The following is a 72,089-nucleotide window of genomic DNA, read 5'->3' as shown; positions in this document are numbered from 1 at the left end:
GGACAGACTGTTTCATTGTAATATGAGCCTGAAATTCTGTTACACAACCCAGTCCTAGAGAAAACAGAGAGGAAAATTTGGCATAGAGAGCATATGACTGTTTACAGTAAGATGGATTCCAGCTCACAAGCCAGTAGTAAGCAAAGAAGAGCAACTGAAAAGTGGGAGGAATATGTAGAAAGGATATACTAGGGAAATGAAAGAGAGAAGAGGAATTAAATGAAGATGAAATAGAAGATATGATACTATGAGAAGCATTTGTCAGAGCTCTGAAAGACCTAGGTTCAGACAAGGTTTTTGGACTGGATGACATTCCGTTTGAATTACTGAGATCCTTGGGAGAGCCAGCTATGACAAAACTAACCCCCCCTGTGTGCAAGATATGTGAGACAGATGAAATGTCCTAAGATTTAAAAAAGACTGTAATAATTCCAATTCCAAAGAAAGTAGGTACTGACAGGCATGAATATTATCAGACAATTAGTTTAATAAGTTGTGGTTGTAAACTACTAACATAAATCATTTACAAAAGACTAGAAAAACTGGTAGAAGCTAACCTCAGGGAAAGATGAGATAAGGTTTTGTAGAAATGTAGGAATACACGAGGCGTTAATGGCCCTACAAAGTAGGGTTCTTGTACAGAAACCAGACTGCAGTTGCAAGAGTTGAAGGACATGAAAGTAGAGCAGTGTTTGAAAAAGAAGTTATATGGTGTTGTAACCTATCCTCATAGTTTTTCAGTCTATACATTAACCCTTTAAATAATATGAACATTGTCTCAAACACAATTACTGTGGAGGAGTATCTCAGACTGACTTTTTATTTATTATACATAAAACTACTGTTTTGGAGAATACATGTTTTCATGGCTTGCTTTTGTTCATTAGACTTCTTGGAAGAAAGCATTATGGGCATTTGCTTTTTTTAAATCAATGCAGGATATAAAACACTTGGACAACTAAGAACTAAAACATAGAAAAATTTGTAGTATATCTTTATTTTATGTATTACTGAAGTAATAGATAATGGAAAATCCAGGCTGGAATGTAACAGTGTTATGAAAAGGAAAGTTGCTACTCACCACATAGTGGAGATGCTGAGTCACAGATAGGCACAAGAAAAAGACTGTCACAATATAAGCTTTCGGCCACGGCCAACAAGGCCTTTGTTGAAAACAGATCACACACACACACACACACACACACACACACACACACACAAATGCAACTCACATACACATGGTTGCAGCCTCTGGCAGCTGAAGACAAATAGGGAGCAACAGCAGCAGTACATGATGGGAGTGGCAACTAAGTGGCGGTAAGGAGGAGGCTGGGATTGTGAGGGGGAGGGATAACTCAGTAAGGATGGGTGACAGTGAAGTGCTGCTGGGGAGTGCACAAGGATGAGTTGGAGAGAGGGTAGGGTAGCTAGCTGCAGTTGAGAGGTTAGACGGAGGACAGAGGAGAGGTGGTGAGGGGAGGGGATAACAGAAAAGGAGGGAAGTGAAAAGACTGGGTGTGTTGGTAGAATGAGGGTGGTGTAGTGCTGGAATGGGAACAGGGAAGGGACTTCATGGGTGAGAAAAATGACTAACAAAGGTTGACGCAGGAGAGTTATGGGAATGTAGGATATATTGAAGGGAGAATTCCCACCTGTGCAATTCAGGAAACTGGTGTTGGTGGGAAGGATCCATATGGCACAGGCTCTAAAGTAGTCATTGAAATAAGGATGCTGTGTTGGGCAGAGTGCTCAGCAACAGGGTGGTCCTCTCGTTTCTTGGCCACAGTTTTTCAGTGGCCATTCAAGCGGACAGATAGCATTTTGGTTGTCATGCCCACGTAGAATGCAGCACAGTGGTTGCAGCTTAGCTTGCAGATTACAGGACTGGTTTCACAAGTAGCTGTGCCTTTGATGGGATAGGTCATGTTTGTGACTGCACTGTGACCTGTTCCATACATCCTCCTCTCACCAACACCTCCTCCAGTGTGGTCACAAACATCACCTATCCCATCAGAGGCAGGGCTACTTGTGAAACCAGTCGTGTAATCTATAAGCTAAGGTGCAACCACTGTGCTGCATTCTGTGTGGGCATGACAACCAACAAGTTGTCTGTCCGCATGAATGGCCACTGAAAAACTGTGTCCAAGAAACAAGTGGACTACCCTGTTGCTGAGCATGCTGCCCAACACAACGTCCTTTATTTCAATGTCTGCTTCACAGTCTGTGGCATATGGATCCTTCCCACCAGCACCAGCTTATCTGAATTACGCAGGTGGGAACTCTCCCTGCAGTATACAAGGGTAAGTCAATTATTATCCGCAATTTAGTTACATTTTTGTTTATTTTACAGTACCGTTGTTCTATGTTGATGACACATGCTTAGTTTATTTGTTGTTATATCTTTGCAATTTTCAAGCTGCTAGATTAGTTTCATTATTACTGCCATGCTGTTAATCATGGCTGCTCCGCTGTCTATTTGCACCAAAGAAAAGCGATGTTCAGTGATCCATTTTTTGTGGTCATAAGGCATATCGGGGGCCGAAATTCACTGAAGACTTTCGGTAGAGTATGGGAACAGTGTTTTGCCACAGTGGAGTAGCTACGAATGGATTTAAAAATTCCAAAATGGTCACACAAGTGTTATGCATGATGAAGGAGCTGGATGACCATTTACCACCGCAAATGAAGAAACCATTGAGCATTCAGGTGAAATGGTTCTCTTAGACAGATGAATAACTATTGACAAAGTGGCACATTATCTGCAAATTAGTCACAGTTCTGCCTACAAAATCATCCACAACAGATTTGGGTTTCATAAAGTTTGTGCAAAATGGTTCAAATGGCTCTAAGCACTATGGGACTTAACATCTGAGATCATCAGCCCCTAGACATAGAACGACCTAAACCTAACTAACCTATGGACATTACACACATCCATGCCCGAGGCAGGATTCGAACCTGCAACCGTAGCAGCAGCATGGTTCCAGACTGAAGCGCCTAGAACTGCTTGGCCACAGTGGCTGGCATTTGTGCAAGATGTGTCCCAAAACATCTCACACAGTTGCATAAACAAACATGCTTTGTCATCTGCAAAAAACATTTGGATCACTATGGTGATGAAGGGGACAACTTCTTAGACAGGATCATTACTGGTGAAGAAACATGGTTCTATCAGTACTAGCTGGAGAGTAAATGGCAGAGTATGGAATGGAAACATCGAAATTTGCCATGGCAGTAAAAGTTCAAGACCCAACTGTCAGCAGGAAAACTGATGCTTACGTTTTTTTGGGACTCACATAATGTTCCAGTACTGGAACATTATGGGGAAAGAGGCACAACAATAAACAGTTACGTTATAGTGAGATGCTTACTGTGAAGCTAAAGCCTGCAATTCGAAACAAACGCCAAGTATTGCTGTCAAAAGATGTTGTGTTGTTGCACGACAGTGCCCGTCAGCATTCTGCTGCCCACAAAGCTGAAATGCTCAAGAAACTCAAATTTGAAGTACTGGATCATCCACCATATAGTCCTGATCTTGCCCCTTCTGACTTTCACTTGTTTGGTCCACTCAAACAGTCATTAAGGGGCTGTCAATTTGCCTTGGATGAAACAGTGAAACAAGCGGTGCATTTCTGGCCCACAGCTCAACAGAGAACCTTATTTTATGAGGGCATCAGGAAGATTGTACAATGATGTACCAAGTGCATTAAAACACAAGGAGACCATGTCAAAAAATGATGTTCTTGTAAGTTTCCTATTTGGTTACAATAAAATTTTATAACTACTTTGCGGGTAATAATTGACTTACCCTCGTATCTTATGTTCCTGTAACCCTTCTGCATCAACCTTTGTTAGTCATATTTCTCACCCATGCAGACCCTTCACTGTTCCCATTCCAACAGTATACTGCCCTCATTCCACCATTGCACTCAGTCTTTTTACTTCTTTCCCTTTCTGCTACCCCCCCCCCACCCCCCACCTCTCCTCTGCTCTTACATCTGACCTTCCAACTGCAGGTAGCTGCCCTACCCTCTCTCCACCTTGTCCTTGCGTGCTCCCCAGCAGCACTTCACTGTCCCCCACCCCTACTCTGTTATCCCTCCTCCTCCCCACCCCAGCCTCCTCCTTACCTGCACCCAGTTGCCATTCCCATCATGCACTCCTGCTGTTGTTCGCAGTGTAGCTTCAGCTGCCAGAGGCTGCAATCATCTGTGTGTGCATTGCATTTGTGAGTGTGAGGGTGGGTGGAGGGGTGGGGGTGAGGAGGGTGTCTGTCATCTATTTTCGACAAGGGCCTTGTTGGCCAAAAGCTTATATTGTGACAGTCTCTTTGTTGTGCCTATCTGTGACTCTGCATCTCCGCTATAAGGTGAGTAGCAACTTTCCTTTTCATAATATTGCTGAGGTAATAGATAATTACCCTTTACTCATTCACAGATTAATGTTGCAGATTTGCAACATAATTATATGGAAAAATATATGCCAGCCGGTGTCGCTGAGCGGTTCTAGGCGCTTCAGTCTGGAACCGTGTGACCGCTATGGTCACAGATTCGAATCCTGTGTTGGGCATGGATGTGTGTGATGTCCTTAGGTTAGTTAGGTTTAAGTAGCTCTATGTTCTAGGGGACTGATGATCTCAGATGTCAAGTCCCATAGTGCTCAGAGCCATTTGAACCACCTGAAAAATATATTTCAGTTTTGAAATATTAAGTGTGAAATCAATTTTCTGTTCTTACTTATTGTTTCAATGTAGAGTGACTATTGCACTCCATATTTCGTTGAAGGTAATAGAAAGTAATTATGTCTTCTTATGAAGACCTGATCATATTTTATCACTTTCAGCCTACATGCTTTTCATACTGAACTTTCTAGAGAGCTCCAAACAAATTGGATCACAACACTGTTGACATGGATATCTTGCTTCCTTGAGGAGGGCAAAAGGCATATGTTCTTCATTTTCCAGACAATTTTTTTCTGTTTTTGAGGCTCATCTTATATATGCAGTACTCTTAAGATGGTGTCGCTCAACTCTTGTGGCACACATCCAGTAGGAAGTCTGAGCTTCAGTTGAGGCTCAACAAGGTCTCTTGTTAAAGTATTAATGAAGACCAATTTCAACATTACTTCTTCTTTTGGATAAACTTGATGTAACACAGAATTCACACCACTGGCAACAAATGTGATGAAAATGGCCACATGTCATTTCCTTGTCTGGTAACTTGAAGAATAAATTTGGTTGAGCAGTCATGTTATAAAACAAAATGAGTAACCAGCTGTGACTTGCTTTTTGACACATCATTCTCATTTGAACATATGAACTGCCAGCTCATTTCTGCCAGGCAACTACTGGACTGTGTCTGCCCACTGCTGATTGTTTTTCCTGTTGGCATGGCCAGGATTAAATCAATAGTTTTGTTACTTCTGCTTATGTCTGTCAAAATAATTGTAACCATGGTTACTGCTATCATTGTTATTATTCCTGTTACTACACTCTCCATCACCACTGCAGTTACTATATGTATGTTTCCTGGGCCCTTCATTAGAATTATTACTGTTTTTTACCATTTTGGTAATGTACCTTAGACATGTTCTGAGGCATCAAGGGATCACCAATTTAGTATTGGAGGGCAGCGTGGAGGGTAAAAATCGTAGAGGGAGACCAAGAGATGAATACACTAAGCAGATTCAGAAGGATGTAGGTTGCAGTAGGTACTGGGAGATGAAAAAGCTTGCACAGGATAGAGTAGCATGGAGAGCTGCATCAAACCAGTCTCAGGACTGAAGACCACAACAAAACAACACCTTGGTATCTTCATTTATCGGGTCAATCTCACTGCGATATGGGATTGTCCCAATATTTCATCTTGTTCAGATATTTCTCGACATATTTGCAAAAATTTCCCTGTTTGGCTTGAAAAGGTTTCAACTTAGAAACCTCCTTCTTTAACCTTTCCTGGACAGCATCTGACCAATACTTAGCAAGGAATGTGTGTTCAAAGTCATAATAACTTGTTGCCAATAATGATCTATCTCCCTGGATATATCCAGTCAAAAATCAAATCTTTTGTGCATCAGTCCATGAACTAGGCATTGTTCCTCTAAAAGCTTGAATGAATACCATTGGATGCACACTTTTCTTATCACGTACAAAGACTTGAAATTGCCAGTGCCTAATTAGGTTTTCCTCCATCATTAAATTCACAAAATATGGCACTATCCTCATGTTACATGTCATATTAGGTGATTCTGGCATTTCCCAGTCAGTTTCCATTCACAGTGATTTCATCCACTGCAGTTCAGAATCAATATTTACTTCTGAACTGTCCCCTGAGATATCATCCCTGATGATTTTCTTAATTTCAGCTGAATCTCTTTTGATTTCTGCTAAGTGTTTCTCAACAGCATTCTGCAAAAGCAAAAGGTCTTGGCTCAGTTTGTCATTTAATCTGCGAACTTTCTACTCTGCTGGTGTGTCTGATATTGGTTGTAGTTCAGCCACTTCAGCAGAAATCTGCCCTATGACTTCTTGAATCTTTGCATAGGCTAGGTGTACAATATGCACTTCTTTAGCAGCTGACCAAGTATTAAATTCATCAGATAAGATCTTACATTGGAATTCTAATTGCTCAGTGATAGTTTTATTTTGCTCAACAGTTAGCTGTTATACATTCCAGGTTAAATGTTAACCCATTTTGGATAAATCATTTTGATTTTTCCAAAGACTATTAATATCCAAACAAATTTACTTCTCTGATTCTGGCCAACAGATATACAGGGTGACTATAATTAAAGTTAAACTTCAAAACACTGTAGAAATAACGCCACTGGTCAGAATCATGTCAGAGTGCAATAGAATATTATTGGAGAATGGGAAAAACTTATGGCAGAAGAAAAAAATAGTGTGATAATTGATCAATAGATAGTGCTGTATGTGTCAGAATATGTAAATAAAAACACCTGTCATGCGCACGATGCATTGAAGTAGGTATAAACACACCGGGCTCATGACTTTTCCTCCTTTTGCGTCTGCAATGTTCACCATGACGCTCTCAATGCAGAATCGCACTCTGCTTGTAAAGCTGTATTACAGGAATGATGACTCTGCAGAAGTTCCGGACACTGAAGGATTTGAAAAAAGGCATTTGTCCGATGGCTGCCATTGAGTCTGGAGAAAATGATTTGGAAGTTTGAAAAGGCAGATTCTTTTGGTGTGCAACCTGTCAGAGGGAGGAAACAAATAGAATTTCTTGCTCGCATGGAAGTGGACAATGATTGGCTGTGGAAGATTTTGTGGACAGACGAAGCCCTCTTCCATCTGACAGGCTATATCAATACACAGAATTGTCAAATATGGGCAACAGAAAATCCGCATGCAAATCAACCAGTATCACTTCATCCTGAAAAGGTCACTGTGTGGTGCAAGTTTATGGTACCATTTGTCACAGGGCCATATTTTTTCGAAGAGACAGGTTCTTCGGGTCCTCTTACCTGTACCATCATTGGTAAGTGCTATGGGTGTCTTTCGTGCAACCACATCATGCAAGCTCTCCAATAGCATGGCTGAGTGGATGGGATGATTTTATGCACGATGGCGCATCTCCGCACATGAGTTCAGAAAGTGACTGAAAAGTGGCAGAGTGGTGCTACAGTGCAGGAGATGACAGCAATGTTCACAAAATGATAGCCACCCTGCTGTCAACATGTACTGCAATTGAGTAGAGACCTGTGATGCATTTTGTGTAGTGAAGGTGTCAAACCAACCGAAATTCAGCACAGAGTGACATCACAGTATGGTGATTCATGTTTGTCATTCCAGAAAGTGTATGAGTGGTACAGGAAATTTAAAAGTAGTGTAACTTCTGTGTAATGATGGACAATACCATTGCATTAATGGAGAAACTTGTAAAGGAAAATGGATATGTAACTCTGAACAAAATAGCCATAAGTTTAAAGATTAATGTTGGCTTAGTGCAGAATATTGTTCAAAACGTACTGCACTTCAATAAGGTGTGTGAAAGGTGGGTCCTATGTAAGTCGACTGCCAAAATGAAAGATGTCACATTGATGCATGTGAAGAACTTTTGCATCATTTCCACTTTGAAGGTGATGCATTTCTGGGAAAAACTGTTACAGGCAATGAGACTTGTGTCCACTACCACAAACCAGAAATGTGAAGGTCAAGCAAGGAATGGTGACACAGTTCATTCCGCACCTAACTGTCTGCAGGAAAAGTTATTCTCATTCTCTTCTTAGGTGCAGATGGGGTAATTTTGGAGCATTACATATACAGGTGAGTGATGGTAACCAGTACTTCTTATACAAACATGCTAAAAATCAGCTTTGTCCTGCAATCAGGATTAAATGATGAGAACTTCTGACTTCAAGAGTATTGCAATAGCATGTCAAAACCTGACAATATACAGCCTGCAAGACAGTTGTGACTATTCAGGAAATTAAATATGAATGTCTGGTACATCCTTCTTATTCACCAGTTCATTCACACTCGACTATCTGCTGTAAAAGTTAGGCTCATTCTCTTCTCGGATGCAAATGAAAAGGTGAGAACTGCAGTGGACAACTGGCTACACACGCACAACCAAAGTAATTCTTCTATTGTGGTATCTACGCACTTCTGAAGTGATGGAATACATGCATTCAGTGTCAGGGAGACTATGTCAAAAATTGAAATCCGAGTTTTTTACTTATTGTTACAATTAAAAATATTAGAGCACTTTTAAGGTTTTCACTTGAATCACCCTCATAAAATTACAATTTCCTGGAATAAAACTTTATAGAGCTCTGAAAAGCTGAATCACACTGCATCTGTGAGATATACCAATCCTTGATAAATGTATTCACTCTGAAAGAATACAAATGTATTTGCATGATACTGTTTCTCCACAGATACCAGTCTCCATGGCTCTCTGTGGATTCTCTTTTAATGGATATTTTCTCCAAACTGGGTTTTATCAACATTCAGTAGAATGAAACAGAAAGTGAATTTCTGTTAACATTCAAGAATAAACAATGTACATGGGTTTTAACCATCATCAAGCAAGTGCCAAATTAAAGTAGGTGTTTTAGCTGCTGTCGTGGTTAATCCACACATCAGTAGCAGACAAACTGCGCCAGAATCGAGAATCTCAAAAACGTCAGTGTTGAGAGTGCTACATCAACATCGATTGCACCCATACCATATTTCTATGCACCAGGAATAGCATGGCAACAACTTTGAATGTCATGTACAGTTCTGCCACTGGGCACAAGAGAAATTACAAGACGATGACAGATTTTTTGCAAGCATTCTATTTAGTGACGAAGCGTCATTCACCAACAGTAGTAACGTAAACTGGCATAATATGCACTACTGGGCAATGGAAAATCCATGAAGGCTGCGACAAGTGGAACATCAGCGACCTTGGTGGGTTAATGTATGGTGCGGCATTATGGGAGGAAGGATAATTGGCCCCCATTTTATCGACGGAAATCTAAATGGTGCAATGTATGCTGATTTCCTACGTAATGTTCTACCGATGTTACTACAAGATGTTTCACTGCATGACGGAATGGTGATGTACTTCTAACATGTTGGATGTCCGGCACATAGCTCTCTTGCGGTTGAAGCAGTACTGAATACCATATTTCCTGACAGTGGATTGGTTGTCGAAGCACCATACTATGGCCCGCATGTTTACCGGATCTGACGTCTTCAGATTTCTTTCTGTGGGGAAAGTTGAAGGCTATTTGCTATCGTGATCTATCGACAATGCCTGACAACATGCGTCAGCGCATTGTCAGTGCATGTGTGAACATTACGAAAGGCGAACTACTTGTTGTTGAGAGGAATGTCGTTACACGTATTGCTAAATGCATTAAGGTTGACGGACATCATTTTGAGCATTTATTGCATTAATGTGGTATTTACAGGTAATCATGCTGTAACAGGATGTGTTCTCAGAAATGATGAGTTCACAAAGGTCACGTATCACATTGGAACAACCAAAATAAAATGTTAAAACGTACCTACATCTACCTACATCTACCTGTTACCAACTGTTCATCTAAAATTGTGAGCCATATGTTTGTGACTATTACAGTGCCATCCATCACAAAGTGAAAAAAGTGGTCCAACTAAAACATTCATATTTCTTTATGTACTACACGAATACGTAATAAAAAATGAGGGTTTCTATTTAAAAAAAAAAAAAACACAGTCGATATCCATTTAACCTATGGCACCGCCATCTAGCAGGCCAACCATAGCACCATCTGGTTTCTCCCTTCAAGCTAGACAAGTTTCGTTCTTTGTAGTTTTTTCGTTTGATGCTTATTTCGTGAGATATTTGGCCCGGTCACGATCAATGGACCACTCTGTATATCTGCTTCTCAGTAGAGAGGCCTTAAAGGAAGCCAAACTGAACTGAAGTTAAGATATTATTACCAGTAATTAGTTTAATATTGTAACGTACCTCCTCAAAATTTTTGAGAGGATAGAGAGGAGAGAGATGGATGTATAATTAGTGGTCACTTGCTCATCTCCTCCATTATAAATGGATTTTAACATTGCATACTTCAGTTTTTCAGGAAATCCATGAACACATCATCAGTTGGTTTATAACTTTTGGAATCGGTGCTACCAAGTCAGCACAAGATTTTAGTACTTAAATTAAATTAAACTCACTGGAAAAAAATTAGTAACCCCTAGAGAAATTGTTACATGCATTGCAGTGATGCTGATGTTGGTGTTTTACCCGCTGTTCCAACATGTCCTGCACATTTTCTATGGGGTTCTAGTCGGGTGGTTTTGCGAGTCAATCAAGATGTATTAGGCCGGGGAAGTATTTGGAAAACCAGTCATATATTGCTCCTGCCCAATGGACTTTACTGTTGTTGTCTTGAAAAATACACTCCTGGAAATGGAAAAAAGAACACATTGACACCGGTGTGTCAGACCCACCATACTTGCTCCGGACACTGCGAGAGGGCTGTACAAGCAATGATCACACGCACGGCACAGCGGACACACCAGGAACTGCGGTGTTGGCCGTCAAATGGCGCTAGCTGCGCAGCATTTGTGCACCGCCGCCGTCAGTGTCAGCCAGTTTGCCGTGGCATACGGAGCTCCATCGCAGTCTTTAACACTGGTAGCATGCCGCGACAGCGTGGACGTGAACCGTATATGCAGTTGACGGACTTTGAGCGAGGGCGTATAGTGGGCATGCGGGAGGCCGGGTGGACGTACCGCCGAATTGCTCAACACGTGGGGCGTGAGGTCTCCATAGTACATCGATGTTGTCGCCAGTGGTCGGCGGAAGGTGCACGTGCCTGTCGACCTGGGACCGGACCACAGCGACCCACGGATGCACGCCAAGACCGTAGGATCCTACGCAGTGCCGTAGGGGACCGCACCGCCACTTCCCAGCAAATTAGGGACGCTGTTGCTCCTGGGGTATCGGCGAGGACCATTCGCAACCGTCTCCATGAAGCTGGGCTACGGTCCCGCACACCGTTAGGCCATCTTCCGCTCACGCCCCAACATCGTGCAGCCCGCCTCCAGTGGTGTCGCGACAGGCGTGAATGGAGGGACGAATGGAGACGTGTCGTCTTCAGCGATGAGAGTCGCTTCTGCCTTGGTGCCAATGATGGTCGTATGCATGTTTGGCGCCGTGCAGGTGAGCGCCACAATCAGGACTGCATACGACCGAGGCACACAGGGCCAACACCCGGCATCATGGTGTGGGGAGCGATCTCCTACACTGGCCGTACACCACTGGTGATCGTCGAGGGGACACTGAATAGTGCACGGTACATCCAAACCGTCATCGAACCCATCGTTCTACCATTCCTAGACTGGCAAGGGAACTTGCTGTTCCAACAGGACAATGCACGTCCGCATGTATCCCGTGCCACCCAACATGCTCTAGAAGGTGTAAGTCAACTACCCTGGCCAGCAAGATCTCCGGATCTGTCCCCCATTGAGCATGTTTGGGACTGGATGAAGCGTCGTCTCACGCGGTCTGCACGTCCAGCACGAACGCTGGTCCAACTGAGGCGCCAGGTGGAAATGGCATGGCAAGCCGTTCCACAGGACTACATCCAGCATCTCTACGATCGTCTCCATGGGAGAATAGCAGCCTGCATTGCTGCGAAAGGTGGATATACACTGTACTAGTGCTGACATTGTGCATGCTCTGTTGCCTGTGTCTATGTGCCTGTGGTTCTGTCAGTGTGATCATGTGATGTATCTGACCCCAGGAATGTGTCAATAAAGTTTCCCCTTCCTGGGACAATGAATTCACGGTGTTCTTATTTCAATTTCCAGGAGTGTATGTATCGATAGCATACTCATCACAGACCAACCTCAGACTTGAACCTGACCTTGTAAACATTCAGGATGAAATGCAACAATGTGTATCACTTGAATAAAGGTTAAAAAGTGAGTCATCAGACCACATTATGTTCCACTAGTTATGCATTTTCTTTGAAGATGCACAGCTTTGTTCACCTCTATAGCCAATGGCCTCTTGTGAGGCGACAAACTCCAAATGTTCATTGCATGAAGTTCTTGCTGCAACATTCTCTTGCTAATAATTTTGATCCAAAAGCTGTGAAATGTGTCTCCAGTCCCTCTATAAGGATATTTTTCTGACAGAAATCTGATACCACTGCTTTTAGACATGTTGAACAGTCTGTCACAAAACACCAACAAATCTGGCAACTTCATATACTGCATGGCCATAGGCATGGCTAGATATGATTGCCCACTCCATCATGTCCTTACATGTATCTGTATTTACAAATGGTGTCCACTTTAAACATAAATGTCTCACTGATCACTATTTACTTATACTCACACAGGGGCAGTGCCTGTACGTGATTAAGCATGTGACTCAATTACTGTTCCATCTAAAAAGGCTTAATGATTCATCTGTGCATGTGCACTGGGCTGACTAATTTTTTGTCCAGTGAACTTATCAGCATCATAACTATATATAGTTAATTGAATGTATAATATATTTTATGCTCCATTTGTGGGAACCTTTGGATTATCAGAGGAACATTTGTATATATTGGCTGGCAGTTAACACGTTGACTGCGACAAGGCTGCTGACAGACAGCACGGGTTCATAACTGACACCATGTGCCTACCAGTGGGCATGTCTGTACTATGTTACAATATTTACTTTAGTACTGTGCATTAATCTTTATTACTTCATTGAGTTGATGTTGGTGTACAGGATATTGGGAAAAATATCTTGTTCAATATTTTGGTTTTTATTTTTCACAGCTTTACTCACCATCAGAAGATATACTGTACTACACAGAGTGAGCATGTGGCCACCACTGGGCTTATGGTGTCAGGTTGAATTTCTGCTGTGTCTGCTGGTGATCTTGCAGTAGTTAGTGTGTTAATTTAAATGTATGTATAAAGTAATTGTGAATGTGCAATTGTGTGAATTATTTTTTTACTATAATAGCAAAACATAATTATTAATGCAGTTGAGTGTTAAAAGAGACTGTCTGCAGACACTTAATGACTGTTTCTCATTGCTTCTCAGAAAGTATACTGGCAGTATTCTCTTATGCAGAGCACCCCTGTTCCCAGTGTCAATGCATGAAAAATGAGTTGCCCTGTTAGATAATTCCACCACTTCCAAGCTATCATAGGTACACACAACCTTACTCATCCAATGATGGCTACATGTGGCTGCCTTAGAGGCATATCCAAACAGTGCGGTTCTTTCTTATGGCCTTGTATGATCTTTTGATATGAAATATAAGTAAAACACAGTTAAAATAGGCTTAAATCCTTTGCTATTTTAATATCTTACTTATTAACTTCGTGTGGATGTTTCTTGGATTATGTAGTGTTCCAGGATACTTTGAGGATGGTTATCACTTCCCAAAGGAACCAAATGCTGCAGGAAAAAGAGAATATTATGATCACCATATATGTTACAAAACAGCACCTTACTAGCCGTATGGGGGGAAAAAGAGGGTGGGCGGTAGGAGGAAGTACTGTATTTGTGTTCTGTGTGTACCATAGATCTTGTAATTTTGACACCAGAATGCTTCTGCAATATGTCTATAATAAGCCTTAGTACTTTCTTAGTATTATCTTTGAAGATAGTTGGTCGAAATTTTAAAAGTGACAACATCAAAAGCATAAAAGAAATATGATTGAATACAGGATAGAATTTTTTATTTTTTTCTATTGGTATACACTGTCTGCAAACAAAGAGAAGCACCCAGAAAGTGAAGATGATAGGAAATGAAACTTCAGGGCTTGGGAGGGCTGTTGTGGTCTTCAGTCTGACAATTGGATTGGTGCAGCTCTCGGTGCTACCATATCCTGTTCAAGCCTCTTCATTTCCAAATAACTATTGTAACCTACATCCTTCTGAGTAGATTTACTGCATTCATCTCTTGTTCTCCCTCTGTGATTTTTATCCCCCATACTTCCCTCCAATATTAAATTCGTGATTCCTTGATGTCTCGCCGGCTGGTGTGGCCGTGCAGTTCTAGGCACTTCAGTCTGGAACCATGTGACCGCTACGGTTGCAGGTTCGAATCCTGCCTGGGGCATGGATATGTGTGATGTCCTTAGGTTAGTTAGGTTTAAGTAGTTCTAAGTTCTAGGGGACTGATGACCTCAGATGTTAAGTCCCATAATGCTCAGAGCCTTGATGTCTCAGAATGTGCCCTATCAATCAATACCTTCTTCTAACCAGGTTGTGCCACAAATTTCTTTTCTCACCAATTATAGTCAGATTTATGTAATCTACCTATCTAATCTTCAACATTCTTCTGTAACACCCCATTTTAAAAGCTTCTAAACTTTTCTTGTCTAAATTGTTTATCATCCATATTTCACTCCCATACATGACTACACCCCAGACAAATACCTTCAGAAGAGACTTCCTAATATTTAAATCTATATCTGATGTTAACAAATTTCTCTTCTTCAGAAATGCTTCTCTTGCCATTGTGAGTCTATATTTTATACCTTTCTATTTCGGCCATCATCAGCTATCTTGCTGCCCAAATTGCAAAACTCATCTACTACTTTAAGTGTCTTATTTCCCAATCTAATTCCCACAGCATCACCTGATTTAATTTGACTACATTCAGTTATCCTTGTCTTGGTTTTGTTTTATTTTCATCTTATATCCTCCTTTCAAGACCATGCCCATTCTGTTTAACTGCTTTTCCAAGTCCTTTGCTGCCTCTGACAGAATTACAATGTCATCAGCAAACCTCAAAGTTTTTATTTCTTCTCCCTGAACTTTAATTCATACTCTAAATTTTTCTTTGGTTTCCTTTACTGCTTGCTCAACATACAGATTGAATAACATCCAGGATAGGCTACAACCCTGTCTCACTCCCTTCTGAACCACTGCTACCCTTTCATGCCCCTTGACTTTTGTAACAGCCATCTGGTTTCTGTACAAGTTGTAAATAGCCTTTCGCTCCCTGTATTTTATCCCCACTACCTTCAGAATTTAAAAGAGAATATTCCAGTCAACAATTTCAAAAGCTTGCTCTAAGTCTACAAATGCTATAAATGTGGGTTTGCCTTTCCTTAAGCTATCCTCTAATGTAAGTTGTAGGGTCAGTATCACTTCATGTGTTTCTACATTTGTCCTAAATCCAATCTGATCTTCCCTGAGTTTTTCCATTCTTCTGTAAAGAATTAGTGTTAGTATTTTGCATCCATGAGTTATTAAACTGATAGTGCAGTCATTTTCACACCTGTCAGCATCTTCGTTTTTTGGAGCTACAAAAGTATACAAGAATATGTGATGTTATTTCGGTGATTACAAACCAGAGAAAAATTTAAAAAGAACTTGGCACTGTGAGCCCACTTACAATATCACTTGACACTGTACCCCTTCTGGTCTGAATGCACACACTGATAGGGAAGGGTGTCATACAGCCATTGTGTCCTTTTCTGAGGCAAGCTGGCACACAAATGTTGGTTCCGGATATCCTGGATACTAGCACTGGGACAGAATTGATGTAAGAGCTGGCCTTACCCATGTTCTATTGGGAACAAATCTGGGAACCTTCCTGACAACAGGAGTATTTCAAAATCACACAAGCACTTTGTAGACACATGTGCCATTTGTGGACGAGCATCGTTCTGTTCAGAAATGCTGCAAGTTGATAGTTGTCGGATGTCCTCCTGAGGGATATTGTGCCAAATTCTGTTCAACTGGCTCATTAGATCATCAGAATTCAGAGCTCGTAGGAGGGACCTGTGCATAATACTCCAAATATTCTCAATTGGAGAGAGATCTGGTAAACTCACTGGCAAAGTTAGTGTCCGGCAAGCATGAAGACAAGCAGTAGAAATGCTTGCAGTCGCAGTGTGGGGCAGTGGGTTAAGTTATAAAGTACAAGTTGATGTATTACACTGTCTTTCTCATGCAAGCCTGGAAACTAATTTTGTGGTCAGCTAGAAAGCAAAGGGAAACATACTGACCTTAGTTTCCAGTCTGCATGGCCACATTCTGGTCCAGCCCACTGAAAGAAAATGTTTCTATTCTTTTTCTACAAAGCAGGATCAGCATTATGATTTTTAAATGAAAGTATAAAGTTCTATTTAACATATATATATTGATTAAAGTTTCTCACGTACAACACTTGGAAATTCACAATGTTCAATTGAAAGTACTCTTTCTATTATAACAGCACAACTAACAGTTCAGAGGTGACCTCTATGGTGCATTCCTAACAGATTGTCTTTTGTCCTGAGTAGTAATACTCAACTGAATGTTTGCAATAAATGTTCAAAATTAATGTTCGCCACAAAAGGAGAAATAAGAATTGCCACTTGCCACGCGGATTTATAATTCTCATGGATGGCACACTAACAGTTACCTTGGCAAATTCTAAGTGATCCAGGATGGTGTGCAGTCCTGGCGAATTAACTATCCATTTTTACCGCAAATATACAATTTGTCACAGTCTGGCTCTGAAGCAGAGCACGATCCAATGTTTAACAGATGTGGGTCTTACAGTGGCTGTGTGCGAAGTGAACCTTCCTACTGCCTCTTGGGCTGTATTTATATAGGTGCTGGAGCGGACGGCTGAGGGAACATCTGTTGTTATCTGCCTTCTACATACTACAGCAGCCTCAGAATGACTGCTTTCTCGGGCATATAATCTTTAATAACATAGTTATAAATTAATTCAGAAACTTCTTAATTTTTACACGTATTTAGATAAGTTATTTGAAAGCACAGGAAAAGTTTCAGCTCACTTGAATGAAAACTTTGCCTTCTAGAATTTTTATACTAGAACTAACGATAGATCATTACCTCTGAACTGTACCTTTACTAGAACTTATATCGGCTTTTATTAATACTACAACTCTACAATTTAGTATTGCTCTATTAATTGGTATGTTTTATCATCTGTCTTGTCAAAATTCTCTATCATTAAAATTACAGGTACTTAATCTACACAATTGGGTATTTACAAAATTAGTTTTTACTTAATTACTCAAAAACTATAAGAGGTAGCTTAACACAATTTCTCAGTTATGATTTTTAGGGTGAACTGAAGCATAAGCAAAAATTTTACACTTCTAAGTCCAGTATTTATTGCGTTTGATTTTCCCTAAAAACATGGATTCCGGTGTTAATTTTTGTTATATGTTTTTGAAACTTGCACCACTTATTTATGAGTTCTAAAGGCACATTCTGACCAAATTCTGACTTTCTAGCTTTTTTATTTAGAGCCACTTATTTTTTTCAGAAAACTGCATTTTTATGTAAACTATTAAGTCTAGGTACATAAAACTTGATATTTGGAACATCATTATACTAAACTATATTTTAACAAAGTTTTAAATATAAATTTTGATTTTTGATTTCATACTTAATTGTTGTGCAACACTTGCGTACTTCACACAGACATGTTAAGGTGACATGGTGCTACTAGCAGTGAACTGGGGTAAGTCTTGGCACACTCACTCATCTCTGTATCTCACACACGATACAGTGCTTGCTTTGCTTCAGTGGGCAGGCATTACATTGTTGAAATGTAAGTCCAGGATGGCTTGCCATAAAGGGCAACAAAATGGGGCATAGAATATCATCAACAACCGAGCAAGGTGGCGCAGTGGTTAGACACTGGACTCGCATTCGGGAAGACAACGGTTCAATCCCGCGTCCGACCGTCCTGATTTAGGTTTTCCGTGATTTCCCTAAATCGTTCCAGGCAAATGCCGGGATGGTTCCTTTGAAAGGGCATGGCCAACTTCCTTCCCCATCCTTCCCTAATCTGATGAGACCGATGACCTCGCTGTCTGGTCTCCTTCCCAAAACAACCCAACCCCAATATCATCAACATACTGCTGTGCTGTAAGGGAGCCATGAATGACAACCAAAGGGATTCTGCTATGAAAAGAAATGGCGCTCGAGACAATTATTCCTGGTCATAGGCCATATGGTAGGTGACAGTCAGGTTGGTATTGCACTGCTGTGCTGGGTGCCTCCAGCCATGTCTCCACAGGTCATCAGGGCTCAGTTCAAAAAGGGGCTCATCACTGAAGACAATTCTACTTCAGTCAATGAGATTCCAGGATGAAGACATGTCTAGAGATACCCTGGACCGCAATGGGATGATTTAGGGTGCCATTTCTTTTCATAGTTGGAGTGGGACCCATTTCATTGTCATCCGCAGCACCCTTACAGCACAGCTGTACATCGATGGTACTCTGTGTGCTGTTACGTTGCCTTCCATGGAAAGCCATGCTGGACTTACATTTCAGCACAGGCTGAGAGTTTCTACTGCTTGTCATTGTGCTTGCCAAACCCTGTCTTGGTCAGCAAGGTCACCAGGTCTCTCCCCAACTGAGAACATTTGGGGCATTATGGACAGGGCCCTCCAATAATTTCAGGATATTGGTGGTCTAATGCTCCAGTTGGGTAGAATTTGAAACAATGTCCCTCAGGAGGACATCAAAAAACTTTATCAGTCAAAGCCAAGCTGAATAACAGCTTGCATAGGGGCCGGAGGTGGACCAATGTATTATTGACTTGCTCAGTTTGTTAAGCACTTTCTCTCGAATAAATCATGAAACTTTTCTGAAAATGTAATCACTCACTTCTCAGTATATGTAAGTCACTTCTACTGATTTTAGATTTCTTGTACAGCTTGTATTTAAAATTGAGGATTGTCAGAAACATCAATTTAGAAATGTTTATTACATAACTTATTTTCTCCAACAATTATATTTCAATGACTTTGTCTCTAGTGGTAGTCTTCTGTTTACAAGAGGTCAGGTTTTGGTTTAAAAATAGGTACTTCAAACTAATTAGTTGCAGGCACATTACCTTCCACATACATATTTAATTTCCACACTTTCTATACTGTGAAGTCTTAATATTCATACATGACTGACCTTTACAAAATGACATATCACACACTGTTCATTACAGCCACTTACTGCCAATATACAGCAACTTACAAGCCAGACAGTACATAAATCAAATGCACAGCAAAGATACAAATTTGGTACTACAAAGATAATTATTTTCAAAGATTGATTTCTTACAATCACAGAGATTTATAAGTGATTAATAGTTTATGCTACAAATGTTCTTAAAGTTTAAAAAAGGAATTATTGTAATAATAATGACAACAACAACTTATTATTGTATATGCCTTTCCATGATTTAGAAAAATACAGTTACCATAAATTCATGGTATTTTCTGTCTTTGTATTTTTGTAATTGAATACAGATAAGGTAATACTTCACTATTTTTTACTCAAAAATAAGAAGCAAATATTCTTATTGTCTTGGAAAACCTGTCTGTGTCCTGAGTGTCCTGGTGGTCAGGGTACATCGAGTACTCCAAGTATTTGCATGTGTGGAGTACTCCGATTGTGTGGATTGTCAAGTACAAAATATAAAGAAAATGGGCCACTGATCAGTTCCATTACAGTAGCCCATCAAGAATTTTTCAGGCATGAAAATGGAAACAAAATTCTGATACCAAGATAACGGAACTGCCCAATGTTTAATGTTGACAAACACACAAATAATACATTTTCTGAAAAAAGACAATTTTCTGAAAGTGAAATGTGTTTAATACGTTTAAATGTTATAGCTTCAATAACATTTAAGTAATAAAAATTTCATAAACTGAACTAACATATTATGTTGATATTTTGCAAAATATTGTTTTAGAACATAAGCCATAATTCTTTAAAAATTGTTATCTTAACAGAGCAATGTAAGATTTAAACTTGTAAACTTAAGTCATTCGCCCTAGTTATGTGCATATTTACTCTCCAAATAACACAAGTTTGAAAAATAATATTAATAAAATTTGAACCCTTCTTCACAAGAAAAATAATTACTACCTATATGTTACGACATATATTAAAAAATAGCAAAATTGGTAAATTGTTGTATGGTATATTACAGAGTGTTGTACAATGTAGCACTGTGAAGTTAAAATCATAATGATCTCGTTTTTTAAATATATATAATTTATTTTAAGAGACTGGCATACTTAAAAAGTGCATTGAAAATAGTTCACAATTCTGCGCAACAGCAAGTGGATAAATTAATACACAAACATGATTTGATTCCCAAAAGGTGTGTTTTGTATTGATTGTGTTATGTTAAATGTGCAATCTTTCCATCTCAGTAAGAACAAATCAAAATTTATAGTCTTGCATAAGATATAGTTACCATGATATGCAGAACATCTCCCTTTAACAAAACAGTATAAATCTCTAAAGTACATGGAATGACATCAAGTCTATTACAGTATTACACTGGAAAGCCAAAGAAACTGGTACACCTGCCTAATACTGTGTCAGGTTGCTTTAGCACTCAGAAGTGCCGCAACACAACATAGCATGGGCCCGACTAAGGTCTGAAGCAGTGCTGGAGGGAATTGACACAATGAATCCTGCAGTGGTGTCCATAAATCTGTAAGAGCATGAAGGGGTGGAGATCTCTTCTGAATAGCATGTTGCAAGGCTTACAAAGATATGCTCAATAATGTTCATGTCTTGGGAGTTTGGTGACCAGCAGAAGTGTTTAAACTCAGAAGAGCCATTCTGTAGCAATTCTGGATGTGTGGGGTGTGACATTGTCCTGTTGGAATTGCCCAAGCACATCAGAATGTGCAATGGACATGAATGGATGCAGGTGATCAGACAGGATGCTTGCATAACTCCTAGGGGGCTCACCACTTGTTGGTGGGTTCGTGCTTGGCTGCCACAGGGCCCCAGCCTTTGCAGCACTTTTTCCCTTCTGTGCTGTATGTCTATCCTCTTGCTATTCTTTCTCCTCTCCCTGGGGGAACAAGTGTGGGGTATTATTGGGAATGTTCTGCATTTTGTCGCTGACCTGCGAAGAGTCTCAACTTTCTTTTTGGCTCCCTTTTCCTTTCTTTGTTTCCCTTCTCCTCTCATCCCTCTGCTTCGGTGTTTGAGGATCCTCTTTTTTCTTCTTCTTCTCTGTGCACTCCTGAAGGCTGGCCCATGCGTCTGATGCATAAAAGGTGACTGGATAATGCATAATTCTGAGTCCGGGTCGACAGGTAGGGTTCGCACATACCCCCTGGTACAGGCCAGGCCCAAGGAGGGGTGATTGCCTGAGCTGTGACCTTCTCAGATTGCCCATTGGTCCCTCCATCAGATGTTCGGGAGGTGTCACCTGAGGAGTGACCAATCACCTAAGGCGGGTGCGCCCCCTTGTGAAGGGGTCCCCCAGTGGAATGAGCGCTCCATCAGAGATGCTGGCAATCATGGGGATTTCCTCTCCATTGATGTCAATGAAACATAAACGTAATGAGGCTACTGATTTGGAGATCCCTCCCACTGCCCCACGGTTCCTTGTGGTATCACGTACTGAAGATCATCAGTCCTTCGCCACGGTCAAAAAAATGGTTCAAATGGCTCTAAGCACTATGGGACTTAACATCTGAAGTCATCAGTCCCCTAGACTTAGAACTACTTAAACCTAACTAACGTCAGGACATCACACACATCCATGCCCGAGGCAGGATTTGAACCTGCGACCATACCAGCAGCGCGGATCCAGACTAAAGCACCTAGACCTCGCCACGGTCAATCCGTTTATTATTCAGAAAGGTGTCGATGCAATTGCTGGCCCTGTGAGATCCTGCTCTCATATACAGAATGGCACTTTGCTTTTGGAGACAGCATCTGATTCTCAAGCACAACAACTACTTGCTGCTTTGCTTCTCCACAGCTGCCCTGTTCATGTCGAGGCACATAGAACTTTGAATTTTTCCCATGGTGTAATTTACACCAGGCTGCTTGACAGTCTAACTGAGGCCCAAATACAATCCTACCTCTCTGATCAGAGTGTCATTGCTGTCCATCGTGTAATGAAAAAGGTTGGTTCCTCCTTGGTGCCCACCCACACTCTTTTCCTCACCTTTGATAGGGTGATGCTGCTGTACAAGATTAAAGCAGGCTATAAAATCATCACAGTCCAGCCGTACATTCTGAGTCTGATGCGCTGCTACCAGTGTCATCAGTTCCATCACACTAGAATGTCTTGTTGACACCCAGCCACATGTGTAACGTGTGGCAGGGATGCACATGAGGGTGAATGTCCGCCTCCTTCTCCCCACTGTATCAACTGCAATGGTGGCCATGCTGCCTCCTCCTGGGATTGTTCCGTGTATCTACACTCATGCTCATAAATTAAGGATAATGCTGATACATGGTGAAACAACACCCTGGTGGTGGTTTGCAGGTTTAAATCACCTCGGGGTATGACCATGCGGTGCATTTGACCTGCAGTCGTCACACGGTGGCGCTGGCCGCAGTCCACATATGCAGAGGTGTGTTGGTGCATGTCAGAATACAGTACAGCGAGTAAGTGTGCAGATGTTTTCAGACATGCTAATGGTGACTGTGTGTTGAAAATGGCTCAAAGAACACATATTCATGACGTTATCTAGGGTAGAATACTAGGGCGACCGGAGGCTGGTCAAACACAGCAGGTTGTAGCACGAGCCCTCTGTGTGCCACAAAGTGTGATCTCAAGATTATAGCAATGATTCCAGTACACAGGAAACATGTCCAGGCACTGCAGCATGGGAAGTCCACAAGAAGAGTGATATCTCACCATCAGTGCCCACAGATGGCCATGGAGTACTGCAGGTAGCCTTGCTTGGGACCTTATCTCAGCCACTGGAACAGTTGTCTCCAGACACACAGTCTACAAACGACTGAACAGACATGGTTTGTTTGCCTGGAGACCTGCAAGGTGCATTCCACTGACCCCTGGTCACAGGAGAACCTGTAAAGCCTGTTGTCAAGAACATAGTACATGGTAATAGGAACAGTCGTTCCAGGTTATGTTCACGAACGAGTCCAGAGTCTGAACAGTGATTCTCACTGTGTTTTCATCTGGCATGATTAGGATCCAGATACCAACCCCTTAATGTCCTTGAAACGGACCTCTATGGAAGTCGCAGTTTGATGTAGTGGGGTGGGATTATGATTGGTGCATGAACACCCCTGCATGTCTTTGACAGAGGAAATGTAACAGGTCAGGTGTATTGGGATGTCATTTTGCACCAGTATGTCCACCTTTTCAGGGGTGCAGTGGGTCCCACCTTCCTCCTGATGGATGGTAACGCACGGCCTCACTGAGTTGCCATTGTGGAGGAGTACCTTGAAACAGAAGATATCAGGCGAATGGAATGGCCTGCCTGTTCTCCAGATCTAAATGGCATCAAGCACATCTGGGATGCTCTTGGTCAACTTATCACTGCATGTCTTCAAACCCCTATAACGCTTTAGGAGATCCGACAGGCACTGGTGCAAGAATGGGAGGTTATATCCCAGCAGCTGCTCGACCACTTGATCCAGAGTATGCCAACCCATTGTGTGGTCTGTGTACGTGTGTATGGTGATCATATCCCATATTGATGTCAGGGTACATGCACAGGAAACAGTGACATTTTTAGCACGAGTTTCGGAATGGTTTTCTCATCTTATCACCAATACCGTGGACTTACAGATCTGTGTCATGTGTGTTCCCTATGTGCCTATGCTATTAGCGCGAGTTTTGTGTAGTGCCACATTGTGTGGCACCACATTCTGCAATTATCCATAATTCATGAGCATGAGTGTAGATGAGCAGGCTGTCCAAGAGTTTCGGGTGCAGGAAAACGTGCCTTACCCAGTAGCTCGCAAGTTACTGGCTAGTCACAAACCCGCAAGTTACTGGCTAGTCACAAACCCTGTGTTCACCCGTATGGCACCTATAGTTCAGTTCTTGTTACCCCTCACTCCATGAAGAACATGGCCATGCAGACATGCATCTTCAAATTTGGCTCTGAGGTTGTGAAGTCACCCATTGTCAAGGTAGCTTCACTGTCCTCCAGTCCTGCTGTGCAACAAATGGTCAAACTCTCGCCTAAATGTGCGAAGCTACCCACTACACAACTGGCAGGCAGGAAAAGATAGAAGCAGTACTCCCAAGAAGATATCCTCCATCCCTCCAGCCAAACAACACCCAAGTCTTCCTCTAACCAGAAGGGCTCAAAGAAGTCCACTAAAGACAAACAGTCTTCTCCTTCACCACCTCTTAGATCCTGCTCGATGGTGTCGCCACGTGGTTACTTAGCCCAGGCGGCCTCTGTCTCGCCGGCAAGCACCACCCACTGTTTTTTAGCATTCGACTCCACAGACTGACTGCACAAGCAAGCCAATGCTTCTGTGGACCCCAGGAGCAGGATCTTCCTGTTTCTGTGCCATAGCGACTCTTCATCGGCTGTCCCTCGGCAGCCACCGGGTTGACACCTCTACATCTCTTCCTCCTCATGACTGTCCTCCAATGGAACGTTTGTGACCTTTGGTCCCACAAAAGAGGATTGATGGCTGCTTCTAGCATCGCAGCATCCCCTTGTACTCCACCTTCAGGAAACGAAATTGAGCCCTCAAGACCGCTCTGAGCTTCCACATTATTTACCAATTTGTTTTGACCTTCTCCCTGAGGTTGGCATCCCATTTAATGGAGGCGTTATGCTGCTCATATGGGATGACCTTCATAGTCAACCCATCTCCCTGACTACCGGTCTTCAAGCTGTTGCCATTCGCCTTTTCCTTTCCCACCTGACTTTCTCCCTCTGTACCATTTATGTACCTCTGTCCTTCAGTGTCACCAGGGCAGACTTCCTTCAGCTTACTGGGCAGCTACCTCCCCCATTTTTGCTACTCAGTGACTTTAATGCACATCATCCCCTTTGGGGTACTCTCAGGACCTGAAAGAGGGGTGCCCTCTTGGCTGACCTTGTTAACCAAATCAACCTCTTCTGCCTTAACTCTGGAGAACCCACTTTCCTTTCTGACTCCTTGCACACCTATTCCCATTTGGACCTATCCTTTTACACTGCCCAGACTGCCCATTGTCTTGAGTGGTCCATTCTTTCTGATGCCTATTCAAGCAACCATTTCCCATGTGCTCTCCATCTGCTGACTCCTACCCATCCACATGCCCAAATGGCAGCTTGCTAAGGCTGACTGGCAGCTTTACTCCTCCGTGGCAACCTTCGGAGAACAGGATTTCCTCAGTTGTGATGACAAGGTGGACTACCTCACCAACGTTATCACTACTGCTGCAGAACCTTCCATTCCTTGCACTTTCTCTTTACCACGTTGTGTACCAGTCCCTTGGTGGACTGAGGCATGCTGCAACGCAGTTCACGCACGGAGATGTGCTCTCCACATTTTTAACTGCCACCCTACACTGGAAAACTGTATTCACTATAAACAGATGTGTGCAAAGTGTTGTCGAGTTCTTCGAGATAGCAAAAGAGCTAGTTCTTTTAACTGTTCCACACCTTCTTCTGTCATGTGGGCCAACCTCTGATGGCTCTCTGGAACCAAGATCCATTCCCCCATTTCTGGCCTGACAGTCGTTGACAATGTCATCGTAGATCCTGAAGCTATCTCCAACACCCTGGGCTGCCATTTTGTGAAGTTTCGAGCTCTTCCCACTATCACCCTGCCTTCATCCATTGGAAACGAGTGGAGGAGGCTGAGGCAATACCCTTCTCTTCACCCAATCATGAGTGCTACAATGCTATGAGGGAGCTAGATCATGCTCTCAGTTCATCCCGGTTCTCTGCCCCAGGGCCTGACGCTATCCACATTCAGATGTTGCAGCACCTCTCTCTTGCGGGCAAGCACTTTCTGCTTAACACATACAACTGCATCTGAGCTGAGGGCACATTTCCTGGCCGTTGGCATGAAGCCACCATCATACCCAGACCTAAGCCCAGTAAGGACAAAAACCTTCCTTATAGCTACCGTCCCATCCATCTTACAAGCTGCGTGGTGGAACATATGATTCATGCCCGGCTGGTATGGTGGCTTGAGTCACACCATTCACCCGTGTCCCTTTGGCATCCCTTCATGGGAATAAGCTTTGGCTTATTAAGCCTCACCCAGCACCTTGAGCAACCTCCTCTCGGCCCTCCTGTCGGGAGGAGATTATTTTAACTCGGCTGCTTATTGGGAACTACCTTTTTAGCCATCGTCATTTGCTCAGTGGCACTGCCCCACCATTGCGCCCAGATTTTAACTGTCCGCCACTTCCTGCTGGAGTGCCCTGTTTTTACCACTTTACGTTCCAGCTTGGGTTTGCCATCTGATTTATCAGCCGTTTTAGCGAATGATGTGCGGGCTGTCAACCATGTTTTACTTTTTATCCACTGAAGCAATATGGCAAAGACTACTGAATTTTTAGTTTTGGACCTCCATTTTTTGCATGGTGTTTTTTTTAAGCCCTTTTTCCACATGCCCTGTTTAACTGTATCCTATTCTGTCCATTGGGACTGACATATAGTTTTTATCTCATCTGTGTGTTCTCTAGTTTTGACTTGGGTGTGTATGACTCCAGTTGTTTTTTGCGGCCTAAAACCAAACAAAACAATATCAGGGGTCCTATATCAACTATATATGACGGTAGTATCTGTTCCCGAAAGAACAGTTACCGTCGATGACCACACAGCTTTGCTAGAAATGAAATAATAATTAAATGGAGACCCTAGCTGCAAACAGGCATTGATATATTTCATTGGGGACATGCTGAAAATGTGTGCCCCGACCGGGACTCAAACCCGGGATCTCCTGCTTACATGGCAGATGCTCTATCCATCTGAGCCACCGAGGGCACAGACGATAGTGTGCCTGCAGGGACTTATCCCTTGCATGCTCCCCGTGAGACACACATTCCCAACATGTCCACACCACTACATTCGTAGTGCGCCTACTAGATGTTTGCCCCTCATACTCAGACGGGGCACACATTTTCAACATGTCCCCAACGAAGTATATCAACACCTGTTTGCAGCTAGGGTGTCCATTTAATTATCATTTCGGTCCCATATCACTCCAACTGCACACGCCCACACCATTACAGAGCCTCCACCAGCTTAATAAGTCCCCTGCTGACATCCAAGGACCATGGATTCATGAGGTTGTCTCCATACCCGTACACATCCATTCATGTGATACAATTTGAAATGAGACTCAACTGACCAGGCAACATGTTTCCAGTCGTCCACAGTCCAATGTCAGTGTTGATGGCCCAGGCGAGGCATAAAGCTTTGTACCATGCAGTCATCAAGGGTACACAAGTGGACCTTCAGCTCCAGAATTGCATATCAATGATATTTCATTGAATGGTTTGCACATTGACACTTGTTGATGGCCCAGCATTGAAAATTGCAGCTATTTGCTGAAGAGTTGCACTTCTGTCACATTGAACGATTCTCTTCAGTAATTGTTGGTACCATTCTTGCAGGATATTTTTGTGGCTGCTGATGTATCAAGATTTGATGTTTTACTGGATTCCTGATATTCGTGGTACACTCATGAAATGGTCATATGGGAAAATCCCCACTTCATCGCTACCTCGGAGATGCTGTGTCCCATCACTCCTGCCTCAACTATAACACCACATTCAAGCTCACTTAAATCTTGATAACCTGCCATTGTAGCAGCAGTAACTAATCTAACTACTGACCCAGACACTTGTTGTCTTATATAGGCATTGCCAACTGCAGTGCCATATTCAGCCTGTTTACATATCTCTGCATTTGAATACACATGCCTATACCAGTTTCTTTAGCACTTCAGTGTATTTAACTTTAATTCCAAAATAGCATTTTATTTTTCTCTGTACCAAAACTGTGATTATCAACTATAATGGTAATCCAATTAGTACAATATATCTATTATACACATATGCTGAAGCACCAAAGAAACTGGTACAGCTATGCATATTTAAATACAGAGATATGTAAACAGGCAGAATATGGCACTACAGTTGGCAAGACATGTATAAGACAACAAGTGTATGGCTCAATTGTTAGATTGGTTACTGCTGCTACAATGGCAGGATGTAAAGATTTAAGTGAGTCTGAATGTGGTGTTATAGTTGGTGCAGGAGCAATGGGACACAGCCTCTCCAAGGTAGCAATGAAGTGGGGATTTTCCCATATGATCATTTCATGAGTTTACCATAAATATCAGGAATCTAGTAAAACATCAAATCTCCAATATTGCTGCAGCTGAAAAAAGATCATGCAAGAACAGGACCAATGATGACTGAAGAGAATCGTTCAATGTGACAGAAGTGCAACCTTAATCAAATTGTTGCAAATTTCAATGCTGGGCTATCAATAAGTGTCATTGTACAAACCATTCAATGAAATATCATTGATATGGGCTTTCAGAGCTGAAGGCCCACTTGTGCACTTCTGACAAAGCTTTAGGCCCCACTTGGGCCTGTCTACTCTGACATTGGACTGTTGATGACTGAAAACATGTTGCCTGGACAGACAAGTCTCATTTCAAATTGTATTGCGTGCATAGACGTGTATGGGTATGGAGACAACCTCAAGAATCCATGGACCCCGCATGTCAACAGACAACTTTTCAAGCTGATGGAGGCTCTGTAATGGTGTGGGCGTGTGCAGTTGGAGTGATATGGAACCCCTGATATGTCTAGATATGACTCCAATGGGTGACACATACGTAAGCATCCTGTCTGATGACCTGCATTCATTTGTGCCCATCGTGCATTCCCATGTACTTGGGCAATTCCAGCAGGATGATGCAACACCCCACACGTCAAGAATTGCTACAGAGTGGCACCAGGAACACTCTTCTGAGTTTAAACACTTCCGCCGGCAACCAAGCTCCGCAGACTTGAACGTTATTGAGCATAGGTGGGATGCCTCACAATGTGCTGTTCAAAAGAGATCTCCACTCCCTCATACTTTTAGGGATTTATGGACAGCCCTGCAGGATTCATGGTTTCAGTTCCCTCCAGCCCTACTTCAGATGTTAGTCGAGTCTATGCCACATCATGTTGTGGCACTACTGTGTTCTTGCGGGTGCCCTACACAATATTAGGCCAGTTCTTTGGCTTTTCAGTGTGTATTTCAATGCAATCAAACATGGCAAAGTATATGATCATGTAACACAACCTCCTTAACAAAGTTAGTTGAATTAATAAGCTCCTTCAATGCATTGCACATCACAGTCTCTTAAAAGTGTTTGGTCATATATAAAAGTATGTTTCTCTTTTACAAAAGTACAAAGTATGTCATTACTTTCTGTAAATGTTACATACTTTCTTGTCCTTGTTTTAGTATTATGACGATTTTTTCTTTTGTTTAATGTCCATTATAACAGTCTAGCATGAGTGCCTCAGTTTCACTTCACCGTTTCTAAGTCCTGGATAGTGGTTCATAACATTTCTTCCAGTGTGTTTATTTTTCTCATACTTTTAGTTGGTACTTTCAATATCTCTTGTATCAGTGAAACATTAGCTACAAAAACATCATTACATTAGTTTCGTGTGGCACTGACGGTCATACGTAAGCAATAGAAAACTGCTGGGTTTATCCTAGCAGTGGAAAGAAGTATAGCCTTTACAGATTTCTGAATAAACTTTTTTCCTTAATTAGATGACAAATTTAAAGTAATAATTACACATAAATAATAATTACGAATAAGTAATTACAAATAAATATTCTTTGAGTATCATTAAAAAGATAAACATGTCGTCCTACACATAAGAAAAGTCCTACTATCTAGACACACCTAAAAATAAAGTAAGAGAGTTCAAATTGAAGGTTTCAGCAAAGATCTGTACATAAACAAGAAATTAAAAATTACACAGTGTTACAGTTCAATTTGCAAAAACAAAGTTAGAATAGTAAAAACTGTGGGTTTCATCAACCATCATAAGTATTTTTTACTTTGGTATGTACATATTGTTTCACAGTTTTTGTCAATTTCTGTTTTTTCTTACAAACAGTAGTTCATCAAGTATGAGTAACCATAAAATTATAACACTAAATATGTATGAAGAAAACAAAATTGACATTCCACAATAAAACCACAGAAGAAGAGTGTTGATTAGACAGTGCAATAAGGGAAGCACAGTGCCACAAAATTTGTAGATGGAAGGGAAGATAGATAGTCTGGTGCTGTTGGAGGAGTTCAGTCTAAACTATTCATCTTCAAAAGGAGAGCAAATAAGGAATTGCCTCAGTTACACGGCAAGAAGGTAAGAATATAAAAGTGGTGGACTCAAAAAATATAGTTGAGTAGCGTCCAGTGGCAACTGCCACTAATACAAACTCAAAATGCAGATTGGCAGAAAGGACGGCTGTGGTCATGCCCCACAGCACTGTAAGGAACTCTATTGCTGAAAAAAATTCACATAACTCTACTTAAGGTACTGAGAAGATGTAAAATTGAACATGTAGATGTGTATGCATGCACAGAAAAGGATAAGAACGTCAGGACTTGTCATAACTGTACAAATAATATTAAGATCACCAAATCATTCTATGGCTGTACTGAAGATTGATTCACAATACATGATACTAGCAACATATTTAAACTATTGATATTGCCAGTGAGTAACAAAAGATTCACGAGAGCTAAGCTGATATTACTATTCTTCGAATACTAGAGAGAGAGAGAGAGAGAGAGAGAGAGAGAGAGTACAAACAGAAAGCAACAACACTGATAGATTCATAGAGAGTGGAAGCTGATGGACAGAAAATGAAAACAGAAACAGCGCTACCGCAGCTTGAGACCCTGTGCATGCCAAGCACATAACATACGAAGTGTATATCTGCAAATGAGGTTCCCATGTGTATTTCCAAATGAAATTCACATGTTCTAGACAAAACAATACAAATCATATTACATTTACATACATTTAACAACGCATAAATATATTTTTCAATACTTAAACAATGGAAAGACTAGCATGGAATTATCACAGTATTATGGGAAAGATAGATTGCTACTCACTGTATAAAGGAAACGTTGAGTTACAGACAGGCGCAACAAAGAGATTGCTATACATTTGAGCTTTTGGCCACAAGGCCTTCTTCCGAAGTGTAAAAAACTCACAGAAGCACAACTCACACACACAACCACTTAGTTCATCAATATTCAGCTTTCTTTCTGTAGTACAAGTAATATTTTGTTTTCGAATAATATTTCCCATATATCAAGCAACAGTGACGCCTGCTACCATACACTACACAGAGTCCCTAACCAATTGTTTCCTGAACCAATATCATATTTGTCCCCAATACACCAAAAGAGTCATTATTACTCACATAAATCACCACCACCACCACCACGATTGTCATCATCCTAAAGTCCTAACACTTTGTATTTATCCTATCCTCTCATAATATATTCTCAATACCTTGAAAATCACTTCATAACATCACCAACAACAGCAAACTCTCACCTTACACTAGGGTGACCAACATTTGATTATGGTTTTATGTGAGATTGCCAATATCTCACTATGAGTTTAAGGGAGGTTTATGGGAGATTTAGTCAAAATAAATTTCAACTGCACAGCTGTATGATATTTTCTTGGAATGAATGACAATGGAAATGGAAATAAAAAAAACTGGCATACCTTGCTTACTTCTATTCTGTGATGTCATACTGTATCATACACTAAAGGGGGGGGGGGGGAATCTCAACACCAAGAAGGAGGTGTGCAACAAAAACAAAAGTTGGTAGGCATGTTTCTACATCTGAAAGATGATTTCTATTCAAATGACAGTAATATAATAACATTTACTTCCTTGTTACCTTACTACAGGTAACATTTTCAGGTAAAACATTAGTATATTTTCACCATCACCCACTTCACACAGAACAGGACAAGAGCAAATAATGCTAGTTTCTTTTTAATTAGGTTTATATTAGATTAATTTATATTAAATTATGTTTCATAAACGTGTTTTACTGCAGTGGTTGACATAAACTTCACACTACATATGGAATGAGTGAAAATAGTTATTATTCATGAAAACAATTTCATTCAGATCTCTGCTTCCAATACTACATTTAATAAGTCCTTTATTCTTCCATTAATCATTAGCTTTATTACTGAAACATACCAGTAGAAACCAAACTAAGCACCCTGTCTAACAATAATCTTTCCAATAATGAACACAATTTTGCAAATTACCTCAAGGTAACCACAAATATTATATATTTCCTGCTACATAAATTAGTTTGAAAAATTGCACAGCATAGCTGATCTTTTTTTCAATGTAAAATGTAAATAAGACAGAAGAATATTAAATATCTGAAAGTTCACTACTACTCGTACCCAAATCATACCAAGTCATTAATCAGTTCAGTCAGAACATGGTACTTAATCATTCAAATAACCATTAGCAAGATTATTAACTGTACTGTATATTGTAATATAAATCCTAACATTACCAAATCGTAGTAAAAAATTACAGTCCGTATAGCAAACAAAGTAAAGCAAAAAATAATTTTCTCACTTATGAATACAAATTTGCATGCGTCACTATGCTTCATTGTTACACATTAGTTTATCATGTGTTTTCTTTCATCTCTTAACTGTTACAAATTACTGTACTTTACTTTGTTATTCTGCTGTTAATCTTTCCTCTAAATTTGCCCTCACACAGAGACTACATGAGCTTTGAAGACAAACTCACGTAACTCTGCTTTTACAGATTATAATTGCTCTCTCTCTCTCTCTCTCTCTCTCTCTCTCTCTCTCTCTCTCTCTCTCTCTCTCCTTCAAACAAGTTTTAACTCAGAACTACAATATCTGTTCTCAGAATCTTGAATTTCATGCAGATGGGTTACTTCATTAACACTGCCACAGTATTTTTTCAAAGTAATTATGCATAATTTCAGATGAGTCATTGAAAAACGTGGGTCAAAGTTACAAAATTTTGTATCAAAATTGGATGTTGTGCATAAAGCCACATTATTCACAGCATTACTACAAACTTATATGCTACTACTTTTAAACCGACTTAAAAATTCATTCAGATACTTTAGTGACCAACTGAGCTGTAATCAATTACAGAATCTTAATAATCCTTCTGAAACAGATGTAGTTCTGAAAAATTCAGACTCTTCTTTCCATACAAAATGTTTGCAAGTGACAGTTCCAAAATGTTTACAATTGACGTGTTCCAAACAGTTTGCAATAACTAAGATTGAATGTTCATCTTCTTTTAACAGTTCTGGTAAACATTCATCTTTCACAGCATGAAAGCAATTTGTCTCTACACTAAGATAGTCTACTGTATCCTCATACAAATTGTCCACTTCACTCTCAACAACAGTCTCTACATCATTAACTGAATTATCTAAATGTTCCTCTCTGCTACCTATTCCAACACGTAATTGTTTTCAACACTAACTGCAGGGTTAGGTTCAAATACTAAAACATTTTTGTTCAGTTAAATTTTTGTCTACATTTTTGTCTTCATATTGAACATTATCTGTATGAACTTATACTGCATTAAGTCTTCTATCAATGTTTCTGCTCCAGAACTTTGGTTTTTGACTTTCCTACCAACACTTTTCTTCAAAGTTTGTAAATTTTCTGAAGCATTTTGAACAACAGTTTCTGTTTCATTGGATTCTGATGTGTATTCTGTGGGTTGCTTATTAATTTCTTCATGAATTTTGGCAAGTTGTTCACTATGGGATGCATAAATTTTGTCTCCAGACTGTTCATTGTTAAATCTTATTTCTGATTTTAATTGTGCTCTGCTCAATTTTATCTGATTAGTGCTTTCTTGTGCTTTTGACAATAACTGTTCATAATATTCTTCCACTTGCTGTAACTACTCTTATAACCATTAACACATTGACTGCCACAAGGCCACCGCTGGCCACAGCAAGGTCTCCCACTGATGCCACAGCAGAACCTCACTCACGCTTGCAGGTGTGCCTGGCAGTGAAACATCCATCACTCATTGTGCAGCAGTCAAAGTATTAAAGACTTGTTCTGTGACAACTTATCCAGTATTTTAATTTCTAGTTTCATTCAACTTCAAAATAAAACTCTTTTCCTGAATTTATTCATCCATTGTTACCTCAGAAATAGTTATCTTTAATTTCTGTTATCCATATGCAAAGCAAAATAAAGAAAATAGTCTTTTTAAGAGAAAACCACTTTTTATTGTACTTAATTTCATGCATCCATATGCTGCCATCAACAGCGACAGTCCCTTTACTGTCCACCATGATACATGTTCCTTGTTTAAGTGTTTTCATGTTTTCCAATTTCAGCAATATATGTACTTTTGTTGATTTTTCTCATGCAACATACATCTCATTTATATTTATTTATATCATGGCTGACCACCCATATTCAAAACTGTGTACTTGAATCTACAATACATAATTTTTTATTACAAACTTCCCAAACAGATATTTTGCATGTGCGTGCATAATTAGTTCTCCCAATGAGAATGGATTTTATGCAAAGGTTGAATTTAAAACAAAGATTGTTAGAAAAATTAATTTAGTAACTTTTATTATTTATCTTACTATCTTCAACCATTGTATTTTGGAATCTTTGTTCATGTCCCTTATCTAGTGGTATTCTTTTGACTACTGTGAAATCTTATCAAGATCTGACTCTATATTTGAACAACTATTTTTTCACATTGTTGTCCTGTAAAGATAATTGTGTCATCTGCTAAAAGTCTGAGATTACTGGCAATATTTCCTACCACGTCATTAAGATGCAACTTGAAAAGCAAGAGTCCTTAACACACTTCTCTGGGTCATGCAAGATAATATGCTGCATCCTCTCTACCAAGAAATCCTAAATCCAGTCACAAATTTTGCTTGATACCTTATGTCTCCCATCTCATCTCAATTTACTTCATCTTCTCCTTCTATAATATTTGTGACATTTGCCTGCTTTATTTCTTTGTTGATAGTCCTCGGTGTTGACATGCTGCATTGTTAAATTAGCTGAAAAATGGGGGGTGGAAGTTCAACACTGACTACATAAATGATGTAGCCGACAGGTGTACAGTTGCGTTTCACAGTTCTTTACTTTCACTGTCCACAGCCCCCCCCCCCCCCCCATATACACAGTTAATAAGTTAATATCTACATCTACATCTACATCCATACTCCGCAAGCCACCTGACGGTATGTGGCCGAGGATACTTTGAGTACCTCTATCAGTTCTCCCTTCTATTCCAGTCTCGTTCGTGGAAAGAAAGATTGTCGGTATGCCTCTGTGTGGGCTCTAATCTCTCTAATTTTATCCTCATGGTCTCTTCGTGAGATATACGCAGGAGGGAGCAATATACTACTCAACTCCTTGGTGAGGATATGTTCCCAAAACTTCAACAAAAGCCCGTACCAAGCTACTGAGCGTCTGTCTTGCAGAGTCTTGCACTGGAGTTTATCTATCATCACTGTAACACTTTCGCGATTACCAAATGATCCTGTAACGAAGCGTGTTGCTCTCTCTATCTCTTCTATCAACCCTATCTGGTACGGATCCCACACTGGTGAGCAATATTCAAGCAGTGGGTGAGCAAGTGTGCTGTAACCTACTTCCTTTGTTTTCGGATTGCATTTCCTTAGGATTCTTCCATCTGGCATCTGCTTTACCGACGATCAACTTTATATGATCATTCCATTTTAAATCACTCCTAATGCATACTAGGCAATAGCCTTGCTGCAGTGGATACACTGGTTCCTGTGAGATCACCAAAGTTAAGCACTGTCGGGCATGGCCAGCACTTGGATGGGTCACCATCCAGGCCGCCATGTGCTGTTGCCATTTTTTGTGGTGCACTCAACCTCGTGATGCCAATGAAGGAGCTACTCGACCAAATAGTAGTGACTCCGGTCAAAAAGAAAACCATCATAATGACCAGGAGAGCGGTGTGCTGACCACATGCCCCTCCTATCCGCATCCTCAACTGAAGATGACACAGCGGTCAGATGGTCCCAATGCGCCACTTGTGGCCTAACGATGGAGTGCTAATGCCTACTCCCAGATAATTTATGGAATTAACTGCTTCCAGTTGCTGACGTGCTATATTGTAGCTAAGTGATAAAGGATCTTCCTTTCTATGTATTCACAGCACATTACACTTGTCTACATTGAGATTCAATTGCCACTCCCTGCACCATGCATCAATTCATTGCAGATCCTCCTGCATTTCAGTACAATTTTCCATTGTTACAACCTCTCGATATACTACAGCATCATCCGCAAAAAGCCTCAGTGAACTTCCGATGTTATCCACAAGCTCATTTATGTACATTGTGAAAGCAATGGTCCTACGACACCCCACTGTGGCACACCTAAAATCAGTCTTACTTCAGAAGATTTCTCTCCTTTGAGAATGACATGCTGTGTTCTGTTATCTAGGAACTCTTCAATCCAATCACACCATTGGTCTGATAGTCCATATGCTCTTACTTTGTTCATTAAACGACTGTGGGGAACTGTATCGAACTCCTTGCTGAAGTCAAGAAACACGGCATCTACCTGTGAACCCGTGTCTATGGCCCTCTGAGTCTCATGGACGAATAGTGCGAGCTGGGTTTCACACGATCGTCTTTTTTGAAACCCATGCTGATTCCTACAGAGTAGATTTCTAGTCTCCAGAAAAGTCATTATACTCGAACATAATACGTGTTCCAAAATTCTACAAAAGATTGACATTAGAGATATAGGTCTATAGTTCTGCACATCTGTTCGACGTCCCTTCTCGAAAACGGGGATGACGTGTGCCCTTTTCCAATCCTTTGGAACACAACACTCTTCTAGAGACCTACAGCACACCGCTGCAAGAAGGGGTGGCAAGTTCCTTCGCGTACTCTGTGTAAAATCGAACTGGTATCCTATCAGGTCCAGCGGCCTTTCCTCTTTTGAGCGATTTTAATTGTTTTTCTATCCCTCTGTCATTTATTTCAATATCTACCATTTTGTCATCTGTGCAACAATCTAGAGAAGGAATTACAGTGCAGTCTTCCTCTGTGAAACAGCTTTGGAAAAAGACATGTAGTATTTCGGCCTTTAGTTTGTCATCCTCTGTTTCAGTACCATTTTGGTCACAGAGTGTCTGGACATTTTGTTTTGATCCACCTACCGCTTTGACATAAGAACAAAATTTCTTAGGATTTTCTGCCAAGTCAGTACACAGAACTTTACTTTCGAATTCATTGAATGCCTCTGACGTAGCCCTCCTCACACTAGATTTTGCTTCGGGTATTTTTTTTTTGTCTGCAAGGCTTTGGCTATGTTTATGTTTGCTGTGAAGTTCCCTTTGCTTCCGCAGCAGTTTTTTAACTCAGTTGTTGTACCACAGTGGCTCTTTTCCATCTCTTACAATCTTGCTTGGCACATACTCATCTAATGCATATTGTATGATGGTCTTGAACTTTGTCCACTGATCCTCAACACTATCTGTACTTGAGACAAAACTTGTGTGTTGAGCCATCAAGTACTCTGAAATCTGCTTTTTGTCACTTTTGCTAAACAGAAAAATCTTCTTATCTTTTTTAATATTTCTATTTACAGCTGAAATCATCGATGTAGTAACTGCTTTATGATCGCTGATTCCCTGTTCTGCGTTAACTGTTTCAAATAGTTTGGGCCTGTTTGACACCAGAAGGTCTAATATGTTATCACCATGAGTCGGTTCTCTGTTTAACTGCTCAAGGTAGTTTTCAGATAATGCACTTAAAAAAATTTCACTGGATTCTTTGTCCTGCCACCCGTTATAAATGTTTGAGTCTCCCAGTCTATTTCCGGCAAATTGAAATCTCCACCCAGAACTATAACATGGCCAGTTAACTATTGGCAAATTTTGTATGCCTCATTAATAGGTTGCAGACAAACATCAGCATACTACTACAATAGTTTACTGTTGAATATCTATGACCAGTGAAAACCTAACCACAAAGTTCACAGTTCTTGCAGAATAATATAGTATGTATTGAACAAACACTGTCATTGTTTTAACACACGGCCCAGTTGTGTTACACTTATTTCACAGTTGGATTGATGCATTGTTGTTGTTCTGACCAATACAGATTTCTTTTCTCAAACTCGGCTGTGAAATGACTGTCTCAGGACCAAAAATCAGGCCTTTATATATCGCCACAATAATAGGTACTGAAACTATACATTGTTTGATGTTTAATTTACAGAAATTACAGTTAAAACATAACTCATTAAATGAACTGAATACATCAAAAAGTTGTTTCTTTTTAACAGTTCCTTCTACCACGAGGGTTAAGCCAAATTATTTGTTTAAATGCTGAAATTAACAGATATAGTTATACAAACAATACTTTTGATGAAACTGGAAATTACTTTAGAATTAATTAAGAGCTGGCTTTGCTAACATGTTTTCTAATACAGCCTAATAAATACTTTAAGAATCCTAGTGATCCTTTTTCCAAATCTTTATCATTATTACAGAATTTATATTTGTTTGAAAGTCAACAATAGAATTTAAGTCACAGAACAATTACTGATTTCACCCTATAATGAAAGAACTAACTAGGAATAGTTGAAATAAATTAGAAAATCAATTACATGCATAAAACTAAGCACAAAATTAGATTTGGAGTTCTGTTCTTTAAAACTGAGGGCTAACCTTTCTCTTTCATGAAAATGAAAATTATATTCATGTATCTTAATGATAATTAGTCAAAAATGAAACAAATGAATTTAAGGAGTCAGATGGCAAAACAACAGAGGAAATAAAAAGATCCCAGCTTGCTTCATCACATATTGTCTTAAGAGTTCATTTTCCCTGTACAGCCATCCTACATATTACATCAGCCCAAAAGTTTTAAGACTGGATTAATAAAAAATAGAAAAAAGTCAAGATGGTGGTTTTTGTCTTTTAAATGTTGTACATAGTATACCCCCTACTTGAATACAAGTTATTCACAGCCTCTTCATTCTTGGCAAACCATTAGAGACCCATTCTGCGCCTTCTTGTTTTATGGTAGATTGATGTTGATAACATCAAATCTCATCACCAGTGATGATCTTTCCAGAAAAGAGTCGTCCATGTTAATCATTTCAATCAAGTTGTCACAGTGTATACACAAAATTTTGTTTGGTAGTCAAGGTGAAGGGGGGCAAACTCTGCACAAACTTTTCTGTTCTTCAAAACATTCTGGGGAACATCCTGAACACTTCGTTTAGAGATATTCAGGTCATTGGTACTTTGCAATATGTGACACAACAATGTTGACACACTAGAACCATAAGTCCAGTACATAACCCTTCCTACTAACAACTGACTGGGTAAATCTACATCGGTTTTTCACAGTTGGTAGTTCAAGATGCCACTGTAGTTACTGGGCTGATGCCACTTAATATTAGAAATAAAATCAGTCTCAGAATTTTTTGGAGAGATTGTGAATTTCATCCACCTTTTAGCTTTCCCTTTTTTGCTTAGTATTAGCTTTCCATCTGAGATCTTAATATCCATACAACTGCTTCGCTTTCCTCAAAAGGTCCCTCTAATTTTCAAATAGGGAGCATCTATCTTTCGTCTAGTTACATGTGCTTCTACAGTCTCACATTGGTCTTCAAGACACTCCTACTTTGCCAGTTTGCTTTACATGACAATCTCATCTTTTAAATATTTGTATACCCTTTTGTCCACTCCATTTACTGCATTTTTATATTTTATCCTTTCACCAATTCAATCGCTTGTTGTTAAAAGTCACTATGTCCCATTTTTAGAATTTTGAGATAAACACAAAAACTGTTTTTCCACTCTTCTAATGTAATACGAGACATAAGTGTTTGTATGTGTAAAGTGCACACACACACACACACACACACACCAATATAATAAAGCCGGAATAGCATTGTTCCATAAGTTACTAATGCTTTTACTGACAAAATACATAGCTGGACTTACTTCCTTTCAACATGAAACGAACAGAACCTGTAAGTGAGCAATAACATTCACATTCTTGGTTTATTTCCTTTATTTCTAAATGAATATATGCATATCCGAGCATGAAAATAGAAGGTAACATATGAGGCCTGCTCAAAAAATTCTGGAACATTCACAATTTTGTGCCAGTGGTGTGTTGGAGTGAAATGCATTTGGCATCCCCGCACATACCTGTGTTTAATGCGTAACTGCAAGAAGTTTCATTGTTATTGTTCAGTGCTGTATTGAGTAAAACATTGTGTCACACAGTTTGTGAATTTTGAGATGGCAGAGTTAGAGGAGGAAAGAGTATGCATTAAATTTTGTTTGACACTCAAGAAATCCTTTACAGAGACACATCAAAAGATGCAGGAAGCCTATGATGCTGATTACTTAAGCCACTCTCAGTGTCATGAATGGTTCACACAGTCTAAAAATGGCTGGACAGAAGTTAAAGATGACTGTCATTCAGGAAGTCCTTTGATGTCTGCCTATGATGCTCATGCCAGGAAGTCAATAGTGCATGCTAACTGACAACTGAAGGTCTGAGAGACTGCAGAAGAATGTAACATTTTGGTCGGATCACACCATGAAATCTTGGCACAGCATCTTTGAATGGATTGTGTTGCTGCCAAGTTCACCCCACAGCTCATGAGTCAAGATCAGACCTTCACCTCGCAATCTGTGATGATCTTTTGGGTTGTGAAAACGAGATTAAGATGTTCCATAAGCAAATCGTAACTGGTAATGAGACATGGGTCTATGGTTATGATGCTGAGACCAAGGTTCAATCTTCACAATGGGTCGGGAAAGGTTCTCCAAGACCAAACAAAGCTCATCAGGTCAGGTCAAATGTCAAAGCCATGTTGATAGTTTTCTTTGACTATGAAGGATTAGTTCATCATGAATTCATGCCTCAGGGACAAACTATTAATTGATGCTACTCTTGGGATGTGTTGCAATGCCTGTGAGACAATGTGAGAAGGAAATGGCCTGAAATGTGACAAGACAACTGATGGCTTTTGTTTCATGATTATGCACCCGCACATTCATTCCTGTTGGTGCATGACTATTGCATAAGAAATGAAATCACTGTGCTGCTGCATCCTCCATACTCCCCAAACCTGGCCCCTGCCGGATTTTTTTGATTTAAAAAACTGTAAACCCCATTGAAAAAAAAGAGATTTGCAATGATAAATTAGATAAAAGAAGCTTTGCAGACAGCGGTTCACACGATCCAGCAAGAGGCATATCAAGGCTGCTTCTTGAAGTGAAAACAGAATTAGGAATGGTGTACCAATTGTGGAGGAGAGTATTTCATAGGAGACCATGCACAATAAGTAAAAGGTAAGCACAGAAAAATTTTGTGGACGAAGTTCTGGAATTTTTTGAGCAGGCATTGCAAATGGAATAACTATTATTTGCTTCACACAACACAGGAATAGTTTATTATTTTCTTATACAGTATTTTCATAAAACCCCACTATTGATAAAACAGTTGCACTACAGTCACAGATACTGAACAACAAAACAGATATTAAAAGTCATACTCTTAGAAAAGGCAGGTAATGCATTTACATTGACACAGTCATTCTAGCACTTCATCAAAGAATGCTTTACTCACCTCTGAAGTCATGACATAACAATGAACCTTTATGACTTCATCCTGTTTCGTTGATTTGATTGCTACTTATCCTTCCTCATAGGCCTTCAACTGGTTCACAAGAGGACCATTTCTCAGTCCAGGCTGAGACAATTGGAATGTGTGACAGATTATGCTCCCAATGAAGGGACGAGCAACCGCTCTGCCAGGATGATCTGTAGAATACTGGAACTCAGAGGATGATGCAGGAGCAAATAGCACCTTCACACTTCTAGGAACATCTTTTTCTGTTGAATCATTGCTTAGAGTTGTTTTCCTATAATGCTTAGGCCACCATGCATCCACGTTAATGGTGTCAGTTCCATCAACCATTTTTATTGTAACATCCCTTTTTGCTTTAACAATGGTTGTACAATATTCTTTTGGACTGTAGTTTCTGCTACAGCACTTTATTGTTTCTTGAAAATACAAAAATCTCTATTGCAAGACAGGGAGGAATGACCTCTAACAGGGAAGCAATGAATAATTTCCATGAATAATTATCTTCAACCAAACACATGCAGAAACAAATAAATGAGTGATTCTTATTCTGACCTGGATACACATCTGAGTACAAGTGAAGTTTGTTCACGCCTGGTTTAATTTCATAGGTGAAATAGTCCAATATGAATGCCTGCCCTTAAAAATACATGTGTATTATGGAACTATTGTCTTGGAGGTTGTGTGTAGTAAATACATGTACCCATAGCTGCCTTACATAGAATATTTCCTGAACTGTTAATGAGGTAGACATAAATTTTACATGTGGTCTAAGGCAACACAGACTATATCATCATACTGGCAGGGTTCTGAGCATGATTTCATAGAGGAATAAAATTTGTAACTTCTGTGCTTGTGAATACTTGGCTCACTTGCTGCTGTTAGTTCAACATTTTGTGATAAGTGCGTGAACTTCATTTTGACTTGAAGTTCCTTGCAGATACTGCAAACATCTATTTGGTGTCTATCAAATCTGTAGTAAAGTTCTTATTGAAATAATTAGCATAAAAATATATTTCACTTCAGGATTAGGTTGTTCCTCGCAAAATAAATTATGCATTTTTTAAGGTTCAGCCTTGCATCCAAGTAATTTACTTCTTTACCCCATAATGAGATGTTTTGACAGAAAACTTGCAAATGTGATGCTGAATTTCAGTGCAGATTTCATGTGATATAGCAGGCATGTTCTTACTGAATCCTGTCTTGTCCACTGCAGCTTAGTAATCTTGAATACAAGATTCTGCGTTACACTATGTGGAGCATAATTTCTGTCTGTGAGAGCCTCAGTGAGACCCTTGACATATTTGGAGAGGTACTGCTCATCACTATAGATGTGATGACCACAGGTGGTGGGATATTGTTGGTGGTTGATAGATTTGATGTGGATGGAGGTACTGACGTAGCTTTCTGTGAGGAGGAGTTTGACCTCAGGTAAGGTGGGTTTTTCTGCTGAGGAGAAACAGGTGACTTGCATGAGTAAGAAGGTGTTGAAGTTCTGGAGAAATGTGGATAGAGCATCCTCACCATCAGTCCGGATCATGAAGACATCATCACTGAATCTAAACCATGTGAGGCATCCAGATAGTAAGGATTCCTCTAGATGGCCCATGAATAGAACAGAATAGGACAGTTCCATGCATGTGCCCATTGTGTTATGATGGATTTGTTAGTTGGTGATGCCTTCAAAGGGTAAGTAACTGTGTGCGGGGATACAGCTGGTCAAGATGAACAAAAAAGGAGGATTTGGAGATTTTGAGTCAGTTGGCCATTGGGGAAGGCAGTGTTCATGGTGGCAAGGCAGTGGGGATTGGAGACTCTAGTGTTGAGGGAAGTGACATCAACAGTGATGAGCAGAGTGCTGGATGGTAAAGGAACAGGTAGTGTGGATTGTCGATAGAGGAAATGATTACACAGTGTCTTTTATACAGGTTGGTTGTTTATGGGTAATGGGATGAAATATTCTCTCTGTAGGGGTACTGTATTAAGCCACAATAGGGAGTCCTGTGTGGCTGAGGCTGTCTATTTTAGGAAGTATGTAGGAAGTAGAAAAATAAGGAAAGATGGAGGGTGATGAGGAAAATAGACTCAAGGAGAGTTGTTGGGATAAACCTAGGGATCTGAGGAGGGCATAGTGATCCTGCTGGATTTCTGGAATGAGATCACTGTGTCAGGGCTTGAAGGTGTACATGTCTGACAGCTGACGGAGCCCATCTACCATGTAATCCCTACAGCTAATAATGACAGTGGTGGAACCTTTGTCAGAAGGTAAGATTATAAGGATGGGATCAGTTTTAGGTGGTGGACTGCAGATCTCTCTGTGGATATGAGGCTGATTTCCATATTAAAGAATTTGTGAGGAAATGATGGTGACACAAGGGTTGATGTTAAGAAATTTTGGAAAATTATCTTCAGATGATTCTGGGGGAGTGGAGGTGGATCACAGTTAGATGGAGGAGTAAACTGAGTATGGCAGGGTTCAGTATTGGTTTTAGGTTGAATCTGATCGGTAGGGTTGATGGTGGAAATGTGTTTCCACTGTAGGGACCAGGAGGAGGAGAGTAGGTCTTCAACAAGATCAACATGACTGAATTTTGTAGTGAGGCAAAAGGTAAAGCCTTTGGAAAGGTCTGATACTTGTGCAGGTCTAAGGATTTTGGAGTGCAAGTTTGTGGCTGTGTTGTGGATCTGTTTAGGTTCTGGGTTCTGTAGGTTGGTGGGAGGGAGCTTCTAAGGGTGTGGCATATATAGTAATAAAATTCTGCATGGCAGATTTTGGTGCCTGTGAGAAATGTGTAGGTCATTTATGGTGGCTTTTGTCGTCATGGTAATCCAAGGTGGAGTATGAGGTGAACAGATTGGGCAGGTTTTTTGAGGTGGCATTGGGCATGCTCCTCTAGTTCCTGGAGGGCAAGGGTCTTGATCTGGGAGATACGCTGCTGGAATTGGGCATTAGAGAGCAGGAGGATTTTATAGATGGTAAACAAAAGTAGTTCTAGGAGACCTGGGATTCATTTATTTGGTTTTGAAGAACTAGATTATTGAGAGCTATGAACTGATGGAATTTGAACAGAGGTGGTCAATGCCAAGTCATTTGAGACGGTTCCATGATTTAGGCAACAACAAGTGAATAGTATGTGGAACTGGGTTCTGGCTAGGAATAAGGAAACTTCCTATATTAGTGGAGATGGAAAGAGGAAGGTTTATATTGGAATAAAAAACTCATAAAATGTATGGAAATCTCAAAAGAACACAGAAAAGATGAAACAAGAAGGAAACATAATGAGAAAACAATGATGAAATCAGAGGAAGTATAACAAAAAACAAGAGAAAACAAAATATGTGATGTGATATCAAAAGAAAATAAAAATAAATGTAAGAGAACTGGGCGGGGTAAAGACAGTGGGTAGAAGTGAATGGAGAGAGGGGACGGAGAGTCTAAATTGATTGCAAAGTCAGTATGGTGTAAGTGTTAATATAGGGATGGGGTCTGCTAGATACGAGATGTGAGAGCATGTATGGTGCAGGTAGGACCAGGAAAACAGATGAAAATATCCAGGGGTAAATAAGGATGGTAGGATAAATTTCGCGCATGGATATATATTTTGTCTACATATGATGAAGGTCTTAATCCATTAGCTGATAATTTGTAGCTGTCTATTTTTCAGTATGTCTGTCTGCCATTTGTCACCTCCTGTAGGTGGTGTGCAGCAATATTGTTATTATTCCATCACAGCTTTTCCATTGTTCGTACAATAATTAGTTTATGATGTGTGATTTGTAAGAGTGTTATAAAAGTAACTAATTGTTCCACTAATTTGGCTAATAAAAGTAACAATAAGTTTTTTTTTGTAGATTTATTGAACTTCGCTCTTTGTTGTCACAGTATTCTGATGCAATAGTAAACCAAAAATTAATTTCAATGCATGTAGTGAAACAGTCCTTTCATTCATGCCTCTGTGATTCCATGACATCATGTGAAGTCATACTTGTGGCCATGGCCAGTATCCATGCATTCTTGGTGATGTGCAGTGTGCTGGATAAATTATACATTTTACTTCTCTACAAACTTAATTGGAAACATTTACTGGCAGACCTGGATTAATTCACTGCTATTACAACCAAATGAGTCTAAATAAGGGTTCCCATCCTTCTACATCTACATTTATACTCCGCAAGCCACCCAACGGTGTGTGGCAGAGGGCACTTACGTGCCACTGTCATTACCTCCCTTTCCTGTTCCAGTCGCGTATGGTTCGCGGGAAGAACGACTGTCTGAAAGCCTCCGTGCGCGCTCGAATCTCTCTAATTTTACATTCGTGATCTCCTCGGGAGGTATAAGTAGGGGGAAGCAATATATTCTATACCTCATCCAGAAACGCACCCTCTCGAAACTTGGCGAGCAAGCTACACCGTGATGCAGAGCGCCTCTCTTGCAGAGTCTGCCACTTGAGTTTGTTAAACATCTCCGTAATGCTATCACGGTTACCAAATAACCCTGTGACGAAACGCGCCGCTTTTCTTTGGATCTTCTCTATCTCCTCTGTCAACCCGATCTGGTACGGATCCCACACTGATGAGCAATACTCAAGTATAGGTCGAACGAGTGGTTTGTAAGCCACCTCCTTTGTTGTTGGACTACATTTTCTAAGGACTCACCCAATGGATCTCAACCTGGTACCCGCCTTACCAACAATTAATTTTATATGATCATTCCACTTCAAATCGTTCCGCACGCATACTCCCAGATATTTTACAGATGTAACTGCTACCAGTGTTTGTTCCGCTATCATATAATCATACAATAAAGGATCCTTCTTTCTATGTATTCGCAATACATTACATTTGTCTATGTTAAGGGTCAGTTGCCACTCCCTGCACCAAGTGCCTATCCGCTGCAGATCTTCCTGCATTTCGCTACAATTTTCTAATGCTGCAACTTCTCTGTATACGACAGCATCATCCGTGAAAAGCCGCATGGAACTTCCGACACTATCTACTAGGTCATTTATATATATTGTGAAAAGCAATGGTCCCATAACACTCCCCTGTGGCACGCCAGAGGTTACTTTAACGTCTGTAGACGTCTCTCCATTGATAACAACATGCTCTGTTCTGTTTGCTAAAAACTCTTCAATCCAGCCACACAGCTGGTCTGATATTCCGTAGGCTCTTACTTTGTTTATCAGGCGACAGTGCGGAACTGTATCGAACACCTTCCGGAAGTCAAGAAAAATAGCATCTACCTGGGAGCCTGTATCTAATATTTTCTGGGTCTCATGAAAAAATAAAGCGAGTTGGGTCTCACATGATCGCTGTTTCCGGGACCCATGTTGATTCCTACATAGTAGATTCTGGGTTTCCAAAAATGACATGATACTCGAGCAAAAAACATGTTCTAAAATTCTACAATAGATCGACGTCAGAGATATAGGTCTATAGTTTTGCACATCTGCTCGACGACCCTTCTTGAAGACTGGGACTACCTGTGCTCTTTTCCAATCATTTGGAACCTTCCGTTCCTCTAGAGACTTGCGGTACACGGCTGTTGTGTTGTGTTGACCCACGAGACTGGCTTAAAGATCTTACTGATTCATTGTCAATAATCCAAGCCCTATAGCAATCCAACTATTTTCAGAAAGATTCTGAGACCTGACCACTGAACTGATGTATGTACACTGCTAACACTTAATACACTGCCTCCAACTGGTTGCTAGCAACTCTAGCCAATAATCACCACAATAACAAAAAGGACCATAGCTCAGCATCAATACGGTAGGAACCACACAAAACATCATTCTCAAATCTGCACAGAAACAAACAAATTTTATTTGGTATCAGTTAATCCAGCCAAATCTATCACTTTTATCCAGCACAACCTCCAGCTAGCTAATGGCTAATGACGTCACACTCTGCTCTCCCTTTTTGTTGAGCAAGTCTATGCTCCCTAATCTACAACACTCACCGAGAAAAAGAGGAAAGTATCTGATCCATGCCTAAACCCAGGAAAGCACTTCAGATTCTCTCTGTATTCCATGCTGCACAAACTAATCAATTAATCACTAAATACTACCTATCTCCAGCTTCAGAAATAAACGATGGAAACACTACCTCTGCTCAAGAGGGCACACAGCTTCTACATCATACAAAGGCGTGCCGCCAACTCACTGATTTTGCTGTTACAGGTTGCTCCATGGAATTATTTTACCTATGAATTTTTCAGCCAATGAATTTTTCAGCCAATCAGTATCAGGAGAGAATGTAAGCAGTTATAGCATTTCTGTTACTTGTTGCTTCATATCACAACTTTTAGAACTCTCTACGCAAGTGTTGGAAATACACTGCCAATCACAGGAATCGCTTGACCTTGTAATGAGCCTAGTCATCTCTGACCGCTACCCATTTAAGAGAATTAGGGGAAAACTGGATCATCAATTCCAGCCTTAAGAAAGCCCCTTTTCTCCAGAAACCCAACTGTATTGTAGACAACAGCTGCAGAAGGACCACATAGTGGCAGCTAGGAAATGATAAATTACACAGCCTCCGCCCCCCTCCCACAATTTCTCAGCTTAAGATATAAATAATATTATTAATGAGCATAATAAAAATCTAGGAGCTGAAAACTCAAGTAGATTGGGACTGGGGTAAAGGAAATCCCAATGGGAATTTTTTAGATGAGACTTGCAGTTCTAATTTGTGGCTACTGGTTGGTGATTTAGAGGTCACATGTACATCTCTTGCAACTGTTGTTCGAAGATGGAATCTTGGCATATGTTTCTAATTTATGTAAGTTTATCCAAATCATACAGCTTCATTACATGATTTATGAAAGGAAAAAACAAAAAAAAAAAAAAAAAAAAAAAAAAACAGCAAGACACTGCCAAAGCATTGAAATTAGGATTGTTAATGATTCATAGAAATTATTATTCAATTGCAAAAATGATGAATAATTGGTGCAGAGTCAGTCAGTACCATTGGCCTGTCTCATAATCCCTATTATCAAATTACTAACAAGTTAATTAAAATGAAAAAAATGAATCAAGTATCTGTTTAAATGCATTGTTGTTGTGGTCTTCAGTCTGAAGGCTGATTTGATTCAGTTCTGCATGCTATTCTGCCCTGTGCAAGACGCTTCATCTCAGAATAACAACCACAACCTACATCCATTTGAACTTGCTAGCTGTATTCATTCCTTGGCCTTCCTCTACAATTTATACCCTCCACACTTCCCTCCTTTAGCATATTGATGATTCTTTCCAGTTTTAGTATGTGTCCTTCTTTTATAAAGTTATGCCACAAATTTCCTTTCCCCCCTATTTGATTCAATACCTCCTCCTTATCAGCTATTTGACCTAGCCATTTAATATTCAACATTCTTCTGCAGTACCACATTTCAAAAGTTCTATCCTCTTCTTGTCTGAATGGCTTATTGTCCATGTTTCACTTCCATGCATAGTTACATTCCATACAAATACCTACAGAAAACCCTTCCTGACACTTATATTTATGTTATATATTAAGAAATTCCTCAATTTCAGAAACACCAATCTGTGTTTAATATCCTTTCTACTTCAGCCAGCATCAGTTACTTTGCTGCTGAAATTGCATATAAGTATAAAGGAATCTAAAAGGATTACAGAAAATGCTTAGTCCGAATTTGCCAAAATAGAAAGCAAGAGAAACTGTTCTCTGCAAAGAGCATCAACAAATTAAATGTCAGTTTCTTCCATGGCTTCTAGTGACAATGTTTCCCAGTACAAACTCAAACTATATTCAATTTCCTACAAAAAGCTCCTGTTCGATTTTTCTCTAGGACTAATAGTTCCCATGTTGCAGGGGATGAAAAACTGCATATTATTAAAAATAGTGTTTTAATTTTGTAAAACTACAGTTTATTGTTAAATAGAAATATTAAGTGTTTTTGCCACATCTAAGTGCAGAAGAATCTTATTAAAGCATAAACTGTGGTCTGGGGATGTAACAGGGTGGAGGTTATAATAATAATAATAAAGATTTTATTGTCTTTAGGCCATTACAGCAATTGACAACGTCAAATGAAGCTACAATTTATAATACAGTGTGATAAGGTATTGACTACTGAAATATTTTAGCTTATATTACAATACCTACAAACTGAAGAGTAAGCAGGTGGTATCCCATTCTCTTTATAGCACTACATCACAAAAAGCAACTACAGGTATTCCACAAAGGTATAACAACCCTTCCACAGATCACCTCATGAATCGCTGATGCAGTGCGCAGACATGCCTAGGGTTGTTCATTTTCAACAAAGTGTGTTAACATTACAGTGAGTATAGATATATATTAATAAAAATGCTAATGCAAGAAAAACATGTGAACAGATTATACATAAATCTTGGCACACAGTTCTAGTCCTCCTGTGTGGCAGCTGTAGTGGTCTTCCGGGTTAGATGGCTTCCACCACCATGAGCACTACTCACCTTTTGGTTTATGGGCAGACTACATCTTGGGAAACACCTTGCATGTATAAAGTTACCCATAGCCAATAAACTAATTATATCCTGGCCACCTCTTTAAGGTATAAGCTACAAATGTTAATACGCACAACTTTCATGGCTAATGTGATTTTTAAGTATCCTACAGTGCAGATTTACAAAAAGAACATTTTAATATGAAGGGAAGAGGTCTAACAGAAATACTCTTTCAGTTAACACATTAATTTATTCAATAAACATATTCATATTGAACAGATTATGAAAGACTGTGAAATGGTTTACAAACTCTATACATATAAATTCTAATTAGTGGTTTCTATCAATTCACATAGCTACTTAACTGAATAATAAAAGTATGCCCTCCTAATGGACATAAGAATCTGAACATGAATCTGAAAGATCATTAAACCCAATTGAAAAGTGTCTGTAAACCTGCTGGTTAACAAACAAGCTCAAACATTCAATACACTCTGTCCACACAGGCCTCAGAATGCCCAAAAGTACCAACTGTATATGGATAAGGAGGGGCATGTGATCAGCACATCGCTCTCCCAACAGTTGTCAGTTTTTGTGACTGGAGCCACTATTTCTCAATCAAGTAGCTCCTCAATTGGTGTCACAAGGGCTGAGTGCACCCCACTAGCTAAGAGTCCTCGGCAGACTCAGACAGTCATCCAACCAAGTGCTACCCAAGCACAACAGTACTTAAATTTGCTAATCAGGCAAGGCCATTGGCATTTTTAATTTATTAAGTGACTATTTATTTGTGGTTGTTAAGTGAGCTTTTCTGTAAAATACGTTGCTATAAACAATCGCTGAGAAGTACTTAGTTTGTGTGATGTTGCCGCTGGCTTATGAAGTGTTGGTGAGAAAGGGATTGGATTGGATTGGTGAATGTGGTTGGTTGGTTGGTTTAGGGATGACAGGGACCAAACTGCAGAGGTCATCAGTCCCGGTGAATGTGGCATCTTGCTCTTGCCTATCATTGACAAATATTGTAAAGTCATATAATCATGTTTCAGTTATTTGGTGGTAAATTAATGAATGACTAGAAAGATATTGCTGTTCTTTCACCATTGTGTTGTTGGTACAATGCTTAAACCACTTCTATCGAAAAACTGTTCCCTATTGTAAAGTGGGATTCACTGAGTGGAGCCACTTGGCACACTCCCACAGTGTAGCTTACAAGGTGAGTGTCAGTATTTCTGATGCAATAGGACTGATTTTTGTTCCAGTAGACTGCTGTAATGCTTTGCTTGATTTAAGCTGAAATATCTGATGTTTCATGTCTCCTCGGGCAGCTACTTCCATTTAGGGAGGGAGCCAATTAAAGCCTCTGGGCCTCTTCAGATGCTTCAATTGCTGCGGCTGCCATCATGCATTTGATACCCCTTATGTTGCAAAAAGTATTCCAGCCATTGGTAGGGGAGGCAATGAAATCATCTTAGTGCCAGCATGTTATCCTTGAGACAGATTCTTCAATGTGGTAGGCAGTTGACAGCTCCAGCTGTTGATCTTTACAGTGTAATAGAATCAAATTTTTTAAAAATGAGTTTAAGTCATGGGACACACATTTGTGGGAAATCGATAAAAACTGTTTAAATCTTCAAATAACTACTTATTTGCATATTTCTTCACATTTTTATCTAATACAATGCAAATGTGAGTCTTTGACAAAAAAAAACTGAATTTTTAATATAATGTTAAAGTAAAGTAATTAATTGTTAAAAGTTGAAAACTGATGCCTTAAAAAGAAACGAAAAATATTCTGAAACCATATACTCCTTTTTATTCATATCTGGCATTTCAAGCAAACAATATGACATGACCAGTTCCACATTTTACAATAGTTATGCACAGTTCTATAACAAAAATCAATACTTCACCGTCCATTTACTCATTGTCTTGGTTGTTGTTCATTACTGGCTACTTCAGAATTTCTTTATAGAAAGATACGCGTTCATCAGGCAGATAATGTTGCAGTTTTCCAAGTCTTTCACTGTTTTGGACTTAATTGGAACCATTCCTGATCAGTAAGCTGGCACAGTCAATGGACCATGGTGGAGTCCCAGAAGAAAAGTGTGACTTATAAGCCCATTGATTGTTGTAGAAGTTCTAAAAAACCCACTCCAATACTATCAAAAATAAAATTTGAAAAAGTGCTGGTAAAGAAACTTTGAGTTTCTTCAGAAATTCTGGTCTTCCTGTAACATAGTGGCAACCATGACTTGCAGTCTAATATCTCAGTAGCAACAGTTTCTTTAACAAGAAATTTAGCTTCCTTCGAGCTTAATCACCTCTGCAACATCGTGTAGTTGTGCTGTTTCCTTGTTTCTTTATTATAATGCTAAAATATCTATTACAGGGCAGAAAACTGTGCCACCTCATTGGAAAGTACTGTTTAATTTTGTTGAATCTATTAGAATGGCTAAGCCATGTCTCCGCAATATCTTTTCTTTCAGAAGTGCTAGTCCTGCAAGGTTCGCAGGAGAGCTTCTGTAAAATCTGGAAGGTAGGAGACGAGGTACTGGCAGAAGTAAAGCTGTGAGGATGGGGCGTGAGTCATGCTTGGGTAGCTCAGTTGGTAGAGCACTTGCCCGCGAAAGGCAAAGGTCCCGAGCTCTAGTCTCGGTCCGGTACACAGTTTTAATCTGTCAGGAAGTTTCAACTGTGACATGTCCAAGGAAAATCATCGCTGACGAATTTTAGATTTACTTTCGCGCACTTTTCGTGTAACCAGTAGTTACATTTGATACATAGAATACCTTTCATCACATGCTTTTCACATTCTCTACATGAAGAACTGTTCATATTTTTGCCTTTTTAACGAGAGAGAAGCGTCACTACAATTTTCTATCGGCGCCATCTTGTCTTATAGAAACACTAGAAGTATTTAAACATAAAATTGTGCCCTTGTTGGTAAGTTAACACTATGAAGATTATGAAGAATGTCTAGGATTTAGGTAACATAATATATTATTCATGTACTAAAACAATAAAAAAGTTGCTACTTACTTGCAAGTGAATGCAGACTTTTTTGCTGGAATACTTTTCCCTCAGTGATTCACACAGGCCTCACCTTGTATACTATCAGATTTTATTTTACTGGCCTTATAACATTCCAATTGATTACTTCTCTTTCACTTTTACGAATTAACACCTTGCTCTCCACTTTTGGAAGCACTCATTGTATGATAAAATACTTGTTAGACATTAACAGCAGCATATAATGCAATGTATTTATAATAATAATAATAATAATAATAATAATATGGTGATGTTTAGAGTATAAATAGATGCACAAATTAATTTGCAATATGATAGACTCGTTTCACATCGTGACGATTTATTGTACAAAATGATCTATGGACTATGAAAGTCGCTAACTAACTGTGTGGAGAACAATGACAACAATGAACAGCAGTCCAAACAGTTACAGCTTATTGTTTGACTGTCAACACTGCCAATAATGCCATCTAGTAGTGTGATTAGAAAGCATTACAACTGTTCAATATCATTTTATGTTGCCGCCTAACAAATTTCGTTTTCAAAGGGGCATGAGTAAAAACTAGTGGCTGTTCTTTTTTAAAGTGCAGGGGTCATTGGCTGATGCCACTATAAAAGTAATACTGTTTTTCATAATCTCATGAAATAGATACTAACTGATGGACTGCAGCCCTTTTAATGTTAGTTGGTGCAGTTAAACTATGTGATCAAAAGTATCCGGATACCTGGCTGAAAATGACTTACAAGTTTGTGGTGCCCTCTATCAGTAACACTGGAATTCAATATGACGTTGGCCCACATTTAGCCTTGATGATAGCCTCCACTATTGCAGGCATAAGTTCAGTCAGGTGCTGGAAGGTTTCTTGGGAAATGGCAGCCCTTTCTTCACGGAGTGCTGCACTGAGGAGAGGTATCAATGTTGGTCGGTGAGGCCTGGCACGAAGTCGGCATTCCAGAAGATCCCAAAGATTCTATAGGATTCAGATCAGGACTCTGTGCAGGCCAGTCCATTACAGAGGTGTTATTGTTGTGTAACCACTCTGCCACAGGCCATACATTACGAACAGGTGCCCTATCATGTTGAAAGATGCAATCGCCATCCCGGAATTTCTCTTCAACAGCGGGAAGCAAGAAGGTGCTTAAAACATCAATGTAGACCTGTGCTGTGATAGTGCCGTGCAAAACAACAAGGTGTGGGATCCCCCTCCATGAAAAAACATGACCACACCGTGACACCACCATCTCCGATTTTTACTGTTGGCACTACACACACTGGCAGATGACGTTCACTGGCATTCACCAAACCCACACCCTACCATCGGATCGCCACATTGTGTACCATGATTCGTCACTCCACACAACGTTTATCCACTGTTCAGCGGTCCAATGTTTAAGCTTCTTACACCAAGGGAGGCATCGTTTGGCATTTACTGGCTTGATATGTGGTTTATGAGCAGCTGCTTGAGCATGAAATCCAAGTTTTCTCACCTCCCACCTAACTGTCATAGTACTTGCAGTGGATCCTGATGCAGTTTGGAATTCCTGTGTGATGGTCTGGATAGATGTCTGCTCATTACACATCATGACCCTTTTCAATTGACGGCGGTCTCTGTCAGTCAACATCGAGGTCGGCCTGTACACTTTTGTGCTGTATGTGTCCCTACATGTTTTCACTTCACTATCACATTGGAAACAGTGGACCTAGGGATGTTTAGGAGTGTGGAAATCTTGCGTGCAGACTTATGACACAAGTGACACCCAATCACCTGACCACATTTGAAGTCTGTGAGTTCTGCAGAGTGCCCCATTCTCCTCTCTCACGATGTCTAATGATTACTGAGGCCGCTGATATGGAGTATCTGGCAGTAGGTGGCGGCAAAATGCACCGAATATGAAAAACGTATTTTTTTGGGGTGTCAGGATACTTTTGATCATACAGTGTATATACGAAGTATCAGAAGCAATAGTAAACTAAAGGTTACCAAATTGAGACTGATGCCCATTTAAAAGTATATGATTCAATATCTCACTTAACAACTGCAAATAAGTACTCTCTCAATAAAGTGACAAAACTCCACTTTATAAACATGAGCTCAGTGAAGTTATTTTGTTCACTCAGAACTTGACGGGAAATGCTGGGGAGATAATTGTTTGTAAACTACAAAGCAAGCAGTGCTCGTAGTGGAGGAAGAACTCTGCAGCTACTGCCCAAGATCACTAAGAATCAATTGCTCACCAGGACTGTAGAGCAATGTGCAGTGGTTTTATGTAGATTCTGTCCATGTATGTTCCTTGGGTTAACTCACATCCGTATTCCAAGTAGTGTTAACACACTCTATGCAAAAATAAACAGCTCTGGGTACGTTTGCACACTGTGTCGTCAATAACTCATAAGCCGAGTTGCGGATGGATCCATAAACCTTCGTGAAACACCTGTAGTTGCTTTTTGTGACGTAGTGCAGTACAAAGAATGGGATTTCAACTGCTTGCTCTTAGTTTGCAGACATATGAAGGGGGTAAGTGCATGACCACAATCCAGCGACATACCTTCCATCACACTTCTAAGCTCCAGCCGCTCCCCCCCCCCCCCTACCCCTTTCCACCCTGTTACACCTCCAAACCACAAGTTATCCCATCCCTTAATACGGTTCTACTGCCCTTAGATGTAGGACACAAATTTAAAATTTGTTCTTAACCAATGTCATTTAACAATAAACATTAATTTTATATCATTCAAACACTATTTTCAATAATCTTCGACTTTTCCAATTCTTGCAATGCTGAGACTAACAGACCTGGAGAAAAAAGATTAACATAATCTTTTTGTGGGAATCTGAATGTAGTTTAATTTTATACTGGGAATCATTTTCGCCAGAAACTACATTTTTCGAGATATTAGAGAAAATCATGGAAAAGAGTGACTTTTCAATTCCCCTTCCCTACTTTCACACCCCAACGATCAGCATTGTTAGTATGAGGGGCGTTAAATAAGTAATGCAACATATGTTATTCTGCAAGCAGGTTGGTTTTATTCGGGATTCCAATACATCATGTTATTCCACACTCTTTTGGCTATAAAACCTATTTTTTAACACAATTTCCATTAAATGCAACGGCCTTACGTCACCTTACTAAGAGGGAATATAAGCCCACATGGTACCACTCTACTAGTCGACGTAGTGCTAACGTGTTGCTGCGTCAGTAATCTCCTCATCATCCACATACCGATTCCCGCGGAGCGCATCCTTGATGGCCAAACAGTTGGAAGTCTTCCGTTAGGTGGCGAGGAAACCAGTGAACACACAGCTTTGGCTTTGAGTAACCCAACTGGTGGATGAATGTGTCGGCACTACCAACAGAGACGTCCAGTTAAGCAGTGAGATGTTTGATTGTGATCTATCGATCACCTCGAATGACAGTGTCCTGATGTTCCAATATTGCAGGAGCCACAGCTGCGTACAGACGGTCGGCATGTGGGAGATCGGACAGGGTTGCGCGACGTTATTGCGATTGTGATAGACGCCTCACCCAACTACTCACTGTGCTTTTGTACACTGCAAGGTCTCCATAAACATTCTGCAAGCACCTATGAATATCTGCGAAACTCTGGTTTGCAACTGTCAGATGATAACAATTTTCACAACAGTGAGTGTCGCGACTGTATACGGTAGACTGTGGTTCAACTGAACTAATGATTACGTTTCGATTCGCGAAACAAACGGATCGCTTTGTCCTGCCCGGTGACCTAAACCCAATAATTTTAACTGTTGCCTGAACCGGAGTACTGATTTGCCAGGAAACTGGATTTGACACCCTAGGGCCCATGACAACTGTGCATGTGGTACTGCACCATGACAGGGTCAAAGCAGTTTGGCGAGGCACGTGAACAGCACTATACTTCAGCAAAGCTCTGTTCACTGCAGTCTGAGCACAGTCCTAAATTCGTCTAAATATTCAGGGTGGCAATCTTTCTGGAAAACCTGTTAGAATTACATTTTGCCTGGAAAAATTAGGCAAATCTCAGGGAACTTCAGTAATTTCGTAAAATCTCAGGAAATTCTGCTTTTTTAGTTTAGTGCTGAAACTGAATTTTATTGAGTTTTACAAATCATAAATTTTGATATATTTAATACATCAAAGTGTGTTAATTATATGAGTATTATTCCATATAAAGTATTGATGTTTAAAAACTGTGGTTAAACTGTTGCTTATGGCTGGTGTATACCTCAGCAGAGAGGAAATAAAAGTCGTTATAGTTGTGGGGTGCTGCCCCCCCCCCCCCCCCCCCCCCCTCCTTCCTTGCTCACCATTAATCAGTCAGCAGCTACTTCCTCCTCACTCTTGGAATTCTCAGGGATTTTTTTCCCCCAAGTTTGAGTAGCCACCCTGACCTCAGAATTTGGAATCAATATCACTTCACCTTGTGATTCCATGCCAACAGAGCCCTGTAACAGTGGTTCCCAACCTTTCTGAGACCATTAGGCCTGAGAGGAACCAGATATTAGCCAGTACACCCCCGGCCTCCTGCCTCTTCGACCTATCTTCGGCATCAGAGCCTAGCGAAGCTTTAGAATGAAAAAGAACTTCCTTTGAACACTTTTATTTTTAAAATGATGAAAGATAAACTCTATTTAGTTTCTGTATGTGTTTTACTAAATCACAAACAAATGAGTTAGTAAGACAATTGGTGCTGTTCATTTTTAACAAACTATTTTAAAAATAGGATAACGAGGTAATTCTCAGTACATCGCTAGTGCTACATACAACTCCTTCTCAGAAAATAAAGCTAACTGTCAAGATAGGGGGTAGATATTCATTACAAAACATGCTTCTTCTGCACCACTCCTCTCGCTAGTGACACTTGCTTCGCCCACACCCTGCAGCTCGATTTCAAATCAGACAAGTTGAAATGCATACATTATACTTACACTTTTAAAAAAGACTGCATCGATGGAGTTCCAACACCAAAGAAGCTCAAGACCATGCCATTAGTAGGCAAAATCATGCTCACAGTGTTGTAGGATGTTCAAGGTGTGGTGCATTTGGAATTAATGCCTGAAGACACCACCTAACTCAGTAAGGTACTGTGAAACCCTCAAAAACTGAAAGCAGAGTATCCTCTCCTTCAGCATCACAATGACGGACCACACACTGGCGCTGCGACATCTGCAACAATCCGAAGCCTTGGGTTCACTGTAATCGATCATCCTCCATATAGTCCCGACTTGGCCCCATCCAGCATCTGTTTCAAAATCTTAAAGAACACATCCAATGACTCCACTGTGATAGTAATGAAGTGTTGCAAGCACAGATGGGGTTGTTCCTCTGTCAACGAAATCAAGCAGTCTACAGTGACAGTATAAACAAATTGGTCTCTCGTTGGGAGAAATGTTTTTGTCGATGGGACGAGTATGTTGAGACATAAATATGTAGACATGAAGAATAAAAAAGTATAGTGGGTCAATCCATACCAAGTGGTCCAGCACTGGTTGCCTGACCATCTCAGAAAAATTTTATATTTGCTGGGTGAATTCCCCAATGTTTAGTAGTCACAAAAATATTTTAAAAAAAATTTATTGTTTATTATTTTGAAATGGCAGCCATATTTGTTCCAGGCCACATGCGTTTTTTCGTATTTGCAAGCATCTACATTTTTTGCAATTATTCAGTAGTGGATTGTCCTAAGCCTTTCAGATAAAATGCATTTAGTTCAACATACTCTGTACTACAAATTAACATCATTATCGCTTAGCTGAATGTATTCTTTAGTACATTTTTAATAGTTCAAAGTTATCAGCCACAAATTAAAAAAAAAACTGTATTTTTGAACAGTAGTTTTCCAAAGAAAGATTAATTTCTCAGCTTTAATATTTTTTCTGCTATTACACTGTATAGTATAGTTACTTTTTATAGAGTATCTATGGTGAGTAGCTTACACTAAAAAAGATACACTATTTTTTTTAAAATGTTTTTTTAATAATTTTTTTTCATTTTGTGGCCTGCAATATCTTTGTTGAGGAACCAGATAAAAATCTGAAAATTTCACAGTTAATAGACGTTTATGATATCAAACTTCAGTATAAATTTCAACTTTGAGATTCAATTAGAAGTTACGGGAAAAAGATTACAAACAAGAGTCAAAAATACGTTTTTTAACATCTGCTATATCTGGTAGGCTAAACAAATAAAGTATACCAATTGCATAATGCAACACACCACATTACAATAACTAATAATTATTTGTTGAAACAATGCTGTGGTAATTGTTTCGGCAGGCTAACAATTGCATCTCCAAGCCTATACAAGTCTGACTGTTCTCTTCCCCCTTACCCCAACAACTGTCTACTCACACTTATTTAGCTAGAAGTTTTTGAAGTGTGCAGTTGAAAAAATGGTGTCTCAGTGTTCTGTTGGTGTTATTATTGATGAAGCATGTCATAAAAGTGTGTATGGAGTGTATCCTAAAGGCATTACATTAATCAAAGCTTACAGTGAAGAAGAAAAAGTGGTGTTTTACTTACGGGTCAGCCCAGAGGTCAAATCAACATGCAAGTACCATGAAATGAAATACTTAAAAAATTTCATCACATTTTTGGTCAGTTGTGCATGAACCCTTTTGAGAAACATAAGAAACCAATAACAAAAGGTCTGCAAGAAATAACATTTGATCATTATTCTAAAAATAAAAGCCCTTTTGTCAATCTCATATCAGGAAAATCATTGTGTCCAACATGTTATTCTAAGATATTTGTAATTCACAAGAGAAAGGATAGTGAAGCCTCAGATACAGATTAAAAAAGTAGATAAAGCTTGTGAAATTCTGGGCATATCACCATGCTAGTAAAATTAGAAAACTAAGTCAAGATAAAAAGACAAAAACTGAGAAAGTGGCAGCTACAGTCAAAAAGAATTTGGAAGTTTTATTTCAAAATACAATTTGTACTAAAACAGATGGAAGTTCTAAAACTTCACCAACCGAATATCATGATCTGATAGAAAAACTTCAAACAAAGAGGATAAAATTAAGATTATCAGTTTACTGCCGAATTCTTGGAGTCGAGCAAAAGTTAGTGATGAATTTAATGTTTCAGAACGTCTTGTTAAGTTAACAAAAGAATTAGTAAAAGAACAGGGAACTTTACCAGCATTACAAAAGTGCATCTAATTTGGTAGATGAAAACACAGTCAATAAAGCTATTAAGTATTATGATGATGACAATTACAGCCATTTGATGTCTGGCAAAAGAAAAAGTATTTGTGTGAAAGAAAATGGTTCTAAGATTCAAAGACAAAAAAGGTTAATATTGTGTAATTTAAATGAACCATTCACTAAATTTAAAAAAGAAAATCATGACATTAAAATTTGAACGTCAAAGTTTTGTGAGTTGAGATCAAGATTGTGTATTATAGTAGGACATCTGGCACCCACAATGTTTGTGTTTGTTTGTATCGTCAGAACATAAATTTGATGATAGATGGGGCCAATCTTAGAGTTGACTATGACGACCTTTTGGAAGTTATGTTATGCAATATTGATAGTTACAATTGTATGACCAAAGGAAAATGTGAAGATAGCCCAGGCAAACAAGCCTTACTTTACATGTTTGAAGAATCCAAAGAAGACGATTTGATGCCTGACAATATAAAATAAAAACAATGGGTAACACAAGACAGAACTGAAATGGTGACAGTCATAAAATCACGAGAGGAGTTTTTTGAAATGTTGGTGGCGAACCTTGAAAATCTGAAAATACATCATTTTATTGCAAAAGCTCAAAGTAAATTTTTGAAAGACAAAACCAAAACTTGGCAGCTGATGTATGTTTAGTTCTTGCTGACTTTTCGGAAAATTATTCCTTTGTTGTTCAAGTTGAAGTAAAAGGGCACCACTGGGTAAACAAACAGGCCACAGTTCAACTATTTGTATTCTATTATAAAGATGAAGGTAGCTGATGAGCCACATCTTTTGTGTCATAAGTGACTACCTTGAACACATCACTACAGCAGTGCACATTTTTCAACTAAAATTAACAAACTATATTAAACAGCACCACCCTTCCATAAAAAAACTGATTTACTTTTCGGATGGGGCAGCAAGTCAATACAAAAACAAAAAAAAATTATTAACATCTCCTTTCATAAAGAAGATTTTGCGTTTGTTGTAGAATGGCACTTTTTCACTTCAAGCCATGGGAAGAATGCTTTTGATGGTGTTGGGGGTACAACAAAGTGACCTGTCACAAAAGCAAGTCTGCAGTGGACCGATGACAATCATATCCTAACACCTCAAGAAATGTTTGAATTATGTAAAAAACATATCAAAAGAATTACCTATGTTTTTGTAAAATGTGAGGAAATACAAGAAGTCTATGACTGTGTCCTGAAGGAAAAGTACAACACTTGTCAGAAGATTAAAGGCACTCGATCTTTTCATTGTTTTGTACCGCATTCACAACTTACTGAAGTGTAAAATCACTTCAACTTTGCCTGATAGTGAAATTCATCAGTGCGGAAAACTTGTACAACTTGTTCTTCAAAATAAAGACATAGTGGCTTGTGTTTACGATAAACAGTGGTGGATTAGCGAAGTTGAAAATACTGACTGTCAAAACCCAGATGTACATGTTGTATTTTATCATCCTCCAGGACCAAGGACATCTTTTAACAAAACTGAGAAGGATCAAGTTTGGATGCCGCATAAAAATGTACTAAGGAAGCTGTCTCCCATGGAATTTACAACTGTGGCTGGGCGAACTCATAATCTAACACCCAAACTGAGTGAACAAATTTCTCAAATGTTCAATGAGCGATGTGCTAAAAACAAATAACAAGAGAATAATATAATGTAATTAGTAGGCTTATTTTCAATAAAAAAGTAAGTAATCATATATATGATTAAATTACATTATGTTATATTTTTGACTCTTGTTTGTAATTTTTTCCCATAACTTCCAATTGAATCTCAAAGTTGCGATTTATAGTGAAAGGTCTATTAACTGTGAAATATTCAGATTTTTATCTGGTCCCCCAACAACGATATTGCAGGCCACAAAATGAAAAAAATTATTAAAAAAACATTTTAAAAAAAATAGTGTATCTTTTTTAGTGTAAGCTGCTCACCATAGATACTCTATAAAAAGTAACTATACTATACAGTGTAATAGCAGAAAAAATATTAAAGCTGAGAAATTAATCTTTCTTTGGAAAACTACTATTTAAAATTTGAGTTTTTTTAATTTGTGGCTGATAACTTTGAACTATTAAAAATATATTAAAGAATACATCCAGCTAAGTGATAATGATGTTAATTTGTAGCCTAGAGTGTGTTGAACTAAATGCATTTTATCTGAAAGGCTTAGGACAATCAATACTGAATAATTGTAAAAAATATAGATGCTTGCAAATACGAAAACCGCATGCGGCCTGGAACAAATATGGTCGCCATTTAAAAATAATAAACAATACATTTAAAAAAAATATTTTTTTGACAACTAAACATTGGGGAATTTACCGGGCAAATATAAAATTTTTCTGAGATGGTCAAGCAACCAATTATTTTTTTTTCTTGGACCACTTGATATGGATTGACCCTAATGTTAATAAAGTTTCCTTTATTTAAAAAGCTTTAAGAGTTTCCACATGAAAAATTCGGAGGCATTATCCCAGCACGCCCTCGTATGTGCTTATAACAGCTGGTACGAACCAATGTGGGAACTGTTACGGAGAACGAAGAAGATAAGTTACTAACTTTGATTTTCTTCTTTTATAGAGGCGCAGAATACATGTGCTGTTAACAAAGCTCTACAATTTGTTATACTCCTTATAGACTTAGGTGGTCTAATATGTGAAAAATTTGTGGATATCGTAAAATCACGTGAACACACAAAATGATAATTATACGCTGAAGTGATATGGCCTAAGGCGATCGGAAAAGCATAATTTACTTTATGTATCTAATGCCGATGTAAAGCGACGGTGGCTTTGACGTTCAAATTGAATTCTTTGTACTCACTCATCATTATGAACGGACTTTTTCGTTGTTATTTTCTAGAACGCTTTTACATATAATGGAGAGCCTCGCCAATTTAACAGTAGCCCTCGGGATATCCGTCGCAATAATCTGATGAACGTGTATCACAATTTAAAATATTCGTGTCTCTGTACGAAGAAAAGAAGGTGAGGGAGAATTGCCTGAGCAAAGTCCAACCAGTATCTTCCCTTTCCTCCCTCTTCTTCGGAATTCTTTTTATTTCTCCAGTCAAAAGTTCTTGCACAAGTTCGTTACAACTGACCGCCACAAAGTTAACGTAATTCTTTTGAAACACTTATTTCTTTCTCTTCTTTTGTTTTGTGGACAGCTGTGAATGAGGTTATTTGAATTTTAATTTCGTCTCACGAATTAAATACAGCGTTTAGGTGGAGCACCTTAATCAGACAGAAAAACAGACCCAGCTGTAAAACTTAAGAAAAGCAAAGAAAACTGCTTACCAACGACTAAGTCGGCAGAAAGAGAGAGTTTATTTGTGAGTGGTGATCTGCTTTTCTTCTGTTCTACTGCTCTGTTGTCAAGGAGACGCGAAGAACACGCTCTTCAGTTCATATTTGTACTGTTCTTTATTTCTGCCTGCAGATTTTTCGTTTTTGGTATACGCTTACTGAAAAATTGCTGCCTGAAGTTGATTTATACCCATTTCTTTTCTCCCGTACACTTTGTTGCCCCAGATTTTTTAAAATGTAAACCTGGACGGTTCATTCCTCCTATGTTTATTTACTTACGAACACACTTGCATACGTGAGCAAGAGCTAGCGATTTCTTTTTTTTTTTCCTTTTTTTCTTTCTTTTTTTTTTTTTTTTTAGCGATTGTCTGCTTTGCACACTACTTTAGGCACTGGACAAGGTGTCTGCTAATGGTTCTTAATTGTGATAAAGATATTGAAGAGAGTTAGATATGAGTTGTATTTACAGTTCAGTAGAGATAAAATTTTACAACTGGTTCATTGGATAGGAAATTGAAACAACGCAGCTGCTTGATTTTAACACCCATTAATCACGGTAACAAAATGCATCACTTGTGTGTATTATTCTAGAATTTTTATTGTAGTCTAATGATTTCAAGAGCTTACTCTCTTGTGACTGACGCAAGTAATTATTTTACGAGTGGTACAGTTGTAGCTTTCAAATAAGATGCGCAACACCGAAAATCGGAACTATTGTTGCAAATATTGTTAGCTCAGCTTCTCACCTGAACTGCTCCATCTGCGTTAAAGTTGCTGGTTTCCACAAAATGCAGATGCCTTTGTCGGATCACCAAATCAGTCTTTTCGTTGTTGCTTTATAGTTCACTTGCCAGAGAAGTAATTAACATGTGACTTTTACTGGTTCAGTGTTCCTGATTTATTAACAGAATTAATTTGGAGGGTAGGCTTACTTCCCTCTGATCTTCTACTGTTGACAGAAAGTGAAACATGTATCCGCTTTAAATTTTGCACAAGCTTGTGCCACCATTACTTTCTTAGTTTGAATCGATCTGATAGGTACATTTCCTTACTGTCAATTTTCGTTCAATTTAAGCTGTACCACCATCTTTTCCACCGAAAGAAGACTTTCGAAAAATGTCCGAAGTATTTTAGATAGAAGCTCACGAAGAGCAACATGAATCTGTCACGACGCACGCTTCATCAGTACAGGCGTGTGATGTTCCTTCAGTGATGCTGGCAGCACTCTGAGGCTTACTCACTGTTCCTTTCCTGCATTTTTTTGAGTCGTGTTTGAGCGGCGAATCTGGAGACTGTGCAACTGACTAATTTGAGTTTCTTTGTAATGTTTATACGTCTTTAGATCTCCCTCAGCTTTGCATTTGGAGCCTGTACCAAGCACATCCTGATTCCCTGTAAATACATGCCGGAAAAAGTCCCAACGCCAAGAAGTTGTGCAAGATAAACGAAATTTGGTAAGCGCGTTTCTCCATCTGAAAGATAACATTTATTCAAATTTCGTGCCATTCGCGTAAGATCGACGCTGGTAGCGCCACTATGAGGATTAAAAAAAGGTTTGCTTTAAGTACGTGCTGTAACAGTCTTCAGCGTTAGCTGCCTTCGAGACTGGATATAGTGAGTTGTTGCTGGTCAAGAAAGCCCATAAGACGACGAAACAGTCATTATCAACAGCTCACTGAGTCTGAACGAAGTCGTGTAATAGAGGTATGAGAATCTGGATGTTCCTTCCGCGGTACTGTTCAAATATGAATTCCTGAGGGACCAAACTGCTGTCATCGGCCCCCTACTAATGGCCATTAAAACTGCTACACCACGAAGATTACGTGCTACAGACGCCAAATTTAACCGACAGGAAGAAGATGCTGCGATATGCAAATGATTAGTTTTCCAGAGCATTCACACAAGGTTGGCGACACCTACAACCTGCTGACATGAGGAAAGTTTTCAACCGATTTCTCATACACAAACAGCAGTTGACTGGCGTTGCCTGGTGAAACGTTGTTGTGATGCCTCATGTAAGGAGGAGAAATGCGTACCATCACGTTTCCGACTTTAATAAAGGTCGGATTGTAGCCTATCGCGATTGCGGTTTATCGTACCGCGACATTGCTGCTCGCGTTGTTCGAGATCCAATTACTGTTAGCAGAATATGGAATCGGTGGGTTCAGGAGGGTAAGACGGAATCCCGTGCTGAATCCCAACGGCCTCAGATCACTAGCAGTCGAGATGACAGGCATCTTATCCGCATGGCTGTAACGGATCGTGCAGCCACGTCTCGATCCCTGAGTCCACAGATGGGGACGTTTGCAAAACAACAACCATCTGCACGAACAGTTCGACGACGTTTGCAGCAGCATGGACTATCAGCTCGGAGACTATGGCTGCGGTTACCCTTGACGCTGCATCACAGACAGGAGCGCCTGAGATGGTGTACTCAACGACGAACCTGGTTACACGAATGGCAAAATGTCATTTTTTCGGATGAACCCAGGTTCTGTTTACAACATCATGATGGTCGCATCCGTGTTTGGCGACATCGCGGTGAACGCACATTGGAAGTGTGTATTCGTCATCGCCATACTGGCGTATCACCCGGCGTGATGGTATGGGGTGCCATTGGTTACACGTCTCGTGTCGCCTCTTGTTCGCATTGACGGCACTTTGAACAGTGGACGTTACATTTCAGATGTGGCTCCACCCTTTATTCGACCCCTGTGAAACCCTACATTTCAGCAGGATAATGCACGACCGCATGTTGCGGGTCCTGTACGGGCCTTTCTGGACACAGAGAATGTTCGACTGCTACCCTGGCCAGCACATTCTCCAGATCTCTCACCAATTGAAAACGTCTGGTCAAACTCTTGATGAACTGTGGTACCGTGTTGAAGGTGCATGGGCGGCTGTACCTGTAAACGCCATCCAAGCTCTGTTTGACTCAATGTCCAGGCGTATCAAGGCCGTTGTTACGGCCAGAGGTGGTTGTTCTGGTTACTGATTTCTCAGGATCTATGCAACCAAATTGAGTGAAAATGTAATCACACGTCCGTTCTCGTATAATATACACTCCTGGAAATGGAAAAAAGAACACATTGACACCGGTGTGTCAGACCCACCATACTTGCTCCGGACACTGCGAGAGGGCTGTACAAGCAATGATCACACGCACGGCACAGCGGACACACCAGGAACCGCGGTGTTGGCCGTCGAATGGCGCTAGCTGCGCAGCATTTGTGCACCGCCGCCGTCAGTGTCAGCCAGTTTGCCGTGGCATACGGAGCTCCATCGCAGTCTTTAACACTGGTAGCATGCCGCGACAGCGTGGACGTGAACCGTGTGTGCAGTTGATCGTCGAGGGGACACTGAATAGTGCACGGTACATCCAAACCGTCATCGAACCCATCGTTCTACCATTCCTAGACCGGCAAGGGAACTTGCTGTTCCAACAGGACATTGCACGTCCGCATGTATCCCGTGCCACCCAACGTGCTCTAGAAGGTGTAAGTCAACTACCCTGGCCAGCAAGATCTCCGGATCTGTCCCCCATTGAGCATGTTCGGGACTGGATGAAGCGTCGTCTCACGCGGTCTGCACGTCCAGCACGAACGCTGGTCCAACTGAGGCGCCAGGTGGAAATGGCATGGCAAGCCGTTCCACAGGACTACATCCAGCATCTCTACGATCGTCTCCATGGGAGAATAGCAGCCTGCATTGCTGCGAAAGGTGGATATACACTGTACTAGTGCCGACATTGTGCATGCTCTGTTGCCTGTGTCTATGTGCCTGTGGTTCTGTCAGTGTGATCATGTGATGTATCTGACCCCAGGAATGTGTCAATAAAGTTTCCCCTTCCTGGGACAATGAATTCACGGTGTTCTTATTTCAGTTTCCAGGAGTGTATTTGTCCAATGAATACCCGTTTATCATCTGCATTTCTTCTTGGTGTAGCAATTTTAATGGCTAGTAGTGTAACTTAACCTAAATTATCCTAAGGACAAACATACACACTCATGCCCGAGGGAGGGCTCGAACCCCCTCCGGCAGGAGCGGCCGTGGAGTACGTGACATGGCGCCTCAAACAGCGCGACCACTCTGCGAGGCTCCGCGATACTGCATAACACTTAGCAGGAATGTAGCCACTGTACATGACTGTCGGCAGCAGTGGTCATGGCAGGGTACAGGAGCAAGAAGACATACACTGGACGGCCTGTGGCACCAACGAGAGGAAAGACCGTCTTATTCGGCGTGTGGCTGTGGCGCAGCAGTAATTTGAGCAGCACTTGTCACCACAGTGACACATGATGATGTGTGATTTGTGGGGCGCTCAACTGCGCAGTCATCAGCGCGCGTACAAAGTCCATATTTTTACATAGTCCAATTTTTTACACAGCCCAATCGAGCCACTCTCACGAATAATGAAGATGATGAAATGATGAGGACAATACAAACACCCAGTCCTCAGGGAGAGAAAATCCCCAACCCTGCTGGGAATCGAACTGGGGACCCTGTGATCTAGAGGCAGCAATGCTAGCCACTAGACAACGAGCTGCGGACACAGTGACACATTGAACTGTTACAAATCGGTTACTTCAAGGACAGTTCCGAGTCAGATGCCCTGTAGCATGCATTCCACTAGTCTCAAACCTCTGCCGTTTGCGACTTCAGTGGTCTCAAACTAGAGCTCACTGGAGGGCGGGATGGAGATCTGTTGTGTTTTCGGATGAAAGCTTGTTCTGGCTCGGAGCCAGTGATGCCCGTGTGTTGGTTAGAAGGACGCCAGGTGAGCGACTGCAACCAACCTGTCTGCAGCCTAGACGCCGGCCGCGGTGGTCTAGCGGTTCTAGGCGCTCAGTCCGGAGCCGCGCGACTGCTACGGTCGCAGGTTCGAATCCTGCCTTGGGCACGGATGTGTGTGATGTCCTTAGGTTAGTTAGGTTTAAGTAGTTCTAAGTTCTAGGGGACTGATGACCATAGATGTTAAGTCCCATAGTGCTCAGAGCCATTTGAACCATTTTGCAGCCTAGACACACAAGACCTTCGCCTAAGTTATGGTTTGTGGTGCGATTTCATAGGCTTCAAGAGCATTCTCTGGTTGTCCAACACACCCTGACTGCAAATTTGTACGTCTGTCTGGTGATTTGGCCTGTTATGATGCCATTTAGGAACAGCATTCCAGGAGCTGTTTTCCAACAGGGTATCGCTCGTCCACATACCGCTGTTGTAACCCAACATGCCCTAAAGAGTGTCGACATGTTGCCTTGGCCTGCCTGATCACCAGATCTGTCTCCAATCGAGCGCGTATGGGACATCATCGGAGGACAACTCAAGTGTCATCCAAAACCATCATTAACCGTCCCTGTATTGACTGGCTAAGTGAGCCAGCCATGGAACTCCATCCCACAAACTGGCATCTGGCATCTGTACGACACAGTGCATGCACGTCTGCAATCTTGTATTCCGTATTTTGACTGTTCCACCGGTTATTAATGTACCAGCATTTCATATTTGCAATGGCTTTTCTTGGGCTTACATTAACCTATTATCTTGCAGCTTTAATCACTTAAATAGGTTACATAGACATATGTATTCCTGAAATTTCACCACTCTGCAATAATTATTTCTTGGTGATACTTTTTTTCGGCAGTGTATTTTCGTTATAGGTGGCGAGGACTCTCAGATGCATAAAGCTCCCTGTACGTAAAATCCACCACTTGGACCCAGATGTCGTTGGCTCTTTCTATTATTGATGTTTGCTGTACTGTCATGCTCAAAAGTATCCGAATGACCTGAAACGTAACTGTCTTACAGGTCTTGTGCCCTCTTTCCGGTACAGTCTTTTGACTATACAAAATATTTGCTGCAGGAGGCTACAAGAGACCACTGCTTTAGATGGCTATCGATCTAGACGCAAACTAGTATCATGATAATGCAAGTATCAGAAAATACGTCATTAGAGATGACACAGCCAGTACGCTTCTAAACTCAAAATTATTACAACAGATGAAATTTCAAAAAGCAAGCTTCATCTTGACATTACATTATAAACATTTTTGTATTGGACTGGCACCTGTGACTCCAAATCAGCAGCTACTGTTCCTGTTAACTGACCACGAAAGATCTTAAATATAGTGTCAATCACAAGTAACAAAGTGTGTGCTGATTTTCACTTGAAATGACATGATATAAAGTTTTGCGTTGGGCGGGGATTCGAACCCAGCACCTACTCGGACTGTTAAACACTATCAAATGTTAGCTATCAAAAATAGCGAGATGACCAACTGAAATTCCAAGACGGAAAACATTTGTCTTACCGGAATTTGAATGTGGCACCTGCCGTCGTTGTTTTCTAGCCACGAATAGACGTTAAAAATTGGTTTATTTCAAAAGTAGCGAGATGTGCATATGACATGAACTGGAAAGAACGCGAGGAAAAGTTCTGTGACGACTGGAAGTCGAAGCCTGCACGTATCATCGTTGCTGGCTACACACAAATAGGCGTTGAGTATCGATTTCTGTTCCACCAGTAGCCAAGAGCGGCTGACTGCGAATCGAAACCGGCACCAGTCGTCACTGTTGAAAAGCACACAGAGACATTAAAAATTATAATTATTTGTCACCTGTAGTTTAGTGTACGTCTGCCGCAGCTTGAAATGACATGATGAAAAGTTTTGTGCCAGAACCGAGCCATGCACCTTTCGTGGAGACCTTCAGGACTTTGGAATCTTGGGGAGACAATGAAATGGTGCAACTGTGTCATCTAAAAAGAGTCACGCCTGGCGAAAGGAGAATCTGAGCTCGAATACAAGTCTAGCATCAATATTTTCAGCATCTCAGGTTCAAATGCAATACGAAATAAGTGCCCTCTGATCGTACATGACAATTGGCTCGTTAATTTAAAAAAAAAAAAAATCCTCGGCTAAGGAAGCTTGCTGGTGACAGAATCTCAATCTCAACGTGGCGTGACTTCCACCTCTGTTATGTCGCAACCAACACCCACGCTGCTCCAATACGAGGTGTGGCTAGAAAAAAACCGGACTAGTACTGGTGAAACAATAAAACGAATGCAATAAGGCTGAAAGTCGCGTGGCCTGTCACGTGACTCTCGCTCCGCCTACTGCTCGAGTTTCATCTGCCTCCTGCACTCAGTCTGCCCGTGGCGTTTGTTTCAAGTAGTTGACGTTTTGTCTGTGCGTCGGAAAATGTTGAGTGTACAGAAAGAACAGCGTGTTAACATCAAATTTTGTTTCAAACTAGGAAAATCTGCAAGTGAAACGTTTGTAATGTTACAACAAGTGTACGGCGATGATTGTTTATCGCGAACACAAGTGTTTGAGTGGTTTAAACGATTTAAAGATGGCCGCGAAGACACCAGTGGTGACACTCGCACTGGCAGACCATTGTCAGCAAAAACTGATGCAAACATTGAAAAAATCGGTAAACTTGTTCGACAAGATCGCTGTTTAACAATCAGAGCAGTGTCTGAGTTAACAGGAGTTGACAAGGAAAGTGTTAGGCAGATTCTTCATGAAAGTTTCAACATGAACAAAGTGTGTTCAAAAATGGTTCCAAAGTGTCTCACAATTGAACAGAAGGAACGCCGAAGAATGATTTGTTCTGACATCCTGGAAAACATTGAAAGTGATCCCACCTTCTTACAAAATGTTATTACTTGCGATGAATCGTGGTTTTTTACTTACGATCCCGAAACTAAACGCCAATCGATGCATTGGAAAACTCCTGGTTCTCCACGACAAAAAAAAGCACGAATGTCAAAATCGAAATTCAAGGCAATGATGATTGTTTTTTTTTGACATCAAAGGGATTGTGCACATTGATTGGGTACCAGAGGGACAAACAGTGAATCAGCATTACTACATTAGCATCCTGGCTACCCTACGTGAGCGAGTACGGAGAAAACGGAACGATTTGTGGAGAAAAAAGTCATGGATCCTTCACCAAGACAATGCCCCAGCTCACAGTGCGGTGTCAGTGAAGACGTTTTCGGCAAAACACAACATTACCATCTTAGATCATCCACCCTACTCACCTGATTTGGCCCCCTGTGACTTTTTTGTTTTCCCTAAAGTCAAGTCAGCTTTGAAAGGAACTGGATTTGAGACTGTTGAAGCAGTAAAAGAAAAAGCGACGGAAGTAATGTA

General features: G+C 40.3%; 1 non-coding gene and 1 pseudogene across 1 annotated transcript; one reads left to right on the top strand and one right to left on the bottom strand.

Annotated features, from left to right (window-relative positions):
- Nucleotides 1-27,120: 27,120 nt before the first annotated feature.
- Nucleotides 27,121-27,195, bottom strand: Trnat-ugu. The gene has a single exon. It is a non-coding gene; the product is annotated as a tRNA-Thr (tRNA).
- An 8,860-nt stretch (nt 27,196-36,055) lies between these two features.
- LOC124614629 lies at nt 36,056-36,173 on the top strand (annotated as a pseudogene).
- Nucleotides 36,174-72,089: the final 35,916 nt, after the last annotated feature.

The sequence above is a fragment of the Schistocerca americana genome, chromosome 4 (assembly GCF_021461395.2).
Source record: "Schistocerca americana isolate TAMUIC-IGC-003095 chromosome 4, iqSchAmer2.1, whole genome shotgun sequence".
Lineage (NCBI taxonomy): Eukaryota > Metazoa > Arthropoda > Insecta > Orthoptera > Acrididae > Schistocerca > Schistocerca americana.
The sequence above is the reverse complement of the archived record's forward strand: the minus strand, read 5'-3'. Positions and strand labels throughout refer to the sequence as shown.